The sequence below is a fragment of the Hypanus sabinus genome, chromosome 9, assembly GCF_030144855.1.
Source record: "Hypanus sabinus isolate sHypSab1 chromosome 9, sHypSab1.hap1, whole genome shotgun sequence".
NCBI classification, from domain to species: Eukaryota; Metazoa; Chordata; class Chondrichthyes; order Myliobatiformes; family Dasyatidae; genus Hypanus; species Hypanus sabinus.
In genome coordinates this window covers 99,070,362-99,142,450 of record NC_082714.1, presented here as the reverse complement: position 1 = coordinate 99,142,450, position 72,089 = coordinate 99,070,362, and positions in this window count along the sequence as shown.

The window sequence follows — 72,089 nt, the reverse complement described above, 5'->3', positions numbered from 1 at the left end:
CCTTCCTCCAGGATAAATCCCAACTGCCTGATCCCGTTGGAGGCTAGTGCAGAAATTTCAGGGGCTCAAGAAAGATATTTAAAACATCCTTAGCCATGGGTGAGGTGCCTGATGATTGGAAGATAGCTAATGCTGTTCTATTGAATAAGAAAGGCTCTAAGATTAAGTCAGGAAATTATAGGCCTGAAGTCAGTAGTGGGCAAGTAATTGGAAGGTATTCTAAGGAACCCATATATAAATAGTTAGATAGATAGGGACTGATCAGGAATCATGGTTTTGTGCATGGTAGGTCATGACTAACTAAACTTATAGAGTTTTTGAGAAAGTTACCAGAAAATTTGATGAAGGCAAGGCAGTGGATTTTGTCTACATGGTCTCCAGCAAGGCCTTTGACAAGGTCCTACATGGGACGTTGGTCAAAAAGGTTCAGTCGCTGGCATTCATAATGAAGCAGTAGACTGGATTAGACATTGGCTTCAAGGGAGAAGCCAGAAAGTGGTGGTAGACGGTTGCCTCTCTGATTGGAGACCTGTAACTAGGCATGTGCTGGGTGAATGCTGGGTCCATTCCTGTTTGTCATCTATACCAACAATTGGATGCTAACCTGGTAAGCTGGATCAGAAACTTGTGAATAGTGCCAAGATTGTGGGTGCAGTGGACAGCGAGGAAGACAATCAAAACTTGCATTGGGATCTAGCCCAGCCGGAAAAATGAGCTGAAAAATGATAGGAGGAATTTGATTATAGACAAGAGTGAGGTGTTGCATTTTGGGAGGACAACACTTTTTGAACTTACACAGCAAGTGATAGGGCACTGATGAGTGTGGTAGAGCAAAGGATTTGGGAAATACAGATCAATAATTTCTTGAAAGTAGTATAACAGCATTACAAAGAAAGTTTTTGGCACATTGGCCTTCATAAATCATAGTACTGAGTACCGAGTTTGGATGTTATGTTGAAGTTGTATAATATACTGGTGAGATTTAATTTGAAATATTATATGCAGGTTTGGTGAACAACCTACATGAATGATGTCAATAAGATTGAAAGAGTATAGATAAAATTTACAAGAATATTGCCAGTACTTGAGTTATAAGGAAGGTTTGTATATGTTTGTATATGTTACGATTTTAGAAGACTGAGAAGAGATTTGATAAAAGTATACAAAATTATGAGGGTGTACAGATAAGGTAAGTGCAAGTACTTTTTCCACTGAAGTTGGGTGAGACTAGAGCTAAATGTCATGGGTTAAGGATAAAATGCTTAACAGGAAAATGAGAGGAACTTCTTCACCCAGAGGGGGTGAGAGTGTGGAATGTGCTGCCAGAGGAAACATTTAAGAGAAATTTGGATGGGTAAATGAATGGGAGGGATATGCAGGGCTAATGGAATCAATAGTTTAACATGGACTAGATAGGTTGAAAGGCCTCTTTCTGTGCTGTAGTGTTCTATGTCTGTATGACTCAAGCAAGTCAGGAGTCATTGATTAGGACATGCAATGGATTATATAACCTGTATTTCAGAAGTTTAAATTTGTGCAACATTCAACCAAAGAGATGTTAATAAAGATTCAAGCACCATTCCAGAGACTTTGTCACATAATCTTGGCCCCAGTATTATTCTTCATGTGCATCTTCAGCCAGGAATTTCCTGTCAGGTGGTTGTAGAAGTTGTCCTGCTTTTATTTGAAAACAATCAAGGATGATCCCCTGGACATACTATCTTTCAGTTGCTTGCACTAAATGGATACATAGATTAGAAGTGGAGTGGGATCACTCTGTGTACCAGATATCTGCCATGTTTTAATAAATCACAAATATAATTCCAAATTATGTAACTGAATAACACAATGAAAATGCATGAGATCATCATGTCACTATGCAAACAGAAAAACATCTGGATTAATTTCCTGTAAAAAAATTTTTGGAGGTATCTTAGAAATTATTATTCCAGCATTACTCCAACTGATGATATTCCTATACCTCCGTAGATTCTATTGAACCTGATGTCAGTCAAGCAAAGAAATGGAGGTGTGATTTAATATTCAGGAGAGATACGCGTCTCCATGTTGGTAAGATTTAGCAGCTTATCATCCACGTCATGCCTGAGGGAACAAGCAAAGGGTAATGGACACCTCTGTGAGAGAAAAATTACCTGGGAACAATTTGTGAAGATGCTGGCCTCAAGGAACAGTTTCCTGTCAAAATATAAATCTTGATCCCATCAGTGTTTGGCACCAGAATGGTAAAAGTTTAATGCTACAGCTTCCTGAGAATTAAGAGGAGCTATCAATTTATTTTATATTCTCCTCAGTAAAGAAACAGTGCTAACCTACAAATTTTATGCAGCTTTCTTTTTCTGCTTCAAGGTAACCAAATTAGAAAGAGGCTGGACTGCTGGATATATCGAAGTGGGGTGACCAGGGCATCTGCTGACCACTTGGATTCTGCTTCACATATACGAGGCTAGTTTGCATAAAGGATAAGGAAGTAAATTATCTGAAGACAAAGGAATTTGCTGAAGAAAGAGTGACAGGTTTTAAATTAAAGCAGTTGTTATCAATGTGGATATGCAAAGTACTGTTGGCTGGAAACTCAGTACCCCGTAAAGGATGTACTGATGTGACTCTTTGAGGGGGAATCTATAATAGCCCTCTTGTGACATGAGCGCCTATTTTTTTTTGCATGCACACCTCAGGTAAGGATTTATTAACCTGGGATCCACATTTATTATGTTTTATATTATGTTAAAGCTTGTTAAGGTTGAGTTACTCTAAAAATTGCATTCACATTTTGAAACTTGCAGAAGAGAAGAGTATCAATCCAACCCCTGCAGGAGGCTATTAGACAGGACCAGCGGGTACAACAACAATAGCGGAACAAGGGTAGCTTAAAAGATCCACTGATATTTCCCTTAATTTGGTGTAAGAGATGGAGGCAGGGAGACACGTCCTGTCAGCAAGTGCAGAAAACTAACAAGAGCTGAAAGTGAGTACAAGGCAGAGGATAGATAAACAGAGGGATCTTGGGATCCAAATCCATAACTCCCTGCAAGTGGTGGCCAGATTGATAGGATGGTAAAGAAGGTGGATGGCATGCACGTCTTTATTAGTTAAGGCATTGAATTCAAGAGTCAGGAAGTTATGTTGCAATCTTATAAAACCCTGCTTAAACTGCATTTGTATTCAAATTGTTTGTCCTATAATAGGAAGGACATGGAAGCTCAGAACAGTGTGCAAATGATGTTTCCCAGGATGCATGTGCTATGAGGTAGGTTCACCAACCTTTGCTAGTTTGTTCTGGAGATGCAAAGGCTGAAGGGAGATCAGATACAGGTTTATAATATTGCAAGAGCCATAGATAAAATATACAGATGGTATCTTTCCCTCAGGTTGATATTTTGAATATTTAAAGTTGAAAGGGAAAAGTTCAAAGAAGATGGGGGCAATTTATATATATAATAATAACAACAGTGTGTTTATAGAGTGGTTTTCATACAGCCAATGTAGTTCAAAGTGCTTTACCGTGGAATAAAGTGTAAACATAAAAATAAAAGACAGAAGTTTAAATGCAAGGTTAAATAAATAGGTTTTGGCCTGGCATTTAAAATGTCAGTTGAGTCTGCATCCCTTTTAGTTTTAAGCAATGCATTCCATAGTTAAGGAGTGCAGTTCGAAAAAGCTCCCTTACCAAATTATCTTTTGAGGGACATTGTTTAAATTTAAAAGGCATGCGGAAAAGACCTAAGTGCTTGAGCACGATTATAAAACAAAAGTGATCATCTAACGTACTCCAGTCCCAGACCATTGAGATCTTTAAAACAAGTAAGGGAACATTAAAATCAATTCTAAAAGATGCAGGAAGCCAATTCAGAGCCTTTGGGATGGGTGATCCATGCTCTTACCCTGTTTTTAGTTGAAAGTCTAGCAGCAGTGTTGTGAATGAGTTGAAGTTTGTCAATAAATTGCTTATGTATATTGTAAAGTGGCCACTTTACACTCATGGTCTTCTGCTGCTGTAGCCTATCTACTTCTAGGTTAAACATGTCAGCTTAAACCCATTTTGTCATTTTCCTCTGTCCTCTCTCATTAACAACATGTTTTTGCCCATAGAACTAACTGGATGTTTTTTTTTTATTCTTCTTGCCTTTTCAACCCATTCTCTGTAAACTCTAGAGACTATTGTGCATGGAAATCCCAGAAGATCAATAGTTTCTGAAATACTCAAACCACACTGTCTGGCACCTGTAATCCGTGGTCAAAGTCATTTAGATCAGATTTTGACTGTTTGCTCTAAACTATAACTGAACCTCTTGACCACGTATGAATGCTTTTATGCATTGAGTTGCTGCCACATGATTGGCTGATTAGATATTTGCATTAATGAGCAGGTGTACCAAATAAACAGCGCTGAGTGTATGTATGTGTATACTGTACACCCAGAGAGTGCTGGGTGCCTGGAATCTACCTGCAGGTTGCTGAACACTTCTGTCTCATGTATGAGTCTATACACTCTGCAGTGAGTTTAATTTTCATCCCTTAATATTTTCTGCCTAATAATATCCCTCTCCTACCTGCCATATCACACATGTTCATCATGTCCTTGCGCCGTGTGTTTTTTTCAGAAACTCAGTGTCTTCCACATTACTTTTCCTTGGCAGCAAAATCTCAGTGAAAGAAGAAGGCAATGCATCACTCTGTCGGTTCTTTGCATCCACATACAATGCACCATTGCATCAGTCTCTTGCATCCAAGTAAAAATGCACCATTTCATAGATCCCTTGCATCTATGAGCAATGCACCATTGTATTTACCCCTTGTATTCACCACATTGCTGGACAAGCCCCTTGAACCTAGCAAGTCAAGTCCTGACAATCTATCAATAGAAATTGGATCTGCACATGGCAAAATTCTCTTGAAAGTGAATATCAGTATGAGAAATGATCTCTAACTCTAACATTTAATCCCAGGGAGGCTGAAAGCCATAGTTTACCGTGAGAGTGGTGGCCAGCTGGAGGTTAAAACTGATTAAACCAACAATGGTGTGGGTCCTGGTGCCAGAGATCATTGGTATTTTGAATGGTCCACAGGAGCTCATAATCAGAATTAGGTTTATTGTCACAGTGGGTTTTTTTAAATTTTGTGACAGCAGGAAAGTGCAAGACATAAATGTTTCCATAATGCTTCTGTGGTGCTACCTCCCATCAACACTCAGTGGCTTCAAGCAGTCTTAGCCATCCAGTGAACTGTCCTCCAGCAGGTTCTGTCACCTCCTAATACTGAGTGAGGTCTGTGTGCCTATGCACACCCTCCTGAGGACAGCGTTTGTGGGTGCTGTAAATCAACAGTCCTGGCACTGATGCTTTTTGGTAAGACAGCAGAGTTTAAACTGGGAGCGTACAGGAAATATTTGGCATTGCGCTTCATTGCCATAGAGTCACAGAGTAATACAGCATGGAAAGAAACCCTTTGGTTCTACTCATGAATGCATCCATGCTGACCACCACTCCAGCCACAGAGCTATCTGCCAAGCCAAATATTTAGCTACAGTCATTGCGGCACACAGTTTAGGAGAGTTATGGTAAAGGTACATGGATTGTCAGCATTAAGGAAAAGCATAATAGTGATTAATCAAAAGATGCACCAAGATGCCCTTGAGTGCTGGGAAATATGATCAATTCTATGTGTCCATGATATGGGGTGTTGCTTCACAAAGAAAGGACTGAGTTTACTATTCCTTGACCAGAGGGACCTGTGATATCTCAAGTGCAGCAGGGAAAGCTAGAACATGGCCTTGGCAGCATTCACTGATGTCCAACCACGCAGAGTGACAACCTTTACCAATGCACTAGATGGAAAGGTCTAGGCACTGTAACATGCTTGGAGCTCTGCCTTCACAAGGAGACAGATCCTTGTCATTTCCAGCTACAATTGCCTCTGCCATTAGATATATTGCTCTTTGCACAAATGGATGTATGATCCCTATTGGAAAATACTCCAATTTGGAAACTTTTTTGATAAAAGTTGGTGTGTGCCTCTTCCTGACACTCTTTGTTACACTGCAAGCCTGAAACTCAGGTTTCAAAGCTTACAACAGCTTTCACCTCCCATCTCTACAAACACAGTTCTAACATGATTACTGCTATCCAGTGTACTGACATCTGCTGCAGCCGACTCTCCAACAAGCCCACAGTGGATGATCTGCCTGAAAAGCACAGAGATGCATAGGTTTTCCTCAACTTCAGCCAGCTCCCCTGTGTACCATCTGCAAACTATATGTTGCACACTGGATTGATCTTGCAAAGGAAAAGTCAATGAACCATTGCACATCGACAGATCACTCATGGACATTTTGCATAGTTAAGCAGAGAAACATGTGGAGACTAAAGTCACATTATGTGTTCTGATCAATGCCTCAACACTTTGTGTTCAACACATGATTCAATTGAGCATTCAATAATGCTTCAAAAGAGCATTAAAAACATATGAAATTTCAGAACTTGTAGTTGAGCATAGAACTTCTAATAGTACAGTGCAGAAATAAGCCCTTTGGCCCATGATGCCTGCAGTAACCATGACAATGATTTAAACTAATCCACCTGTATGCACATGTTCTCTTCTACTTCCTTCCCTGCCTGCTCAAGCATCTGTCTACATCTCTCTGAAATATCCCAGTGTGAGGTTTTGACTGCACAGCCAAGTCTCTTCAAGGGATGCCAAAAACAGGAAAATGTTTTCCTTTTTGACAGGAGTTCAGCGAGACCCTCAATCACTGCTCCTCTTCTGTGGCTTTCACTGCTCTTAGTCCTGACACGTGATTCTGTCCCATAAACATCATCCAGACTTTTCCTCCCACGGATGCAGCCCAACCAGCTGAGATCCTCCAACAAGTTGTTCCAGCTTCCAGCAGCTGCAGCCTCCTGCGTCTCTGCAATTGCTTCTGCTTCCACCATCTTCAGGGTCAATGCATTCCAGGCACCAGCCTTTCTCTGGCTAAAACAATTACCTTTGCAAATCTTCTTCAAACCTTCCCCTTCTCAGCTTCAACCCATGACCTTTAGTATTCGATATTTCTATCTTGGGAAAAAGACTGATTATCTACTCCATCTATGCCTCTCATAATTTTATTAACTACTTTCAGTTCTCCCCTTAGCCTCCAACACTCTGGAGAAAGTAATCCAAGTTTTAATTCTCTTCTTATAGCAAATATTCTCCAATCCAGGCAATATACTGGTGAAACTCTTCCACATCCTCTCCAAAAGCCTCCACAGCTTTATTGTAATGTGGCAATCAGATCTGCACACAATACCCCAAATGTGGGTAGACCAAAGTTTTATACTGCCAACTTCTAAAGGGAAAGCACCAGCTGATAAAGGCAAGCATATTATCAGCCCTCTTTACTATTCTATCTACTTCTGTTCCCAGTTTCAGGGACCCACGGAGTTAGGTGAATAATCCTCTATATGTCAATGCTTCATTTGTCCTGCCACTTGGTGTTTACTTTCCTCATACATTTGACCCTCCCCCCATGTAACACTTAACATTTAATTGGATTGAACTCCATCTGTTATTTCTCTGCCTATTTTTCCAACTGATCTATAGCCTGCTGTGTCCTCGGACTACCTTCTCACTATCCACAAGTTCACTAATTTTTGTATTGTCTGAAGAACTTACTAATGAATCCACCTACATTCTTGTTAAAATGATTTATGCATATATTACAAACAGGGTTCCCAGGACTGATACCTGCAAAGCACCACTAGTTGACGATATCCTGTCAGAATAACACCCAGCCACCACTGTCCTCTGTCTTATTTGACAAAGTCAATTTGGAGTTCAGTCTAAAGTCCCTGTGGATCCCATGTACCATTAATCTATTGAATCAGCCTTCCATGAGGTCTATGTATACAATGTCCATTGCCCTACTCTAATTAATTTTCATCATCATCTCTTCAAAAAAAAACCTGATCAAGTTTGTAAGACATGACCATCCCCATGCAAAGCCATGCTGACTAGCCCTAACAGGTCCATGCTATTCTAGATGTGATGAGATCCTACTCTTAACAATCTCTTCCAATAATTCCCCTCCTAGTGATGGAACACTAAGCACACTTTAAATTCCTGACTTGTCTCTATTTCCCTTCTTAAGCAATGAAACTAATTAAAATATAACAGACACTGATTGAAATAAATGAATAATTTTAGAAAATCTGTAAAAAAATTTAAAATTTAAGAAATCAATTTAAAAATAATGATTTCTAAATGATACTTAGTATTGTAGCAGTTAGCTTAATACTTAATGCAGTGCTAGAGATCAAAATTCAAATCCTATCGCTGCCCATGACCACATGGGTTTCCTCTGGGTGCTCCAGTTTCTTCCCAAATTCAAAAGATGTACCTGTTAGCAAGAATCAGTAAATTGTGGCCAAACATGGCGTTATTTGTGAGCTTCCCTTAGCACATGTAGACTATGTTGGTTGTTGACCCTAAACTTTACTCTGAACTTCAATTTTTTGATGTACAGGATATGTCAAAAATAATCTTTAAATAGTATTCTTAATGTAGCTGTTTACTATCAAAATGCTGATGTGGACATAAGGTCCGTGATAATTTCAACATGTGCTCTCACAGCCGTCTAGCCGGCACCAATCTGGCTGAAATGATTCCCATCTCACTGCTTTGGAGTTGTTAAAAAGATCAGTCGTTGCTTCATTTGCAGTACAGATAATCATTATGTGTCTTTCTATTATGGGTGGGGTTTAAAAAATTGAGAGGTGGTACTGCAGACTGTGTCCTAACAAAACATTTTCACATTCCACCTTGGGCACATGTGCCACCCCCGGGAAGGAGTTGCATACTTCCGGGAAAATATCACTTTAAACACTTCTTTAAAATCAAAACAAGATTAATTCCTGCATTTTGCAAAACACACAGGGAAATGGACTGTGACTGAATGATGTGTTAGACCTGTATAGAGTGGGCATGAATAAAGATGTGTACTGTTATGGGGTTGCACAGTAGCGTAGTGGTTAGCACAATGCTTTACAGTACCAGTGACCCAGGTTCAATTCCCACTGTCCCCTGTAAGGGATTTGTATGTTCTCCCCGTGACCACATGGGTTTCCTCCAGGTGCTCTGGTTTCCTTCTACAGTCCAAAGACGTACCGGTCAGAAGGTTAATTGGCCATTGCAAATTGTCCAGTAATTAGACTTGGATTAAAAAGGGGGATTGTTGGGTGGTGTAGCTGAAAGGGCTAGCGAGCTTATTCCCCGCTGAACATCTATAAATAAATAAATGCAGCAGGATGATTTCAATAACCTCCTCACCCTGCAGCTTTTCAGGGTTCAGAAGTGAAGTGATCTTAGATACAAACTCTCTGGATGAGTCCCTATCGATTCCCTGGTGATATACAAAGAAGCACCTATTAATAGAACTGAGCAATTTCACAAAATAAAACCTCTTGTACGTTGCATGAGAGGAACCTGGATATTTCTAATACAGCAGGATATACTCAGTGGAGAGATTTAGAAATATTCTAATTCTATATCCCCCTTTGAGACATTAAGTCATACAGCACAGAACCAAAACTTTCAGCCCAAATAATGTATGCAGACTAGGCTAGTCCTATCTGGCTGCTTTTGGACCTTATCTCTCTAAACCTTTCCTATCCATTGCTGTATCTCTTAGTGTATTTTAAATACTGTTAGAGTACCCGCCCTTAATAACCTCCTCTGGCAGTTGATTCTGTATACAGACCACTCTGGGTGAAAAAGTTTCCTCTCAAGTTCCCATTAAATGTCTCACCTGAAAATTATGCTCTCTAGTCCTTGATTGTGCACATTCACTCTGCCTCTTATAATTTTATAAACATTGATAACATCATCCCATATTCTGATAGAAACAATATTAAACTACTCAAACTCTCTTCATAACACAGACCCTCAAATCCCAGCAACATCCTCGTAGACCTCCTCTGCACTCTTTCCAGGTTAATAGCATCTTTCCTATGCCAGGGTAACCAAAACTAGATAGTATATTCCAAGTATTCCAGGTTTTATATTCTACAGTCTTATTCCACTTTTGTGGTTTGCAGGGACTTTCCCAAAACATTTGACAATGCCCTGTGTGCTAAACTGATCCAGAAGGTTAGTAGACAAGAATTCTAAGGTCTGTTGCCAACTGGATCAATAACTGGCTGGATGTGAGGAAACAGGAGACTGGGGCCAAGTGGTGTCACCTCTGCCTGGGGAAGTCTATGAACATTGAAAAATCAGTGTTGTAAACACTGTTGGTAGAATTTAATACAGACAAGTCAATTAATGCAAATATTAACAGGGCATATAATAACAGGGACTTGAGTGTACTGATGTACAGCTTCATAACTCCTTGTAAATAGTGACACAGGTAGAGAGGGAAGCGAAAAATGCATTAAGTGTGGTTGCATTTGCAGGACAAGGCATCAGACATGAGAGCTGGGGAGTCTTGTTGCAGCTGCTGTTGCACACTATAGTTCAGGCTGCACTTAGAGAAATGTGTGTGTTTATGGTTGTCACATTAGAGGATGATATGGAGGCATTAGACAGAGTGGATCAGTATGTTATCTGGAATGGAGAACTGTAGTTCTAAGGAGAGATTAGCACTAAATGGTAACACTGTTTGATGTAGAGGGCACTTCTGCACTCTGTGTGTGAATAATTGGGTTTGAGTGTGGGAGGATTGTGCTTGCAATCCTATCCAAAACATCTCTTCGGAAACATTAACCTGCCTCCTCGTTTCCTGTATTCTGTTCATGACTAAATATTGTTCCAGTGTTAGTTAGCTCTTTCATTAAAAGTACACATGATATCTGCAATTGTTTTTTGATACTGAAGAGCAGTATCTTGCTCCTTGCTGATACAATGTGTAACTCTGCAGGTGCAGCTGACTGAACACTGTACTGCTTCATTGCTATGTCTCAAATTAGGAAGTCAGTAGACTGAGCAATGAGGCCTGTCCATTTTATTTAAAGACATTTTGTAAACATATTAACATCTTCCAAGTTTTCTGTGCTTTCCCCAATCAGCTACTACCAGAATGTTCTATTTTAATTTACTAAAGGATTCATTTGGGAGACCCTTTGATCATAATCTCTATACTTGCAAATAAATATGGATAAGGACAAGACTGGGTCGCAAAGGAAAGTGCTAACATAGAGAAAGGATAATGGCAATGATATTTGGCAGGAGTTGAGGAGATTAGTTTGGGATGTTTGTTGTTTTTACACATCCACATCTGACAAATGGAGGTCACTTGAAGGACCATATCATCAGATTTCAGGACCACCGTGTGCCTGCAAGAAAGAGATACAAGCGTGGAAAGATTCAGGAACCTTGGATAACAAGAGATGCACTGAGTGTATGTTCATGGTCTTCTGCTGTATAGCCCATCAACTCAAAGGTTCAACGTGTTGTGTGTTCAGAGATGTTTTTCTGCACACCAATGCTGTAATGTGTGACCACTTGAGTTACTGTTGCCTTCCTGTCAGCTTGAACCAGTCTAGCTATTCTTCTCAGACCTCTGTCATTAACACACCATGTTTGCCCACTGAACTGCCACTTACTGGATTTTTTTCTTCTTGTTTTTTGCATTATTCTCATGAAAATCCCAGGAGGTCAGCAGTTTCTGAGATACTCAAACCACCCCATCTGGCACCAAAAATTCCATGGTCAAAGTCACTTAGATCACATTTTTTCCGCATTTTCATGTTTGGGCTGAACAACAACTGAACCTCTCAGTGCTGATGAAGGGTCTCAGACCAGAACGTACACCATTTACTCTTTTCCATAGATGCTGCCTGGCCTGCTGAATTCCTCCAGCATTTTGTATGTATTGCTTCAAATTTCCCGTATCTGCAGACCTTCTCTTGTTTGTAGCGGAACGTCTTGACTCAATGACTGGATCATTGAGAAAATGACGGTGCGACAGCAGCACGCGCGGCCACTCCAGGAATGAATATCTGTTATCTGTAAGTAGGGGCCGTGCACAATCCTGATTTGATGGGGACGGACGTGAGAAGCACAGAGGAACATCTGGTGAAACTTCTGACATGCCTGTTTCGCTGCCACTGCTAATGTGTGATCGAGAGATCTCCTGGAGGAAGGCCCCCGAATCCTCAGCTTTGCCTGTTGCTTGGCGGCCGGTGCCGGGGTTGAAGTGCTTGGCAGAGATGGTGCTCAGTGCTCGGTATTGGAGGACTGGTCGGAGGCTCGAAGTTTTTCGGACGGACTCAGAGTTGGCTGTGGTCGGATGCTTCCAGAGGCTATATTGGGAAGCTTTGCGGCGCTGGAGGTTCATGGCAGGAAGAGTTTTTCTTCCTTCTACCATCTACGTGAGATGATGGGCTATAGAGGACTTTGAGGCTTTCTTTTACTGTGCCCAAGGTCTGCCCTTATCAAATTATGGCATTGCTTTACACTGTTGTAACTATATATTATTATTATGTGGTTTTTGTAAGTTAGTCTTGGTCTGTCTTGTGTTTTTATGATATCATACTGTAGAAACATTGTATCAATTCTTAATGCATGCATTACTAAATGACAATAAATGAGGACTGAGTGGCTTCACAATCTAATCTAATGTCTGCACACTTCTACATATTGAGTTGTTACCATAGAATACAACTTTCATACCGCTTTATGAATATCACTTTCATGCTCAGATGCAGCGGCCACTCCAGGTGTATTTGTCCACCTTGTCCATCGTTGTTGCTGTCACAAGTCACTGCTGGATACAAAGAACATCAAGTACTGCGGGACTACCCAATCAGCGAGTTGCTAGGTAGCAATGGAGCTGGACATACTGTGCAGCATTATTATGCTGTTGTCTGAAGTTATTGTGTAGGTTGGACAGTGTGCAGTATGGGTGATTGTGCTAGACATTTTTATTTTGATCACAAAACCCTGTTGGACATTGGCAATGCATAATACCGCAAGATCAGTACACTGGTTCATTGGCAAAACCAACAGCAGGGGAGCAGTGTTGCCTTGATTGTGGCAAGTACTAGGCCTAGAGCGTGGAGTTGCCTGTTGCAGTTGTCCGTGAGAGGAGACACTGAGGTGGTGCTGTCCTCTGGTATCCACTCAGTGCTGTCCTCATAGTTGTAACAGAAAATACCGGTTGCTTCTTTGGTCAAGTGACCCTTTTCAGCAGCATTTGTTTGCGTCATAAGCCCTACAGATGGGTGGAGTTTCACACGTAGCTGCAGCATTGGCAGACATCATCAAGTCGACTCAGCTCGAAGGTTTTCCATCTTATCCTCAAAAGCTCTATCTCTGTGACATAAGGGATCACTTTAGCAGCAGAGGCTACCACTGAAGACACTTCTCGGCTTTTGGCAATGCTTCACTTCCCATCATTTCTTCCTCTTCTCTAAATTCTCTGAGCAACTTGGTAAAAAATAGAGGAGAGCACATCTTGTGGGTCATTCGAATATGTAGAGCAATCATGTCATGTGACAGTGCACCCTTCAGAATTTGCTTCATCCTCCAGCTGCTGCTCTCAGATTGGTGAAAGCCCCCTTTGTGGCAAAATCGATGCAGCAGTTTCTCCAACCTGAAAAGGTAGCCATACAGCTGTCGTGTGCTTAAACAGCATCGTCAGATTGGCTGCACTTCCAGCTGGTCCAGAAGCATCTTCCAGTGCTTGCATGTAGCTAGTCGGTTTTCTGCCTTTAGGAGCCTCACCATATCAGCTGCCAGCCTCTTTAAACTTCCTACCAGTCTCAGTTTTTTCATATTATCTGAGCACTGCCATTCATTCATTAACTGAAATGTCTGCTCCATCCAAACCTCATGTTCTTCTTCCCCATCAGGCATGGGCTTGACTCCAGAGAACACTCCCAGTCTATGATAACTTAGCTTCTCTGCAGATATACTTCTGCATTTATCGACTAGTGATGTTATAGGCAAAACCTGTTCAGAATTTCCATCAACTGCTGAAGGACCTATTGTACCTTTACATCAGAGAACTCCTTCACCTCACTTTTCAGAAATGAGAACAACCTGTTTTTAAAGGCTTCATTCTGAACTACATGTGCCCCCATTCTAAAAACATGGACTGCCCATAACCCTGTCCCTCTAGGGTCTTCCAACCTATCAGGCAATACATCAGTTACGTCACTGTTAGTCTGGACTTACATGACATCCTTACTATCTGATTGGTCAAAATACTGTTCAAACAAGTCAAGTCAAGTCAAGTCACTTTTTATTGTCATTTTGACCATAACTGCTGGTACTGTATGTACACAGTAAAAACGAGACAATGTTTTTCAGGACCATGGTGCTACATGAAACAGTACAAAAACTACACTGAACTACGTGATAACAACACAGATCAAAACAACACTAGACTACTGACCTACGCAGGACTGCATAAAGTGCACAAAACAGTGCAGGCATTACAATAAATAATAAACAAATATCATAAAAACAAAACAATAGGTGGACAAGTTGGTGTCAGTCCAGGCTCTGGGTATTGAGGAGTCTGATAGCTTGGGGGAAGAAACTGTTACATAGTCTGGTTGTGAGAGCCCGAATGCTCCAATGCCTTTTCCCAGATGGCAGGGGGGAGAAGAGTTTGTATGAGGGGTGTGTGTAAATGCAAACTCAGTAATGTTCTAACCCTATATCACCTCTTTCTAATGATTTGATTTAAATTTTTACTAACAGAGCTTACCACCACCTCTGCCTTCCTGCCTACCATTTTGATACAATGTGCACCCAAGGACATTAAGCTCCCAGCTATAACCTTCTTTTAACCATGATTTAGTGACGCCTACACCATACCTGCCAATCGGTAACTGTGCTGCAAGTTCATCTGCCTTATTCCATATACTGCACCCATTCAAATATAACACCTTCAGTCCTGTGTTCACCCTTTTCAACACTGTTGCACCATGCTGAAGGTTTTGATTCCTAACTTTGTCTGAGATTTTAACAACATCTTGCTCCACAACCTCTCCACTAACTGATCTGACACTTTGGTTCCCATCCCCCTGCAAATCCAGTTTAAATCCTTTGCATTCTCTGAGAGAAACCTCTCTTCGGTGAAGCATTGATGAGCTAAAGCCTTAAGATCACCCCCCTGTTTATGACCGCTCAGACTACGGCTGCTATGATGATGGCCGCAGCGCTTGTCCCCCGCCTTCTTTTAATTTGCTCTTGCTAATCAATCGCAAACGTAAATTGGCTGCAGGTTAAAGTTTTGTTACGCTGCCACAACATGCTCCTGCCTTTCATCCTTGGGCAGTGCCCTGATTGAAGTCCCCTCCTCTCTAAACTTCCAACGTCTGGGTTGGCTGCTGGTTAAACCCCTATTATGCTTCCACAAACCGCTCCTGCTTTTTATGCTCGGGCAGTGTTCCTGATTCAAGTCCCCTCTTCTCCAAACTTTTGATGTCCTGATCAGCAGCTGGTCAAAGCTCTATAGCAGGTTTAAAGTGATATGGGCCAAATGCAGGGAATTGGAACTGGGTGCACACTGTGATTGACATGGACTGGTTGGGCCAAAGAGCCAGGTTCATGTTGTATTTATCTATGACTCTATGAACATGATGGTAGGCATGGACGTAGCAGACTGAAGGATCTATTTCCATACTGTATGACAGCATGACTCCTTAACCCTGAGAGATCTGGCTTGGTATAAACTTTCAAACTTTCTTATTAGGTCTGAGCAGAGCACTCTTGTCAAGCATTTCAAGATTCTGTACATACATGGTACAAAAATTTCAATTCCTCTTCTATAAAATAAAATATGTGCTGTGTAAATTGATAACTTTAAATTGGAATTTGGAAGATTTTTGTGAAGCAGACATTAAAAGACAAGATGAGGAATGGTCATAGTATGCATGGTGAAAAATGCACAGGACAACTCACTGATTAAAATCTCCCTTTTGTTTTTTTTAAGCCAATGATTTTCAGCTGTTAGCTGAAGTGTTGCTCAAACTATTATTTACAACAGTGGGGTACAAAAAATTATTTCCAGCAATTATTTACCTGTCCACTTTATGCGTACTACCAGAAGACCAAAAAAGTTGATGAACTGCATTTGGATAACTGGCAGATATTCAGTGTATAGAAAATAAAGTTAAGTTAAATCCTGATGTTAATAATTATTGCATCTGTCAGTCTTTTATGAACTCTGGTTAAAATAACCGATTTATGAATCAATAATCCATTGATTGTTGCTCATTTAGCCACTATTTAAGTATAGCAGAAACCCAAGTGGAAGTATGTTTTACCTCAAAGAAGGCAGACTCCTCGATCATGCTCTGACTGGGAGCGAAATAAAGCTGCAAATGACTTTCAGTCTGCTAAGCATTTTAACTCCAAGCCATGGGACTGAATGTCATGCTTGCCTTCATCTGCTGAGTTCATGAGTCAGGGAAGTTATGACGCAGCTTTATAAAACTCTGATTCGGAGATCGCATTCAGCTCAGCATTCAACACAATCATCCCTCAGAAACTGATTGGAAAGCTGAGCCTACTGGGCCTGAACAGGGTTAAAATATTGTGGATAGAGCTAAGGAAATGCAAGGTTAAAAAGACTCTGATGGGAGTTGCATACAAACCTCCAAACTGTATCAAAGATGTGAGCTACAAATCACAATGGGAAATAAGAAATGCATGTTTGGTCTTTTGCACTTCTGCTTCATCTATTCGCTTACTTATCTTTAGAGTAGGTCTTTCTAGCTCTAAGAGCCGCGCCAAATCACAGGACAATTTACAATGACCAATTAACATACCAGCTGGTAGTTCTTTCGACTCTGGGAGGAAACTGGAGCACCTGGAGAAAACTACATGTTCACAAGGAGAATATACAAACTCCTTACAGCCGACACTGGAATCGAGTGTCAAACTCCGATGCCCAGAGTTGTAATAGTGTCACACTAACTGCTACGCTACCACGGCACCTTCTAATGCAACTTGTGACTCAGATGGTGAACTTTTGTTTGAGTTCCGTCCTAAATATTCACCTCTTTTCTTACAGATGTCCGTAGCTTCTGAGCATTTCTTGCTGCCTTCTCAGGTCAACAACAGAGTGGGTCATTTGGGGGAGAGCAGATAAAGGGCTAAGGGGAGCAATCACTGCACACTGAGAATTGCAGAAGTGTCAAGATGAGCACTAAGGATAGAAGGAAGTGACCATGTGTTGAGATGTGGGGTTAATGGGTATGGGTTTCCCCTTATTGCCTCTTTGGAGAGGATATGGTGAGTGGAATGGCCTGTTTCTCTGCAATAAGACACTATAACTCTATGACAATACAGCTAAAGAGCTCAAGACTACACACTGCGGATTTGTCCTATCAGTATGAGGGGGGGATTGATAAGTTTGTGGCCTAAGGTAGAAGGAGTCAATTTTAGAAAACCTAGCACGTTTATTTTAAAACATAGTCCCCTCCTACATTTACACACTTAGTCCAGCGGTCGTGGAGCATCCGGAATCCTCCTATGTAGAAGTCAGCATCGTGGATTTCCAGAAGTGGTCCACAGCAGGGGTGATTGATAAGTTCATGGCCTAAGGGAGAAGGATATGAGTTATTAACTTCAAACTTTCTGCATAATCACTCAAAGAGTCGAACTGTACGTGCATGTAACGAGAGCTGTATAACTCATCTCCTTCTACCTTAGGCCACGAACTTTGAAGACCCCTAGCAAGTCAAGTCAAGTCACTTTTTATTGTCATTTCGACCATAACTGCTGGAACAGTACATAGTAAAAATGAGACGATGTTTTTTCAGGACCATGGTGTTATATGACACAGTACAAAACTAGACTGAACTACGTAAAAAAAAACAACACAGAAAAAAACTACTCTAGACTACAGACCTACCCAAATGCTTCAGTTTGCAATTTTAAGATAATCAAAACCCAGGGGGTTATTTTCTGAACACAGTCTAGCAACGAGAATATTTATTTATCATGGGTGAGTTTTCCTTGTCAGCACACAGCAAATCTGCACTGAAATCTCACCTTAAATCATTATTAGACATTCGACAGTGTTTTAATGACACCAGGTACTGATGAATTGTGGCTATCAAGGTAAGCAAACCAAGCAACTAATTTGGACACCTTAGGTACCTGCAAAAAGAGAGAAATAAATGGTAACTGGTGTGTTGCTTAACACATTCTGAAAGCTTAAAATAACAGAAGGGTGAGTGTGAGTATCCCAATAATGTGCAAAGAGCTGGCAGAGCTGCACACACGGTGATTTGTTGTACCGTAGCATGAGACTCCTGTAAATAAATTCAGTCTGACTCTTGACCGACAGCCATTTGGATTGTTTCTTTGGCCGGCAGCATAGGAAGCTTAGCAACTGAGATTGCAATTCTCGGCAATCAGTGATGGGGGGTGGAGTTCATAACAGGAGAATAATAATGAGACAAAAGGTTAAAAGAGTGAACAGAGGGATGGAATAGGACATGTTACAATGCAGAGAGTCCAGAGGAGATTCACCAGGGAGTAGGCTGAGGATGGACAGTTTAGTTACTTGCGGAGATTGGACAAGCTGGCTTTGTTTTTCTAGGAGCAGTAGAGACAAAGGTGAGAGTTAGAACCATAGAACATTACAGCACAGAAACAGGCCTTTTGGCACTTCTTGGCTGTGCCAAACCATTTTTCTGCCTAGTCCCACTGACCTGCACCTGGACCATATCCATCCATACACCTCTTGTCCATGTACCTGTCCAAGTTTTTCTTCAATGTTAAAAGTGAGCTTGCATTTACCACTTAATCTGGCAGCTCATTCCACACTCTCACCACTCTCTGTGAAGAAGCCCCCTCTAATGTTCCCTTTAAACTTTTCCTCCTTCACCCTTAACCCATGTTCTCTGGATTTTTTTTCTCCCCTAGCCTCAGTAGAAAAAGCCTGCTTGCATTCACTCTATCTATACCCATCATAATTTTACATAGCTCTATCAAGTCTCCCCTCATTCTTCTACGCTGCAAGGAATAAAGTACTAACCTATTCAACCTTTCTCTGTATCTCAGTTTCTCAAGTCCCAGCAACATCCTTGTAAACCTTCTAATTGATAGAGACGTTCAAAATTATCGAGACACACAACAGGCAGATAGGAGGAAATGTTTCCTTAGAGGCGTCTGAAACTAGAGGACAGCAAAATTCAAAATAAATATAATGGAAAAGTACCTATGTGTCACTGTATACAACTGTGACATTAATTTTCTTATGGGAACATTCAATAAATCCAATAACCATCATAGAGAGACCACACAGGCAGAAAACCAGTGTGCAAAAGACAAGAAACTGTACAAAGTCAAAAAGAAAGAAAAAATAAATAATAATAGTAAATAAATAAGCAATAAATATCAAGAACATGGGATGATGAGTCCTTGTAAGTGAGTCCACAGACTGTGGGAAAAGTTCAGTAATAGGGCAAGTGAAGTTTAATGAGGTTATTCCCTATTGTTCAGAAGCCTGATCCCCTGTGGCCGGGGAACTGGGAGAAGAGGTTCAAATTTATGGATCACTGGGATCTCTTCTGGGGAAAGTATGACTGTGCAAAAAAAGACAGGTTATACTGAACCCTTGGGGACCAATATCCTTGCAGGCAGGTTTGCTACAGCTGTTGGGGAGGGTTTCTACTAATTTGACACGGAAATGGGAACCAGAGTGATTGGAGCTGAGGATGGGGTAGTTGGTTTACAAACAGAGGCAGTGTGTAGTGAGACTGCTAACAAGGGGAGGCTGATAGGGAAAAATTGCAGTCAACATGATGAGTTGCAATGTAAAACGGGGAAAAAAAATCAAAACGGATGGTCTTATATTTGGCATGTATGATGCAGGGATCACTGAATCACGGACAAAAAACGATTATAAATGGGAACTTAGTGTCCAAGGATTACATTGTATCAAAAGGGTAGACAGAGGGGTTGGGGTGGCTGTGTTGGTAAAAAATGAAATCAAATCATTAGGAAGAGGTAATATATATTGAAACTTATATATTTGAAACTTAATAAAAAGATTAATAAAGAAAAGAAAGAGGTAATATAGGATCAGAGGGTGTAGAATCTTTGTGGGTAGAGCTAAGAAAATGCAAAAGGAAAAAGACTTTGATGGGAATTATATATAGCCCTCCAAAGGTACCAAAGATGTGATCTACAAATTACAAGGTGAGGTAGAAAATGCATGTCAAAAGGGCAATGTTGCATAGTTATGAGCGATTTCAAAATGCAGGTAAATTGAGAAAATCAGGTTGGCTCTAGATCCTAAGAGAGGGAATTTGCAGGATTGCTGGGAGATCACTTTTGTAGCAGCTCCTGGTAGAGCCCTCTAGAGTACCAGCTATTCTGGATTAGGTATGTGCAATAAACTGGATTTGATTTAGACAGCTTAAGGTAAAGGAAACTTTTCGGCCAGTGATCATAATATGATCAAATTCTGCTTGTAATTTGAGAAGGAGAATGTAAAATCAGATGCATCAGAGGAGCCGGCCAAAATTTATTGGAAGGAAACACTAGCAGGGATGATGGCAGAGCAGAAATGGTAGGAATTTCTGCAAGCAATTCAGAAGGCACAGGATAGATACATCCCAGAAAAGTATCCTCAAGGCAGAATGACACAACCATGGCCAGCTAGGGAAGTCAAAGCCAACATTAAAGCCAAAGAGAGAGCAAATAATGGAGCAAAAATTAATGGGAAGTTAAAGGATTGGGAAGATTTTAAAAACCGACAGGTTAAATTAAAAGAAAAGTCATAAAGAAGGAACAGATGGAATATGAAGATAAGATAGATGATAATTTAAAAGAGGATACCAAAAGATTTTTCAAGATATATGAAGTGTAAGAGAGAGACCGAAATAGATATCAGACTGCTGGAAAATCATGATGGCGAGTTAGTAATGGGGGACAAAGAAATAATCACTGTGGAAGACATCAGCAGTGTGGCAGAAGTTCAAGAGTGTCAGGGAGCAGAAGTGAGTGAAGCTGCCATTACTAGGGTGAAGCTACTTGAGAAACTGAAATGTCTGAAGATAGATGTCATGAGGACCAGATAGTTTACAACCTAGGTTTCTGAAAGAGGTGACTGAAGATATTGCGGAGGCATTACCAATAATTATTTAAGAATCATTTGATTCTGGAATGGTTCTGGAGGAAAGGAAAATTATAAAAGTCACTCCACTTTTCAAGAAGGCAGAGAGGCAGAATAAAGAAAACTATAGGTAAGTTAGTCTGACCTCAATGTTTGGGAGTATGCTGGAGCTGACTGGTAAAAATGTGGTTTCGGTGTATTTGAAGGCATGGGATAAAACAGTCTGTTGTCAGCATGGCTTCCTTCAGGGAAACTCTTTCTTGACAAATCTGTCAGAATTCCTTAAACAAGTAACAAGCAAAATCGACAAAGGAGAATCAATGAGTGTTGTGTACCTGGATCTTCAGAAGGCCTTTGACAAGTTGCCACATATGCAACTTCTTGACAAGTTAAGAACCCATGGTATTATATGAAAGATACTAGCATTGACAGAGCATTTTGCTGACTGGCAGGGTGCAAAGAGTGTGAATAAAGGGAGCCTTTTCTGGTTGGCTTTTGGTGATCTATGGTGTTCCCCAGGGTTTGTGTTGAGAGCAATGCTTTTTACGTTTTATGTCAATGACTTGGATGATGGAACTTTGTGGCCAGGTTGTTGGATGATATGAAGATAGATGGAGTGGCAGGTAGCAGAGAGGGTACAGAAAGATGTAGACAGATTCAGGGAATGAGCAAAGAAGTGGCAGATAAAATACAGTGTCAGGGAATGTATGGTTATGCACTTTTGTAGAACACAAGCATAAACTGAATAAAGATTCAGGTAAACGATTCCAGGTTTGAAAGACTTATCATATAGATAATAGACAGTAGGTGCAGGAGTAGGCCATTCAGCACTTGTAGCCAGCACCGCCATTCACTGTGATCATGGCTGATCATACACTATCAGTACCCTGTTCCTGCCCTCTCCCCATATCCCTTGCCCCGCTATCTATAAGAGCTCTATCTAACTCTCTCTTGAATGCATCCAGAGACTTGGCCTCCACTGCCTTCTGGGGCAGAGCATTCCACATATCCACCACTCTCTGGGTGAAAAGGTTTTTCCGCATCGCTGTTCTAAATGGCCTATCCCTTATTCTTAAACTGTGGCCTTTAGTTCTGGACTCACCCATCAGCGAGAACATGCTTCCTGCATCCAGTGTGACCAATTCCTTAATAATGTTTCAATCAGATCCCCTCTCATCCTTCTAAATTCCAGTGTATACAAGCCCTTTTAATCCCTTTATTTAAATCATTAATGTATATTGTAAACAGCTGCGGTCCCAGCACCGAACCTTGCGGTACCCCACTGGTCACAGCCTGCCATTCCGAAAGGGACCCGTTAATCACTATTCTTTGTTTCCTGTCAGCCAGCCAATTTTCAATCCATGTCAGTACTCTGCCCCCAATACCATGTGCCCTAATTTTGCCCACTAATCTATGTGGGACTTTATCAAAAGCTTTCTGGAAGTCCAGGTACACTACATCCACTGGCTCTTCCTTGTCCATTTTCATAGTTATATCCTCAAAAAAACTCCAGAAGATTAGTCAAGCATGATTTTCCCTTCATAAATCCATGCTGATTCGGACTGCTCCTTCTACTGCTATCCAAATGTGTTGTAATTTCCTCTTTTATAGTTGACTCCAGCATCTTTCCCACCACTGATATCAGGCTAACCGGTCTATAATTCCCTGTTTTCTCTCTCCCTCCTTTCTTGAAAAGTGGGGCAACATTAGCCACCCTCCAATCAGCAGGAACTGTTCCTGAATCTATAGAACATTGGAAAATGGTTACCAATGTGTCCACGATTTCTAGAGCCACCTCTTTAAGTACCCTGGGATGTAGATCATCAGGTCCCGGGGACTTATCAGCCTTCAGACTCAACAGTCTATCCAACACCGTTTCTTGCCTAATATAAATTTCCTTCAGTTCATCCTTTATCCTAGTTCCTTTGGCCACTATTAAATCTGGGAGATTGTTTGTGTCTTCCCTAGTGAAGACAGATCCAAAGTACCTGTTCAACTCATCTGCCATTTCCTTGTTCCCCATAATAAATTCACCCGTTTCTGTCTTCAATGGCCCAATTTTGGTCTTAACTATTTTTTGCTATTCACATACATAAAGAATCTTTTACTATATTCTCCTTTATATTCTTGGCTAGTTTACCTTCGTACCTCATTTTTTTCTTGGTGTATTGCCTTTTTTGTTATCTTCTGTTGCTCTTTAAAAGCTTCCCAGTCCTCTGGTTTCCCACTCATCTTTGCTATGTTATACTTCTCTTTTATTTTTATACTGCCCTTTACTTCCCTCGTCAGCCATGGCCACCCCTTACTCCCCTTAAGATCTTTCTTCCTCTTTGGAATGAACCGATCCTGCACCTTCTGCATTATTCACAGAAATACCTGCCATTTTTGTTCCACTGTCTTCCCTGGTAGGGTATTGTTCCATTGAACTCCTCCCTCCATTGAGGCCAGCTCCTCCCTCATAGCTCCATAGTTCCCTTTGTTCAACTGTAATACTGACACATCCAATTTTCCCTTCTCCTTCTCAAATTGTAGGTTAAAACATATCATATTATGGTCACTACCTCCTAATCATTCCTTTACCTTGAGGTCCCTGATCAAATCCGGTTCATTGCACAACACTAAATCTAGAATTGCCTTCTCCCTGGTAGGCTCCAGTACAAGCTGTTCTAAGAATCCATCTCGCAATGTTTGGAATATTTGATGGTTCTGGGCCTGTATTCACTGGAATTCAGAAGAATGGGGGGAAACTTATTGAAACCTATGGAATGTTGAAAGACCTTGATAGAGTGGATGTGAAAAGGATGTTTGCAACAGTGGGTGAGGATAAGACCAGAGGACACAGCCTCAGAAGAAAGGGATATCCATTTGGAACTGAGATGAGGAAGAATATCTTGCGCTAGAGAGTGCAGAATCTGTGGAATTTGTTGCTACAGGTGGTTGTGGTGACCAAGTCTTTGGTTATATTTAAGGCAGAGTTTGATAGTTTCTTGATTGGTCAGGGTATGAAGGAATATGAGGAGAAGGCAAGTGATTGGGCTGAGAGGGAAAAGGATCAGCCATGGTGAAATTTTGGAGCAAACTTGATGTGCCAAACGGCCTAATTCTGCACCTATATCTTATGGTCTTATGGTCTCCTATATGCTGAATCTTCCCCACCTTTGATTTTGCCTATAACAGTGGTGTCATCAGCAAACTTAACTATGGCATTGGAGCTGAGCATAGCCACACAATCATAAGTACAGCGCAAGGGCTGGATGCTTTCCCCGGGTTCACCCTCTTGAAGAATGTTCTCACATCGGCCTCACGGGATCGTCAGGGGCTGTGGAATTCATGATGATTCCTCCATGTTTTAATGGTGAAAATGAACACATCTGTTGTCACCCACAGTATGTTGTTTGATTTCACTGTGTAAGAGGCGATAGCATCCAAGCCCTGCCACAGCTTTTGACCATCCTCCATTGATTCAAGTTTAGCCCAGAATTGCCACTTCACCCATAAGATGGCTTTCTAGAGATTGTACCTGGATCTCTTGTAACTTTCTTCATCACTAGATATGAATGACTCCAATAAGACTCTCAGCAGACTGTAGATCTCATGGTTCATCTAGGGCTTCTGGTTGGGGAGGACTTTGAATAATTTTCTTGGGACTCATTTGTCTATGACATTTTTATGAAGTCCCTGACAACCATGCTGTATTCATTTGGATGCACAGATGAGTCTTTAAACATGGTCCAGTCCAGCAACTCAAAGTAATCCCATAGCCTCCTCCACCACCTTATAGTTTTCCTAATCTCTGGTGCCTTGCCCTTTAGCTTCTACTTGTATGCAGGTAGGATAGGCCAGCCAAGTGAACAGATTTCCTGAAATGCTAATACGACGAAATCTGCAGATGCTGAAAATTCAAGCAACACACACAAAATGTATCCGGTATGCTCTGAGTAAGCCATGTCTCAATAAAACACAGAACACAATTTCTCATTTCCCTTTGATACAGCAATCTTGCTCTCATGCTGAAGCTTTACATTCCAGAACTAATGAGATATCCACCTTCTTTAATGAAAGGGGCTTTCCTCCATCATCAACACTGCCCCCACCTGAATCTCTTCCGTTTCATGCATATCTGTCCTCCCCCCATCCTCTCACCACCCCGCCAGGGATAGGGTTCCTATCATCCTCACCTACCACCCCTGTACCCTCCACATCTAACACATAATTCTCCATAACTTCCACCATTGTCAACGGGACCCCACCACCTAAGCACGTCTTTTCCTCCCCCCACCACTTCCCACTTTCCACAGGGATTGCGCCCTATCCGACTCCCTTGTCCATTTATCCTTCCCCACTGAACTCCCTCCTGGTACTTGACTTTGAGAGCGAAACCTTAATGTCACTGCCCATACCTGCCCCTACATCTCCCTCACTACCATTCAGGGCAAAACAGTCCTTCCAGATGGAGTGACACTTTGCCTATAAGTCTTTTGGGGTCATCTACTGTTTCCAGTGCTCCCGGTGCGGCCTCCTGTATATCTGAAAGTCCCAACATAGATTGGGAGACCACTGCACTGAGCACCTATGCTCTGTCTGCTGAAAAAAGCGAGATCTCCTGGTGGTAATCCACTTCAATTCTACTTCTCATTCCCATTCCAACATGTCAGTTCATGGCCTCCTCTATTGCTGCTAAGAGGCCACACTCAGGTTGGAGGAACAACACCTCATATTCCATCCAGCTAGCCTCCAAACTAATGGCATTAACATCGATCTCTCAAACATTGTGAAGGACCCCACGCACCCCCCATATAAACTCTTCTCCCTCCTGCCATCTGGCAAAAAGTACCAAAGCATTCAGGCTCTCATGATCAGACTGTGGAACAGTTTCTTCCCCCAAGCCAAGAGACTCCTCAATACTCAAGAGTCTAGACTGACATCTATATCATTTATTATTATATTGAAATTTGTCCTGTACTGTGCCTATTGTCTTGTTAATTATTTATTGACTTATTAGTTAATTCTTGTACTGCCCTGCACTGTTTTGTGCACTTTATGTAGTCCTGTGTAGGTCTGTACTCTGGTGTAGTTTTGTGTTGTTTCATGTAGCACCATAGTCTTGGAGGAACGTTGTTTTGTTTTTACTGTGTACTGTACCAGCAGTTTATGTTTGAAATGACAACAAAACGTGACTTGGATTGACTTCACTTCTGGTAATTGCAGCCCCTTTCCCCATTCCCACTCCCATATCTGTCTCTCACTTTATCCCCTTACCCTGCCTATCACCTCCTTCTGGTGCTCCTCTCCCATCCCTTTCTTCAAAGGTCTTCTACCCTCTCTTATCAGATTCCACCTTCTCCAGCCATTATCTCTTTCACCTATCAGCTTCCCAGCCCTTTACTTCACCCTCCCTTTCCCCCAGATTCATGTATCACCTTGTACTTCTTACTCCCATCCCCCCACTTTCTTGATCAAATTTCTCATCTTTTTGTCACAGTCCTGATGAAGAGACTCGGCTGGAAATATACACTGTTTACTTCTTCCACAGATGTTGCATGGCCTGCTGGGTTCCTCCAACACAGTGAGTGTGTTCCAGCAATCTTGCCCTCAGGTTCTCCAGCGACTGCGCATTTGCTAACAAGATGCAGGGTACAGGAGGACTCATCCCATTGCACTTCAGTCTGGCTTGGAGTCCACCCTTCCTGCCTTGTTTCCAGCCATGAGGATGAACGTTTGTCTGATAAAAGGTGGAAAGGTAAGTGGGTTCAGTGTGAGCGATACTAGGTTTAGGAGGCATCTAAAGAGGATTTATTTTCACCCAAGGGTGCTTGAAATCTGGAATACACTGCTTAACTGGGTGGTACAGACAGAGGATCTCACAGCATTTCAGAAATATATACAAATGAGCACTTAAATTGCCAAGGCAGAGAAGGGTATGGTCCAAGTGCTGATATATGGGCCAGTAGGGTACTTATAGTGGACTGAAGACCTGTTTCCGTGCTGTGTGACTTTACAACTGTATGATTCTATAACTCTGAGAGATCATGTTATAGGTTTTAGTGGAAATTTGATGAGTTTTTTTTTATGAGATTTGAACCAAAAACTCTTGTGAGAAGGAACTGAGCACTGTCTTCCACCATAGGTCTGCTGGAGGGACACAACAGGATTTTAACTCTGACATTTCTTAATAGTGTTAGGGTCATAGACCAACAAGGAAAAGGGTTATTTGGCCCATCTAGTCTATGTTGTACTATTATTCTCTGTAGTCCCATTGACCTGCACCCAGACCATAATCCTCTATTCAGCTCCCATCCATGTGCCTATCCAAATTTCTCTTGAATATTGAAATTACACCCATATCCACCACTTCCATTGGCAACTCATTCCACAATCACATCACCCTCTCTGAGTGAAGAAGTTTCCCCTCATATTCCCCTTAAAGATTTTGGTTTTCACCATTCACACATGACCTCTAGTTCTAGTCTCATGCAATCTCTGTAGAAAGCCCACGTGCATTTACCCTATCTACATCCCTCATAATTTTATATTCCTCTATCAAATCTCCCTTCATTACCCTAATCTCTAAAGAATAAAGTCCAAGCCAATGCAACCATTCCCTACAGCTCAGATCCTCAATTCACAGCAATATCCCTGTGAATTTTCTCTGTACTCTTGCAATCTTGCTGAGATCTTGCCTGAAAGAAAAGTGATTGACCAGAACTGCACACAATACTCCAAATTAGGCCTTACCAATGTCTTATACAACTTCCACAAAACATCCCTCCTCCTGTAGTCAACACTTTCATGTTGTCTCCTGAATAGACAAAAGATATCATTTTCCGAGGGTCTTCAATGGACATGCCAATTCTGAATCCAAATGGCTAAGTCACCATGGACTTCAGGCATCTCTATCTTCTGGATGAGCCACTCATGAGGGACCTTGTCAAACGAATCAGAATCAGGTTTAATATCATTGGCTTACATCATAAAATTTGTTGTTTTGCAGCAGTAATAATAAAAAACTATAAATTAAAATTAGAGAAGTATCTATAAAAATTAAATAAAATTAGAATATCGTCATCATCATCATCATGGGCTAAGTCATAGGCATGGGTGATCATGATTGTCTTGGCAGATTTTTCTGCAGAAGTGATTTTCCATTGCCTTTTTTTGGGAAGTGTCTTTTCAAGGTGGGTGACCCCAGCCATTATCAATACTCTTAAGAGATTGTTTCCCTCACATCAGTGGTCACATAAGTTAAATAAGTAGTCCAAAAGAGAGAAAATATACTGAGTGGTGTTTATGAGTTCATTGTCCATTCAGAAATGTGATGGCACGGGAGTAGAAGCTGTTCCTGAAAAATTGAGTGTGTGTCCTCCTGTATTCTTTTTTGATGGTGGAAATGAGAAGAGAGTGGGTCTTGGATGATGGGAGTCCTTAATGATGGATACTAGCTTGTTGAGGCATCAGCTTTTGAAGTTGTCCCCAATGCTGGGAGGCTAGTGTCTATGATGAGCTGGCAGAGTTTACAACTTTCTGCAGCTTATTCTAATCCTATGCAGTGGCTTTTCCATATCAGATGGCAATGCATTCAGTTAGAATGCTATCCATAGAAATTCTGCAAAAAAATTTGCAAGTATCTTTGGTGCAGACCAATTCTCCACAAACTCCTAATGAAATATAGCTACTGTCATGCCTTTTTTGTAATCGCATCAATATGTTGGGTCGAGGTAGATTCTCAGAGATGTTGACACCCAGGAACTTGAAACTGCTCACTCTGATCCCTCGATGAAGACTGATGTGTATTCCCTCGACTCCCCCTTCCTGATAGCTAGTAAATGACTTACTAAATTCCATGTATACAGTATCCACTATTCTTCTTTCATTAACCAGGTTCATCAACTCCTTGTAAATCTCAATCACACTTAGTGAGGCTTGACTTGAATGGTGCAGAGCCATCCATGGCTAATTAGGTTATGGTTCTCCAAATGCTCGTAAATTCTATTCCTAGAAATCCTCTTCAATAGCTTCCTTGCCACAAATGTGAAACTCACTGGTCTATAGCTTCCAAGATTATCTCTAGTTTTTTTCTTAAATAGCAAAACAATAATTTCCACTCGCCAGTCCTCTGACAAGTGCCTGTGGCTAGAGAGGACATGAGATCAAGGCCCAGCAATCTCATCTCTTGCCTCTTTCAATAATCTGTCTTATAGTTTATCCATTTTTGGGGATTCATATATTTTAATGTTCTTTGAGGCCTAACACTGCCTCTTCTATTTTAGTTAAACAGGGCATAGGCCACTGACAGTGGCTCGACAGAGTTAAACATAGATACATAGAAAGCTTACAGTGCAATACAGGCACTCTGGCCCACAATACTGTACTTTAGAACTTACCTAGAGTTACCAGGAGTGTCTTAAAAGAACCTATCATATCCGCCTTCACCACCATCACTGGCAGCCCCTTTCATGCACTCACCACTCTCTGCATAAAAAACTTATCCCTGACTAAATTTATCTTATCTGACCTTATCCCTTATCTCTGCACCTACTTCCAAGCACCTTAAAACTGTGCCCTCTCGTGTTAGCCATTTCAGCCCTGGGAAAGAGCCTCTGACTATCCACATGATCAATGACTCTCATCATCTTATACACCTCTATCAGGTCACCTCTCATTCTCCTTTGCTCCAAAGGGAAAAGGCTCACTCAACCTATTCTGATAAGGCATGCTCCCCAATCCAGGCAACATACTTGTAAATCTCCTCTGCACCCTTTCTATGGTTTCCATGTCCTTCCCATAGTGAGGGTTCTCTATCCTAGGCCAGTCGTTCAAGTTGTCCCCAAGTATTGCCCATCTTCTAGGTGCTAGGGATCCTTCTTCTCCCAGGAATGAGGACTTTTGAGCTTCTGTTGGCGTTTTGATTGCTCTGGGTATTTAGAGAATGGGTTTACTAGCCCCATACCTAACCCTGCTCCTTTCACAGCTGGTTTGGGACTATCCAGGGTGGAGTTTTCCCTTTCAGTAGATGTTTTATCATGAATAAAATTGAGTTTGAACTAAAAGAAAATCTGCATTTTTGCTCCTTTAGTTTCTCATCACAATGTATTGCTGATTTTGGAGGAGGTATCCATGAGAGAATGCTGCCAACTGCCACATTCCAGGCTGCAAGAATGCATATTGAGGAACCTCAGTGCAGCCTCAGCAAATGCTTTCTGGGGAGGACATCAGGCTCAGGTGCTTCTGCGCACTGAAGGGCCAAGCCCTTTGTAGAAGTTCCTCAAGCACTGGAAGTTTGTTTCATCACAGGAAGCCATCAAAATCAGAATCAAGTTTATTATCACAAATATGTGTCGTGAAATTTGTTAACTTAGCAGCAGCAGAACAATGCAATGCATGATAACATTGAGAGAAGGATAAAAGTAAGTCAACTGCGGTAAGTTTGTATATGTATATTAAGTGGATTTAAATAGTGCAAATACAGATATAATATATATCTTAAAAAGAGTGAGGTAGTGTCCATGAGTTCAATGTCCATTTGGGAATTGTATGGCAGAGGGGAAGAAGCTGTTACTCATCTGCTGAGTGTGTGCCTTCAGGCTTCTGTATGTCCTTTCTGACAGTAATAATATGGCCCTCAGCAGACAACGATCCTCCAGGTTCATCCATGGCTTTTTGTTTGGGAAGGTACAGCAAGTTTTTGTAGGCACACGCTCTTCCACACAAGTTTAAATGAAGTTGGTAACAACTGCAGCGTTCTCATCCAGATTCGAAGATGAGTCCTTGAACACAGTTCAGCCCACCGATTCAAAGTAGTCCTGTAAGCACTCATGTGCTTCCCATATGAGTGGCAATGGTGCTCTGTAAAGAGACCATGTAAGCATTACTAATATATAGAATCAATAACGCTACAAACCAATGGACTGAACCAAACTTTAAATGTAAACAGCACACACAATATTTATTTTTTATGTATGAACTTGATCTTGTAAATAAAAAAAATGTTCACAAATGTTTACCACATAGGTTGGTTCCATTGATTCAGATTCTATATTGAGTTGATTTGAAAGATAAATTAATCACTTCACTATTAGGAAGTTTAAAGCAGAATTGAAAGCAGTAAAGTAAGTTGAGTTAAAATCTGAATGCAAACCTTGCCACTGTTCATCACCAGCTCTGTATAAAACCGGCAGTGACATATGGTGAAAGCAAAAAATGATAAAATGTGTTGTCAATGATTCCGAACTCCTTCACAGGCTCTCCTCTCTACAACAGTAACTAACACAGAGTGAGTGATTTGAGGTGTGATTCAGACTTTCATTCAACATAGTATTCCGCCTGAGGAAACACTGCAAATGTAATAGCTTGTTGAATGTATTGTCAGAAATAATTACTATTGACAACATCCTTGGAGAATATTTCTATGTCAATTATTATTTGTCTCTGGTCAGCAATTTAAAATATACATTTCTGTAAAATAATAAAATAAAACTAAATATTTTGGTCTTTCAGCTTTTATCTTGGTAAACACCACAGATCACTTGAGAAGAATTCTGATTTTAGATCATGTTGCAAAAGCAGATATCCTTGCACAGTGCCGGGTGTGGCCAGACTCAGATTCAAATGCAGATTCGGATTTATCACTTGTATATCAAAACATAGAATGAAATGTGTTGCTTTCATTAACAGCCTACACATCTGACAATGTGCTGGGGGCACATTCCAGCACCAATATAGCATGCCCACAATGCTTGGAAGAACACAACAGACACAATAAAACAGAACACAACAAATGACAAAACAAATCATGCACATATTTCCAAACCCAGGACTGATTGTCTTCAGCTTCCAGACTCCAGAGAACTCAGATTCAGAGACAATTCATGCACAGGTTTGCTAAAGGAGAGATTAAAATAATTTGGCTGGGAGATGGGAACTGTGGTAGTCAGTATACAAGTAGATGCAGTGTGTGGTGAGACTGTGAGAAAGCACAGACAGAGACAGTGCACAATTGCAGTGTGTGGGACGAGTTGAAGTGTAACATGGATCTCCAATCCTGGAACCTGGTGACTACGTACTGACCTCAGGGGTGTCATCAGCAATTGGCCTAGCAGATCTGCCAGCCTGATATCCAACTACAGATGTCCCACATCTGTATTGTTGGTCTTCAAACAAAGAACAGAGACATATTTCTTCCTGAATTCTAATTCCCCCACATCCCCATCACTAAATCTTCATTGATCCCTATGTCCTACCTCTGTCCCTAAAACCATCGCTACAAACAAAACCAAACAAAAAAAAAAACAATTAAGTCCAAGCCATCCTCTTAATGGAGACAGATCTCTTTGAGGTTAAATTTGAGCTATTGTCCTAAAAACAACAAAAATATAAATGTGTAGATTGGAGAGGGAGGGGATAGATAATCTCCTCAGTTTTATCCCTGGAAACCTCTAGTAGTTTTCCCTGGATGAGAATCCCTTGCTGTTAGGGAAACTATTATACTCTGTGAGGTATACACTCTCATTTTTCCACAGAGTACAGATTTTGCATGCTATTTCGTTGTTTAACAAAGGCACTAAGGATAAGCCACAAAATTATAGGTCGGTGTGCCTGACATCAGCACAGGAAAAGTTATTGGCAGGTATTCTAAGGGACAATATACATAACTATTCTGATAGACAGGGACTGATTAGGAATAGTCAACATGGCTTTGTGTATGTTATCTTGTGTCTAAACAATCTTATAAATTTTTTCAAGGAAGTTACCAGGAGAGTTGATGTAGGCAAGGCGCAGATGTTGAGTACAAGATCCTACATTGGAAGTTAGTCAAGAAGTTTCAGTTGCTTGTCATTCAGATGAGGTAGTAAATTGGATTGGACGTTAGTTTTGCAAGGGAAGCCAGAGAGAGGTAGTAGACGTTTGTATCTGGAAGCTTGTGACTTGAGATGTGCCACAGAGATCAGTGTTTGGTCCATTGTCTGCCATCTATATTAACAATCTGGATGATAATATCGTAAACTGGATCATATTTGTGGATCGCATCAAGACTGAGGGAGTATTGGAGATTGAGGAAGACTATCAAAGCTTGCAGCAGGATCTGCGGCTGCTGGAAAAATGGGCTGACTACTTGCAGGCTGAATTTAATATAGACAAGTGTGGGGTGCTGCACTTTGGTAGGACAAGTGGTAGGGCTCTGAGGAGTGTTGTAGAACAGAGGGATCTGGGAATATAGATTCATAATTACTTGAAAGTGACATTGCAGATTTATAGGGTCATTAAGAAAGCTTTTTGCCATTTTGGCCTTTATAAGTCCATGTACTGAGTACAGGAGTCAGGAAGTTAAGTTGAAAGGAGGACAGAGCAAAGTCAAGATGGCACTGAATGGCGACTCCTTTGCTAGCACCTTCGGAAGCAGCTCTATTTCTACCTTTGTTATTCTCTTTTTTTTCTTTTCAGGTTTGTTTTGAAGACCCTGACCTGGAGTTACACTCTGACTTTGGTTTGTTTGCAGGGATAGGTCCCGCTTTCAGGGCCTCGTGACCTGCAGCTTTTTGATATCCCAAGGAAGCGGCCTGGAAGACTAGCACACCTTCAAGGTTCCAGATATTCGTGATTCTGGAGACGTGCTGATTCCAGGCAGATGTCCCTGATTGAGGCATTGTGGGAGAACACGAAACATAGGGAGCAGTGGGTTAGCTGCCATGCGCATATGTCCAGAGACCTGAGCCCTGGATCTGACTCTCTGGGTGTAGAGCTTGGGAAAAGCGACACAACAGACTTTTAACATCATAAATGAGAGTTTGTTTGTTATGTTATGTTTGTTATGTCTCCCCTCTCGCTATGAAACGGGGACACCTCTTTTTCCCTTATTAGGGAGAGAGAGAGAGTCTATGGTATGTCAAATTACCAGGCGAATGAGAGTTTTTAGGATACTGAAAATCTGTGTCTTTATTAATGCTTTCCTGCATGCTTGAGTGTTTGGTGGAGGGCGGCAATGCTTTTTTGCTGATGAGGGTGTGGGGGTCCTTTCCTTGCTGCTGCTTGTGAGTGGGAGGGGGGAGCTGGGGGGAGATGCTTTGGGGTTCTAATGTTTAATTGTCATTCCATTCTCTGGGACACTTCTCTGTTTTTGTTGTTGTTTGCATAGTAAAAGAATTTCAGGATGTATATTGTATACGTTTCTCTGACATTAAGTGTACCTATTGAACCAACTAAGTACCAAAAACGTCTGCACAGTACTGTAGTAATTTTACATTTTGTATTGTACTGTTGCCACAGAGAGAAAACAAAATCATGACATATGTGAGGGAAGGGAAATTTGATAGAGGTATACAAATTATGAGGGGTATAGATAGAATAAGACAAGACTGCAACTAAAGGTCATGGGTTAAGGGTGAAAGGTGAAATGTTTAAGGGGATTATGGGGGGAGTTTCTTCACTCAGAGAGCGGTGAGAGTGTGGAACGAGCTGCCACTTGAAGTGCTGGAATCAGGTTTGATTTTAACATTTAAAAGAAATTTGGATAGGTACGTGGATGGGAAGGGTATGGAAGCCTTTGGACCAGGTGCAGGTCAGTGGATGAAGACAGATTAATGATTTGGTAGAAGTTAAATGGGCCGAAAGGCCTGTTTCTGTGCTGTTGTATTTTATGACTCTATGATTTCTGACTTCTGGTTTCAGATGGCACCGCTGGAATTCAGTAATGCTGGTTGGTGGCCACTAAATACTTTGCTATTCACACTTTTTCTGGTAAGCGATTACTGCACACAGTGGCTTGTGGCTTCCCTGCTGGAGTGGAGTTGAACAGCTTGTATCACCTGGCATTTTTGTGGTGTGCGCTAGGTCCCTGTGAGGTAGGATGGTTGTGGCATGTCTGGGCCGGAGTTGCCGGAGCAGACTTGGAGGCAATTCAGTGTGGTAGAGATGAGACAGGGTGAAGTAGAGGACAGATGGGAGGCTTAATTGATTTCAGAGACAAGCCAAATTGGAAAGATTAGATACTGGCTGAATCATGGCAGCAGAAGCCAAGCCTGAGGGTGTATTGAAGTGACAAAGAACAAAGAATGACCTGAGGTTTGGAAGATTTAAAAGTGGGGCCAGATTAAAAGAGTAAGGGTGTTGGGGTCAGAAACGAAGGACAGACCGAAATTTACGTAAATCACAACCACCGACATTGAGTTGGGGTTTCACTTTAAGAGGCCGATCTGACATGATGACATATGTAAAGATTTTTAGCATGATATTGTGTTTAGGTTTTGGAGTTCTATAAAATACATTATGGGTTTCATTAAACATAAGGTGTCTCATTTTGCCTTATCAGCGAAAACCTGCATTGGTAACCCTGATGCTCCAAGATGATTCCAGTGTTATTGAAAATGTCAGCCAACACAGTCGCTTTGAAACTTGCAGAGTTTTGGGAGCCAAATGCAGTTGCTTGGTTTGTACGTGCTGGGGTCCAATTCGCTCTGTGAGAAATCACCACCAACTACACAAAATTCTACTACATGGTAGCATCACTCAGCAAATCCATGGCTGCTTGTACACCTACCCAAACACGATAAATACCGATCGCCGAAAACTCACCACTGAAACATTTTTCAATGGTTGGAGTCTGAGCGCGCCAAACAGTCATTCTCCTTACCTGGTCTCTTCAATGCTAGACCTTTGGAGCTGTCTCTCCTAGGAAATCCCCATCCATGTGATCAAGTTTGCATATCCCTTGCTAATGCTTCCATGAAGGACTGAAATTAGCTGGCTAAAATAGCTGATATTCTACACTTAGCTAGGCATCAGTCCTTCTCTTTTCTCTACCTCAATAATCCAGTCAGTAAGGCCTTCAACATAAAGATGCCATGGCTGTAAAGAAGACAATGCCAGACCTGTGTATTTACAACACTCGCTCTAGTACGAATGCTAGTAAGTGCCCACCACCTTGCAGCTTCGAGAGTGCCAGCGCACCAGGACATCAAAGATCTGTGACGATATGGGCTCCAGCTGCTGGGGTTGTCTACTGTTAATTACTGACTTTCAAGGTGATACTTCCTGTGTGATATGGGGGCTCAAGTGAGTGTGCTGCCAGTTTTGTCTATTGATGAGAAGGCAAAGAGCAACGACACCTCACTGGAGGGTGCCAACGATAGCAGGATACAGACATATGGGACACAGGGGTTGACACTCTCCTTCAGTGGGTGATGTTACACATGGGACCATTCTTATTGAAGTGGCTAGACCTCTGCCCGATGCAGATTTCCTGTATGTCCAGGACTGTTAGTCAACCTTAAGAACTGCTGCTTGTGGATGTCAAGGACTGCTGGTCGTTACACTGGTCCCCAAGTAAGTTCCCCACAGTGGCTATTTTAAGAGCAGGCATCACTGTGTGTAAGTTCACTCAACTGTTGGGCGAATTCCCAGACCTCACCAAGCCCACATTCTCCACTACAGTCATAAAACACAGGATCGAGCACCACAGCTTTTTCAGTTGCCTTTTGTTCGATCTTAAAAACTTCCAAATCATCCATCTTCCTACTCACTTTTGTTACCATATATGCCCTTTCCTTGGCTCTTACTCAGTCCTTAACTTCCCTTGATAGACACGGTTGCCTAGCCCTGCTATTTGACAATAACTTCTTCTGTGGGACATTTCTATCCTGCACCTTGTGAACTATTCCCAGAAACTTCAGTCACCTCCATTCTGCTATCATCCCTGCCAGTATCCTCCTCCAATCCACCTGGGCAAGCTCCTCCCTCATGCCTCTGTAATTTCCTTATTCTATTGTGATAATGATACATGTGACATATGTTCTCCGTCTCAAGTTGCAGTATGATTCAATCGTATTATGATCACTGCCTCCTAATGGTTCCTTTACATTAATCTGACTAATAAAATCTGGGTCATTGCACAACACCCAATCTATGACAGCCTTTGCCCAAGTAGGCTCAAGCACAAGCTGCTTTAAAAAGCCATCTCGTAGGCATTCAACGAATTCCTACTCTTGTGATCTGACACCAACCTGATTTTCCCAATCCCCTTGCATATTGAAATTCTTCTTTACAATTGTGTCTTTGCTCTTATTACATGCCCTTTATGGCTACCTTTGCAATCTCAACCCCTTATTTTGGCTACTATTTGGAGGCTTGTACATGATTTCCATAATGATTTTTTTATCCTTGCAGTTTTTTAACTCCACCCACAAAGATTCAACATTCTCTGACCCCATGTCACCTCTTTCTAAAGGTGTAATTTCATCTCTTACCTGCAGAGCCACACCACTATCTATGCCTTCCTATCTGTCATTTCGATACCAATATATACATTCTTTGGTAATAAATGCACTTTGAACTTTGACTCTATAACACTATGCTAATTGTCTAATTGGCTTCTCCTGCTCTTCATCCTCTCTATTATATATTCTTTATGCCCTCTGTAGTGCACAGATAGCACAAGTGTTCTCTTTCTACCTTTGGTTGTGATTCTTTAATTAGTGTAAGTTTACTGTCTTTGGGGTAGACTTTCAAGAAAAGAAAATACTTTTTACAAAAATAAATACTAATTTTATGTTAGGTAATGGTAACTTCAAGCTTTGTTATAAGTTTCATAAATAATATTTTCTTACTTTTTAAGTGAGTTAAAAACTTGAATGTACCAGAACTGCACTATTTTGGGCTTGTCCCTTCCCCAGACTATGTAAAATTGTCTTCAAAATAAAGTAATAATAAGCATTTAAATCTATTAAACTTTCAGTTTGTAGTTTCTCACAAGAACTTTTGAAACATATCAAATTCATGTGGGATATATTTTGTGCAATTTATACATTATTTTATGACAAAGATCTGGCATCCCCAACATCTCTGTCATTACCAAAACACAACACATTTTAGAAACCAATCAAATTTCTTCAAATAACTGTTCATGTGGTTTCCATGGAAATGAGAAGTAATAAGGGAGTATGCGGCTGTTATGGCAGAAGGCTGACATTTTGATATACAGAAATGTGAGTAATTTAAGGATTAACTGATCTGAGAGAATATTTATTACATGTCATTACCAAACAAATTGCTGTTTGAGTGTTTTAACTAAGAAATAAATAACTTCACTTTACTTCTGTACATTTAAATTACATTTACAAGCTAGCTATCCTGTTGAGTTAGCAAGTGCGAGACTTAGCCAACTGTCTTTAAAAAGTGAGATACATCATTATCATCACGTCTTTACCATTACACATCTGACAGTGAAGTTGTCAAAATCGCCCCAAAATCATCAGCAGGCCAATCAAAAAATACAGAGACACAATTAAAGAAATATCAGCAGTACTTTGAAAGAGAAAGAGATAGATTCAAAAAAAAGGGAGACAAGAAAACTTAAATCATCTCACAATTACCAAAGCATGAACAGAGACTGAAGAGATGTCAGTGGAGATTTAATCAAACAAACAATAAAAAAGAAAAAACAGGCAGTACAAAACTTTAGAGCAGAGCATACCCAGCCAGAATTTCCAGTGGAACAGCAACAAGATCAGAATGACCTCCATCTTTCTAAGGCTTCACCTGTGCACTAATGAAGACTGTAAGAAGATTGAGATTTCTGTGAATGTTTTAAAAACATTTCTGATTTTTTAAAGTGCATAGAGGGCTGACAACATGTTTTGTCCGGTTTGAAATGTGTTCTCTCTTATGGACAGTTGAAAAATAATGATCTCTACAAACTGTTTGAAATTTGAATTGCTGCTTATTCCAGAAATGGGGGTATGATGGGAGTAGGCAGATGATTGTAACGATTATTGTTTTTTTTTAACAAGATTAGATAATCCCTAGTTTAGCTAGACTGTCTATGTTCATGTTTCAACTTAAAGAAGTTCTCTAGCTTCCTGCCTTAAAAAAACTGAAATCTCTTAAGGAATTATGATAAATAGTTCAGACTGTAAGGATGTGTTTTTAATTACAAGTGTTGCTTCTTCTAGTTGGACAGATGTTTTGAAAGAGTTATTGTTAAACTAAGACCATTGTTTGTTAATGCCAAAAGTATTTTGTCAATGCTTTCACAATGCATATTTTGATGGGAAATAAAGTTTTGTCTTGTAATATTGGTCTGAATTCATCTCCTGGAGTCAAGTGCTTTGATACTAAAATCAGCATTCTGTCATAAAAAAGTTAAAATTCCAAGTCTAATTAGTAAACAAATGTTTAGCCAAGGAAAATATTGACATGCTTAAGAAAATGACTTCAAAAATATATACTGTATATACTTAAAATGAGTTAAAACAAATTTATTAAAGGGCATGGTTTTTACTTGCAGGATTGACTTTGAAATCTTCATTTCTCATTTCATTTTAAATTAAATTCAGTGTTTCAATGGTGTGATGCTAATGATCCACAAAATCTCTACAAAAACACCTTAAAATATTAAAGTTCTCTTAAAGGTTGATGAATGCCAAAATCTGGTCTTCTTTCCAGAGCCTAAAATAAAGGTTATAACATAAACAAAACAAAATTTCAAGAAATTTCATTTTTCAGAATTTCAAGTAGTCAAAAGTACCCTTAAATGAAAATCACCCATAAACAGTAACCTGCATAACCAAGACTGTTGCATTCTCAATTTAAAAACATGAAAATTTCTGCAGATGCTGGAGATCCAAAGCAATTCAAAACACACAAAATGCTGAGGAAGCCACCAGTTCAAAGAGTATCTATGGAAATGAATGAAAGTTGTCATTTTGGGCCCAGACACTTCATGACTGGAAAGGAAAGAGGAAGATGACAGAAGGAAAAGGTGGGGAGAGGTAGTAGGACAGCTAGAATGTTATAAGTAACGCCATTTGGGTAGGGAAATTAGCGGGGTGGAAAGGAAGGATTTTGATTGGAGAGGAAAGTGGAGAAAGGGAAGGAGGAGGGGATCCAGGGGAAAGTGATAGGTGATGAGAAGAGATAAGGGGCCAGACTGGGAAATAGAAAAAAAGGAGAAGAGGGAGGAAATTTTTTTTTACCAGAAATAGAAATGGATATTCATGCTATCAGGTTGGAGACTACCCAATAGGAATACGGAGTGTTGCTCCTCTGCCTTGAGGGTGGCCTCATGGTGGCTCAAAAAGAAGGGGAATGGGAATCAGAATTAAAATGTTTGGCCACCAGGATGATCCACTTTTGGTGGATGGAATGGAGGGGCTTGATACAGCAGACCCCAAATTTACGACAGGTCTCACCAATATAGATGAGGGTGCACTAGACACAATAGATGATCCCAGTAAATTCAGAGATGAAGTGCTGCCTTACCTGGAAGGAATGTTTGGGACCCTGAATTCAGGTAAAGGAGAAGGTGAATGGGCAGGTGTAGTACTCCTGCCATTTGCAGTGATAAGTGCTGGGAGGAATGAACGGACAAGGATATCACAGAGTGAACAATCCCTGTGGAAATCAGAGTGAGGGGCGGGAAAGATAAGTTTGGTGGTAGGAACCCTTTCTTTTGGAGATGGTGGAAGTTGTGGAGAATGATTTGCAGGATGGTGGGGGGTGTAAGGACAAGAGGAACTCTGCCACTGTTAAGATAGGTGGGGTGAGTGCAGGTGTTTGGTAAAATAGAGGAGAGACAGGTGAGAGCAGCATCAACAGTGGAGGAAGGGAAACCCTATCTTTTGAAGAAAGAGGACATCTCTGATTTCCTGGAAGGGAAAACTGCCTCGTGGGAACAGATGTAGCAGAGACAAAGACACTGAGAAAAGAGAACGGCATTTTTACAGGAGACATTGTGGGAAGAGATGCAGTCAAGCCAACTGTGGGAATCAGTATGTTTATAAAAGAAGTCAGTTAACAGAGAAATCAAGACAGAGGAGGCTACGGTAGTGTAGCAGTTAGTACAATACTACTACAGCTTGGGGCATCGGAGTTCGGAGTTAAATTCTAGCACCATCTGTAAGGAGTTTCTATTTTCTCCCCATGAATATGTGGGTTTCCTCCAGATCCTTCAGTTTCCTCCCACAGTACAAAGATGTACCGGTTAGTAGGTTAATTAGTCTTTGTATATTGTCCTGTGATTGGGCTAGGGTTAAATAGGTAGGTTGCTGGGCAGTGAGGGTAATTAGGCTGGAAGGACCTGTCCGAAGCTGTATCGCTAAATAAATAAATAAACATGTTTAATCTCAGGGTCACAGCTCAGCACATCACAGAAACCAACCTCCCCTCCATAGAATCTGTCTACACTTCTTGATACTGCAGTAAAGCAGCCAACATAATAAAAGACTGGATATTCTCTCTTCCACAACCTTCACCATTAGGCTGAAGGTGCAAAAGCCTGAAAGCACTTTTCACTCGGCTCAAGGACTCATCTATCCTCTTACTGTAAGACGCTTAAACAGATCTCACAATCCACCTTGAGAAGACCCTGCAGCTTATTGTTTGCCTGCACTACACTTTCACTGTAACACTTTATTCTGCATTCTGTATTCCTTCCCCTCAATGTATTATTGAGGTGAAATGTTCTATACGAATGGCAAGTAAAACAATAATTTTCACTGTACATCTGGCCATAATACACCAAGTACCAGTTTCCAAAATGAATAGTCAACAAGCAGGATGAAGTAGCCACTCTAATCCCAGAAAACGAAACATAGAAGACATTTGGAGATCTCTTTTGTTGATAAGAGGAGATGGTAAATGTCAGCAGGTCGGGGAGTGTTGTAGTGAAGTAAGTCCTCATTGTGCATAATGAAAACTGTGGAAATTAGGAGCACCACATGATCAATCAATTTGAAAAAGATACATGCAGTGGAGTCACACACAATGTTTGTAATTTATAATCTATTTCTTTGAAGTATGATATAATTAATTCTCTGAAGGCAATTGTAATTTACCTTTGAAGTAATAGTTTTGTTGAAAACATTACAAGGAAGCATTAATAGAGTTAGTTGCAAAAAGAAATTGCTTTATTTAACTGCAAATCCCAAGAGAGAAGTCGTCTCAAATGGTGGGCTTTCGTGGGTGAGAGGGAAATGCAAATTACTTCTTGTTAATTTTATCCTAAGTCTCATCATCAAAGAAAAGGTCCCTGTAGGCTTAATGTTTTGAGGCTGAAGCTTGCAGTTTCAGGTGAAGAGGTAAACAAGTTGCCTTGAGAGAAACACCTGTGACAAAATGTAAGTGAAATCTTGTCATTTGAAATGAAGTCAGTACTTAGTGAGCGTTTCACCTCTATGGTTCTAAAACTGTGTGAAGAAGAGAGGTTTGATTACATTTTAAGGAGTCCTTTCTAAATGCCTCAATCCATTTTATGTTGCTATGACCGACAGTACATTGAGATACATCAGAAACTCCACAGCACCTGGCGATGCTGTGATTTCAGTCTCTGAAGCCATGAGACTGAAGTCAAGGAAAGTAAGTGGCTCAGAATGTGTACCTGGCCGAGTGCTGATGTCCTGTGCTAATCAACCAGCTGGTGTGTTCATTGATATGTTTAAGCTCTCATTTTGACAGCCTGAGGTACCCACCTCTTTTCAGATTGGTAACAACAGCTCCTCCACAGTTATCGTCAACACAGGTTCACTGCAAAGTTGTATGCTTAGCCCCCTTGTCTGCTCACTTTATACCTATGAATGTAAGGCTGAGTACAGCTCCGTTGCTATATTCAAGTTTGCTGATGACACTACTGTTGTTGGTTGAATCATCAGCATATGGCAGGAAGACTGAAAATCTGAATGGTGCCACCCTCACTCAACATCAGCAAAACCAAGGAGCTGATTGTTGGCAACAGGAGGAGGAAACTGAAGGTCCTCATAAGGACATCAGAAGTGGAGAAGGCCAGTAACATTAAATTGCTCAGCATTAATGGAGCTGCCATTGTTGGAGTGGGCCAGTGTTAGAGTGGTTAGGCTTTGGTGAAAACAGTGGTGAGTGGTGCTGAGTCATTTGGAATCATTTACTTTTGAAGAAGGACCTCGAGCTTGCGAAGTTGGAGCCAAAGGTAAGGTTTAACAAGTTTGGTGAGAAAAGACTGAGTAAGTGACCAAGGTGAGTGTGGATCTCAAAGTTCTGGGACAGGAGACTCAGGTAAGAACAGGCAAGCTTTTTTTTTGTTTGTCTGTAAATCCTTAGTTTAGTGTAGGGTGAATGGTAAGATAGTGAAATGCTCCTCCAGTGAGATGTGGGATTTCAGGGTGCCTAATAGCTTTTCTTGATCACTACATCTGCATCATCAGTGGGGAAGCAATTAGGGAACAATAACCGTAGCTCCTTAAGTTTTATGATAACTATAGATAAGGATAAGTATGGACCTTGTGGGAGAATATTAAATTGAAGCAGGACAAATTGTGAGAGCATTAGACAAGTACTAGGTAAGGAGAGTTAATTGGGAAGAGCTGTTTTTGGGCAAGTCCACATATGACACGTGGAGGGTGTTTAAAATCCATCTGCACAGAGTACAGGACAGCTATGTTCCAGTCAGAAGTAAGGACATGGATAGCAAGGTAAGGGAACCTTAGATGTTGAGGAAGGTGACGAATTTAGACAAGAACACAAAGGAAAAGTATGGAAGCTAGAATCAAACAAAACCCTTGAGGATATAAAGGAGCCAGAAAAGAATTCAAAAAGGGAATTAGTTAAAACAGGGGGACCATGAGAAGTCATTGGCCAGTAGACTTAAAGAGAATCCCAAGATATTCTGTACAGACACCAGAGGCAAAAGGAGAGGTTTGGACTGCTCAAAAATAAAGGGGGAACACTTGCTTGGATGCGGAGGATGTGGGTGCAGTCCTTAATGAGTTACTTTACATCTGTAGTTATCAAGGAGAAGAACGCGGAGAATAAGGAGATCAGTTGTATGAGTATTAATGTGCAACAACATTTCAAAGTAAAAGAGGAGGTAGTGTTGGTCTCATTAAGAACATTAATGTCCCAGGGCCTGGTGGTACACACCACAGTTTATTGAGAGAGGTAACTGAACAAACAGCTGGGGCCTTGTGTTCTCTCTAGCCACAGGCAAAGTCCTGGAGGACTGGCAAGAAGCTAATATTGCTCCGATTTCCAGGGAAGGAACCAGAGATAATACTGGAAACTAGAGACTAGTGAGTTTCAGGTAAGTGGTAGGGAAGTTACTGGAGATCATTTATAGGGATAAGATTTATGAACATTTGGAAAACAATGGCCTAATTAAGGAGAGCCAGCATGGCATTATATGGGGCAAATCGCATTTCACTAACTTGATTGAGTTTTTTGAGAGGTAATGAGGGTGACTAATGAAGGTAGAGCTGTGAAAATTGTCTATATAGAGTTTAGAAAGGCATTTGGCAAGATCTCTTATTGGAGGCTCATCCAAAAGATTAAGATGCATGGGATCCATGGTGAATTGGCTGTTTGGATTCAGAACTGTTTTGCCCATAGAAGACAGAGTGACTTACTCTAGCTGGATGTCTGTCATTAGAGGTGTTCTGCAAGGATCAACCCTTGGTGTTTATGATGTGAATAAATGACCTGGATGAAAACGTAAATGGATGGATGGGTTTGTAAATTGCAGATAATATGAAAGACCATGGTCCTGAAAAACATCATCTTTTTTCAGGGTTTAGATGTTTCAGACATGATAGAGGCAGTAGGACGAAGGGTGGGGGTGGGGTGGCATTGCTAGTCAGGGAAAATGTTACAGCAGTACTCAGGCAGGACAGATTAGAGGGCTTGTCTACTGAGGCAACATGGGTGGAGCTGAAAAACAGGAAAGGTATGACCACATTAATGGAGTTGTATTATAGACCACCCAATAGTCAGTGAGAATTGGAGGAGCAAATCTGCAGAGAGATAGCAGATAACTGCAGGAAACATAAAGTTGTGATAGTAGGGGATTTTAATTTTCCACATATTAATTGGGACTCCCATATCGTTAAAGGTCCAGATGGGTTAGAGTTTGTAAAATGTGTTCAGAAAAAATTTTTAAATCAATATATAGAGGTACCAACTAGAGAGGATGCACTATTAGATCTCCTATTAGGAAACAAGTTAGGGCAGGTGACGGAAGTGTGTGCAGGGGAACACTTTGGTTCTGGCGATCATAACACCATTAGTTTGAACTTGATCATGGATAAAGATAGATCTGGTCCTCGGGTTGAGGTTCTAAACTGGAAAAAGGCCAAATTTGAAGAAATGAGAAAGGATCTAAAAAGCGTGGATTGGAACAGGTTGTTCTCTGGCAAGGTTGTCATTGGTAAGTGGGAGGTCTTCAGTAGAGAAATTTTGAGAGTGCAGAGTTTGTATGTTCCTGTCAGGATTAAAGGCAAAGTGAATAAGAATAAGGAACCTTGGTTCTCGAAGGATATTGGAACGCTGATAAACAAGAAGTGAGAGATGTATAACATGTATAGGCAACAGGGAGCAAAGAAGGTGCTTGAGGAGTATAAAAAGTGCAAAAAATACTTAAGAAAGAAATTAGGAGGACTAAAAGAAGACATGAGGTTGCTTTGGCAGTCAAGGTGAAGGATAATCCAAAGAGCTTCTACAGGTATATTAAGAGCAAAAGGATAGTAAGGGATAAAATTGGTCCTCTTGATGATCAGAATGGTCAGCTATGTATGGAATCAAAAGAAATGAGGGAGATCTTAAATGAGTTTTTTGCATCTGTATTTACCAAGGAAACTGGCATGGAGTCTAGGGAAATAAGGCAAACAGGTAGTGAGGTCATGGAACATATACAGATTGAAGAGGAGGAGGTGCTTGCTGCCTTGAGGCAAATCAGAGTAGAGAAATCCCCAGGACCTGACGGGTATTCCCTCGGACCTTGAAGGAGACTAGTGTTGAAATTGCAGGGGCCCTAGCAAATATATTTAAAAAGTCAGTATCTATGGGTGAGGTGCCGGAAGATTGGAGGATAGCTCATGTTGTTCTGTTGCTTAAAAAAAGGCCCTAAAAGTAATCCGGGAAATTATAGGCTGGTAAGTTTGATGTCGGTAGTAGGTAAATTACTGGAAGGAGTAACAAGAGATAGGATCTAAAAGTATTTGGATAGACAGAGACTTATTAGCGAGTGTCAACATGGCTTTGTCCGTGGTAGGTCATGTTTAACCAACCTATTAGAGTTTTTCGAGGAGGTTACCAGGAAAGTAGATGAAGAGAAGGCAGTGGATGTTGTCTACATAGACTTTATTAAGGCCTTTGACAAGGTCCCGCATGGGAGGTTAGCTAGGAAGATTCAGTCGCTAGATAAACATGGTGAGGTAGTAAATTGGATTAGACATTGGCTCAATGGGAGAAGTCAGAGAGTGGCAATGGAGGATTGCTTCTCTGAGTGGAGGCCTGTGACTAGTGGTGTGCCACAGGTATAAGTGCTGGGTCTATTGTTATTTGTCATCAATATCAATGATCTGGATGATAATGTGGTAAATTGGATCAGCAACTTTGCTGATGATACAAAGATTGAAGTGGACAGTGAGGAAGGTTTTCAAAGTTTGCAGAAGGATTTGGATCAGCTGGAAAAATGGGCTGAAAAATGGCAGATGGAGTTTAATGCAGACAAGCATGAGGTATTGCACTTTGGAAGGACAAACTAAGGTATAACATACAGGGTAAATAGTAGGACACTGAGGAGTGCAGTAGAACAGAGGGATCTGGGGATACAGCTACATAATTCCCTCAAAGTGGTGTCACAGGTAGATAGGGTCGTAATGAAAGCTTTTAGTATATTGGCCTTTATAAATCAAAATATTGAGTATAAGAGTTGGAATGTTATGGTGCATTTGTATAAGGCATTGGTGAGGCCAAATTTGGAGTATTGTGTGCAACAACCTAACTACAGGAAGGATATTAATAAGGTTGAAAGAGTGCAGAGCAGGTTTACAAGGATCTTGCCAGGACTTGGGAAACTGAGTTACAGAGAAAGGTCAAATAGGTTAGCACTTTATTCCCTGGAGCATAGAAGAATGAGGGAAGAATGATTGCATCACAGCACTTTGGAAGTCAGATGTATTGGTACATATTGATGCCAATGACTTAAGAAAAAACAAAGAAGTCCTGAAAAGAGAATTCAGAGAGCTAGGCAGAAAGCTGAGAAGCAGGACATCCCTGGTAGTAATTTCTAGCTTGCTGCCTGTACCACGTGCTAGAGAGAGCAGAAATAGGCTGTTTAGGCAGATTATTCCATTGCTGAGAAGCTGGTGCAGGAGACAGGGCTTCAGCTTCTTGGATCATTGGATTCTCTTCTGGGGGAAGGTATGACCTTTACAGAAGTGATGGGCTGTACCTGAACTTTGGGGGAACCAATATTCACATGGGCAAGTTTGTTAGAACTTTTTGTTGGGAAGGGTTTAAACTAATTTGGCATAGGGTGGGAACTGGAGTGAAGGGACACAAGATAGGATGGATGGTAAAAAAGCAAAGGCAGTGTGCAGTCAGACTGTCAGGAAGATGATAGGACAAAATTGCACCCAGCAGGGTGAGTATCAGTGCATTAGGGATGTAGAAGCAAAAAGGGTAGCAAATACAGCACTCAAAGTATTATATCTCAATGCACAGAGTACAAGAAATAAGATGGATGATCTTGTTGCACTATTACAGATTGCCAGGTATAATGTTGTAGTTATCACTGAATTATGGCTGAATGATGGTTGTAGTTGGAAGCTGGATGTCCAAGGTTACACGTTATATGGGAGGGATAGGAAGGTAGGCAGAGGGGAATGGTGTGGCCCTGCTGGTAAAAAATGGCATCAAATCAGTAGAAAGATGTGACATAGGATTGGAAGATGTTGAATCCTTGTGGGTTAGGTTAAGAAACTGCAAGGGTAAAAGGACACTGATGAGCAGTTAGATAGAGGCCTTCCAACAGCAGCTGGGATGTAGACCACAGATTACTGGGAAATAAAAAAGGTGTAATGTTATAATAGTCATGGGAGATTTCAACATGCGAGCCTATTGGGAAAATTAAGTTGGTAATAGATCTCAAGAGTTGAATGCCTGCATGGTGGCTTACTCTAGTAGTTTGTTATTGAGCCTACTGGGAGATCAGCTATACTGGATTGGGTGTTATATAATGAACCTGACATGATAAAGGAACTTAAGGTAAAAGAACCCTTAGGAGGCAGTGATCACAATATGATTGAGTTCAACTTCAAACTTGATAGGGAGAAAGTAGATGTAACAGTATTTCAGTCGAGTAAGGGAAATTACAGTGGTATGAGAGAGGAGTTGGCCAAAGTAAATTGGAAGGAGATGCCAGCAGGGATGACAACAGAACAGCAATGGCATAAGTTTCTGGGAAAAATGAGGAAGGTGCAGGATAGGTGTATTCCATAAACTAAGAAATACCCAAATGGCAAAATAGTACAACAAGGAAAGTCAAGGGAAGGGAAGTCAAAGCTAATGTAAAAGTAGAAGAGAGGACATACAACAAAACAAAAATTAGTGGGAAGACAGAGGATTGGGAAGCTTTTAACAATCTACAGAGAACAATTAAAAGAATCATTAGGAGGGAAGAGATGAAACATGAAAGTAAGCTAGCAAACAATAAGATGTGGATAATAAAAGCTTTTACAAGTATGTATCAAATAAAAGGGAGACGACAGTGGATAAAGGACTGCTAGAAAATGAGGCCAGAGAAATAATAACAGAAAAAGAGGAGATGGAAGTCGAACTAAACATCATACAGGGATGTTGTATCAGGACCCAAATGCAGGACACAGACACTGCAGTGCTATGAACAGGGCAGGACAAGGGACTGGGAACAAGGAGTCTGGGTGGACTCCAAGCCCAAGACTGGATAAGGACCCAGAACCTGGGTCTTGGGCTCAGACCCCCAAAACCAAGTGAAGACAGGTCAAGGCCTGGCTTGAGGCAGACTAGGAACTATATATAAACAGAGCCAGGACTTCTCCTTCAACCAGCCAGGACTCAACTTTCACTCCACACCAAGGTGGGGCAGGACTATCCATCAGGTAACAGCAGAACAGCCAGACTTATCCAACAGAGGCAAAGACAAGACAAGACAAGACAGATTTCCCCCACAGGCAACAACAGAACAGTTTGACTTACCCCACAGAGGCAAGGACAAGACAAATTATCCCACAGGGCAACAGCAAGCCAGCCCAACTTACCCCACAGGGCAAGGAAAGGAAGAGACAAAAATCAAAGAACAACAGGCAGTTCCATCTCTGCATCAGGGCTGCTCCAAGTAGCCATTTCAGCCAGCAACCTTGGCTGGCTACAGAAACAACCAGATCCCTACCTAGCTTGGAGTGGCTGACAGCCATGCAGCTGGCCCAGGGAACAGCCAAGTCCATACCACAATTGCAGCTCCAACTACTGACAGTAAGGCTCCAAGAAGCAATGGTTCTCCAACACAGCCTAAAGATGGCAAGTGGCCATACCAGCCTTCCACCAGCCATTTTCTCCATGACACTCTTGCCAGGCAAGCTTGACAAGACAACCCCCCAACCACACTCAATGCCAGGGGGCCACTTATATTCCCAGCCAACAAGATGAGCATCACGTGTTTATGGTTTATTCCAACCGAAACAAGTGACAGCCAGAGGACCCGGAGTCTGGAGCCCACGGACCACGAACCAGAATGCGGATCCCAGACCAGACCACGACACTAAATGAGTATTTTGCATTAGTCTTCACTGTGAAAGACACTAGCAGTGGGCCAGATGTTGAAGGGTGTGAGGGAAGAGTAATTATTACAAGGGAGAAGGTGCTCAGAAACCTGAAAGACCTAAAAGTAAAAAAGTCACCTGGACCAGATGAACTGCACCCTAGGGTTCTGAAAGAGGTATCAGTAGAGACTGTGGAGGCATTTGTAATGATCTTTCAAAAATCATTGGACTCTGGCATGGTGCCAGAGGACTGGAAAATTACAAATGTCACTCCACTCTTCAAGAAAGGACGAAGGCTGCAGAAAGGAAATTGTAGACCAGTTAGCCTGGTCCCAGTGGTTGGGAAGATGTTAGCAACATGAGGATGAGTTTATGGAGTACTTGGTGACACAGAACGAAATAGGAGTCAGTCAGCAGGGTTTTCTTAAGGAAGAATCTTGTCTGATGGACAAGAATTCTCTGAGGAGATTACAAGTAGGATAGATAAAGGGATGAAATGGATGTTATATATTTGGACTTTCAGAAGGCCTTTTACAAGGTGCCACACATGAGGCTGCTAACGAAATAAGAGCCCATGTTATTACAGGAGAGTTACTGGAAAGTAATTGGCTGATCGCTAGGAAGCAGCGACTGGAAATTAAAGGATCCCTTTCTGGTTGGCTATCAATAACTAGTGGTGCTCTGCAGTGGTCAGTGTTGGGACTGCGTCTTTTTATTTAGATGATGGAATAGATGGCTTTGTTGCCTATTTTGTAGATGATACAAGTAGGCTGCAGAAAGACTTAGATAGATTAGGAAAATAGACAAGGAAGTTGCAAATGAAATACAATGTTGGAAAATACTTGGTTATGTACTTTGTTCATAAAAATAAATGTGCAGACTATTTTCTAAATGGGAAGAAAATCAAAAAATCTGAGATGCAAAGGGACTCGGAAGTCCATGTGCAGAACACCCTGCCTTCTCACATCCTGTAGGAGAAATATTCAACTATCCTGCCTGGCATCTATACTGCCCTAGCTAAGCAGATATAAACAAGGGAAGGACAAAAAAATGACCATTGCTCTTGCCCTTACCTTCCTTTAATTTGCTGTTGCTAATCAATCCCAAATGCTGATTGGTCTCTGGTCAGAGGAAAATCCATGCTGGTCAACTGAGTGAAATCCCTTCCTCTCAAAATTCTGATATCCAGATTGGTCACTGGAAAAGCTCTATAATGTTTCCGCGACCTGCTGATGCTTTTATCTACTCGGGCAGCAGATCTCAGTGCAAGGCCCTCCTCTCTAACCTCTGATGTCCAGATTGGTCACTAGTTGAAGCTCTATTATGCTTCTGTGACCCACTACTGCTTTTTTCTACACGGGCTGTGGACCTGAGTGAAATCCATCCTCATCAATATATTTTAGTGTCTCTTCAAAAAAAAAATACAATACTATATGCAAAATGTCATATTATCTATTGCATCTAACACCCTCTTATCCAGGTGAAGAAAGTGTGAAAGAGTTTTATCAGGATACTGGTTGAATTAGCAACTTATACTCTTAAGAGCAAGAGATGTTGTTGCAGAAAAGTGATGAAGGACAGGAATGGATCTGGAGGGTCAAATAAAACTGAAGGAATTAGATACAAGATTCCATGACTGTTGTAGTTCACTGATTCTTCCCCACTGAAATTAATAGCCTCTAGATCTGAAGCCTCTTCACACGATCATTTATCTTGTGGATTGTAGAAAGCTCCAAAGGATAAATCGCAGAGTTATCAAAAAAGCAAAAGCACTGCAGTTGTCATAAATCTGAAATAAAAGCAAACAAAATGCTGGAAATATTCAATGCCTCTGACAGCAGATGGAGAGAAATGAGGACAGATTAGGTAAAAATAAACACTGCTGTAATGGTGTGACACACAAAAGTCTGTCTGCAGGGAATCTCCAATAAAGGACAATGCTGTTACACTCTCACACAAAATGCTGGTGGAACACAGCAGGCAAGGCAGCATCTATAGGAGAAGCACTGTCGATGTTTCGGGCCAAGACCCTTCGTCAGGTCCTCGTGTTTGCTGTTACTCTCTGCTGGTCAGGCAGCATAACAAAGGCAGAAATTGGATGAATGTTGGAAGAACTGAACAAGTTAAGCAACAATGAGTCCTGATACAGGGTTTTGAACCATAACAACAATTCCTTTCGTTCTACAAATGCTGTTCAGCTCATTGAGCTCTCACAGCAGACTGTAGCTCCAGATTCACCATCTGCAGCCTTGTTAATGTTTACAGGCTCATGTTTATAGGTCTAATGTCAGAACTCGATAGGTCAGACAGAAAATCAGAGACCGAAATCAGCAATTTCAGATCCATCTGTGGAATCCTGAGGATTGCAAGGTGTCTACATGGAAGGCAAAATGTTGTACCTTGGGCTTGCCCTGGCCTGTGCTGGAACAAGAAGCTAAGGGCAGAGATGTCAGAGTAAGAGTGGGATGGAAAACTTAAGTGAAGCTCAGGGTCATCCTTCTAGACTTGTGGAGGTGTCCTGCAAACTGCGACAAACCTGTGCTTGTTTTTTCTCTAGTGTGATGATATTATGGTGACTATGTCACCACCCACAGTTCCAATCTGCTAATTACATTTGCTGATGACACTACACTGATTGGCCTAATCTCAAATAATAATGAGACAGCCTACAGAGAAGAAGTCATCACCCTGACTCAGTGGTGTCAAGAAAACAACCTCTCCCTCAATGTTGCAACGACAAAGGAGCTGGCTGTGGACTACAGGAGGAATGGAGACAGGCTAACCCCTATTGACATCAATGGATCTGGGATTGAGAAGGTGAACAGCTTTAAGCTCCTCAGCATAAACATCACCGAGGACCTCACGTGGTCTGTACATACCAACTGTGTGGTGGAAAAAGCACAACAGCACCTCTTTCAACTTAGACAGTTGAAGACTTCGGTGTGGGCCCCAAATCCTAAGAACTTTCTGTAGGGGCACAATTGAGAGCATCCCGACTGGCTGCATCACTGCCTGGTATAGGAACTGTACTTCCTCCAATCTTAGGACTCTACGGAGAGTGGTGCAGACAGCCCAGCGCATCTGTAAATGCGAACTTCCACTATTCAGGACATTTATAATGACAAGTGTGTAAAAAGGGCCTGAAGGATCATTGGGGACTCCAGTCACCCCAATCACAAACTGTTCCAGCTGCTACAATCTGGGAAATGGCAATGCAGCTTAAAAGCCAGAACCAACAGGCTCTGGGACAACTTCTTCCACCAGACTATCAGAATGATTACTTAATGCTGATACAACTGTATTCCTATGTTATATTGACTGCCCATTTGTACATACTATTTATTATAAATTACTATAAATTGCACATTGCGCATTTAGATGAGATGTAATGTGAAAAGATTTTTACTCCTCATGTATATGCAGGATGTAATTAATAAAGTCAATACCATTCAATTCAATTCAATTATTTACTCTTGGGCTTTGCAAATCCTTGAATGAAGGTTGCCAGTGCACATAGCTGTTTTTCACCAGGTTTGTGGGTAGAGGGTTGTTGTCCTTCTTGTGCTCATTACTTTTATTATCCAAGGTTTTGATACAGGAGCCTGCCATTTTGATTGAGCTTAGACTGTCATTGCCCTCAGCTATTGGCCTCATAAACTATCACAAAATCTGCAGAATAGGAGTGGAAGCAACTCATTTTGAGGACAGGCTGAAGGAGTACTTGTATTCCAGTGATACTTCTCAGTTGCTGATAGCCCATTCTATTCCATCCACTTTTCCTTTCATGTCTTCTTCTCTGAGGCAACCCCTCCAGAATGAGGTTGAGACCAACGTGAGGTGTACAGATATTGGCATGAATGGAGCAGGATGGACCTGCCAAGAGGTGGGTGGTGGACGGCTTTGCGAGGAGATATGCTCTTTCTGCTGTTTACCCAAGACTTCAACAACCTCCCTATACGTGGACTTGAGGCTCTTGATACAATCACAGATGCTCCTTTTCCACTTTTAGTGATCATTGGGCATGGATTCCCAGGAATCAGTGGAGATGTTCGATAACTTCCAGGAGACTTTGAGCACATCCCTGAATCTCCACCTCTGTCCACCTTGTAGTCTCTTCCCATGACTGAGCTTTCTCAAATCATCATGCAAACAAAAGATGAAAGGTTACATTGCAGTTATCAATCCATTTCTATTAGCCTCCTACAGAAAGCTGCATTTTTGTCACTGACATAAACTATTGTTTTATTACACTATGCTGTTGAGCTTGTGAAAGGATGTCATAAAGCTAGAAGGGGTGGGGAAAAGATTTACGAGACTGTTACTGCACTGGAAGGTTTGAGTTATAAAGAAAGGCTGGAAAACTTGGAAGAATATGAGATTGAGAAGTGAGCTTATGGAGGTTAACAAAATCATATGGGGCATAGGTAAGGTGAAAGGTCCCAGTCTTTTCACCAGGGTAGGTTAGGTTAAAACCAAAGGGTTTAGGTTAAGAGTGGAAAGGTTTATATAGGACTAGAGGAGTAACTTTTTCAGAGGGAGATGGGTATATGGAATGAGCTGCCAGCTGAAGTGGTTGAGGTGGGTGCAATTACAACATTTAATACTCACTTGGGCAGAATGGGATTGGTTTTAGAGATATAAGAGTCAATACAGGCAAATAGGACTAGCTCAGTTTGGGAACTTGGTTGGGTTGGACAAATTGGGCCAAAGATCTTGATTCTGTGCTGTCTATTTCTGTCTATAGTGTAAATAATTTACATCTGAGAGAAAATGATTACAGTTTCCTGTGAACGGTAGCTACATAATCTCAATATACATTTCATTCCAGGATCTGATTACACTCATATCAATGAAATGAAACTTCAGGAATAGGTTACAACGTGTAGTCAGTACAATATGACCCACTCCGCACAGAGTGAAAATTAGACTAAACCTTCATCAATTCCCAGACGGGCCTAAGCTTCAATATGGTGTGAGACTCTGAACAAATTGCTTAGAAGCATCACTGAAATGGTTCCAGATCTGTGAAGCTTCATTTATATGTACAGTATGATTAGAGAAGGCATAGTTGATTTGATTAGACTGAAGAAATTTAGGTGGAGATGAAAATGCAGTGTTCACAATAACAAGGGCATAGTTAGGGTAAATGGAAAACTGGTTTCATTTGCAAAAGCAGCAGGAAAAAATATATAATTGGAAAAATATCCTAAAAAGAAATGAAAATGTTTTACTGATATGACAAGCTGCTAAAATCCAGATTATGTTACTAACAGAAGTTACAGATATAATGTGGAAAATGGGATTTGTGTAGTTGGTCAAAAAGGTCAGCATGGATGTGTGGGCTGAAGGGCTTCTTTCTGTGCCATACAACTCTATGACTTTGTGACTCTTATAACTAAGATAGAAATTTAGGGGAATAAAAAGCCTGGTGGAGGAACTCAGAGGGTTGAGCAGCATCTGTGGGAGGAAAGGAATTCTCCCCTCTTAGTCATGACGCAGAATTTCAGCACAGTATGTCGACGATTCCTTTCCTCCTACCGATACTGCTTGATCCATTAAGTTCCTCCAACAGAATGTGTGTTGTTCCAGCTTCCAGATCTGCAGTCTTCTATACTCCTTTGGAAGAATGAAGTTCCATATGCCTAAAGGAAAAGTACAAATTTGACAGTTCTTGCAAATAAGCCTGATACACTAAATGGCTTTCTGCAGCACTCTATTTTTTTAGACACTAGGTACTGCGGCTGAGTTCACAGTGAGGAAGGGTCCTATTCAAGTGAAATGAGACTGAAGGGCTCAGGCAGCTGTATTACAAAGGCAGTTTTGTGAGGATTAGAGCTGACCACACTGCATATCTCAGCATGCTGTGAGGGTTCTGATGAACTTTGAAAACAAGCTGTGCGATTAAAGTCAAGAGGACTTCTCGTGCAGAGACACAGACACAACTGACTGGGCTTATAAACAGTGTAACCAAGCAAGAGCCTAAAGTAATTGGTCACAAAATAATGAAAATTTGTACAAATCCAAATCAATAGTTCCTTCTGTACCTCATTCACATCTTCACTCATACAAGTCTTGCCGTCAAAATATTGACAATATTTCCATAGAAACATGACCAGTAACAACCAGTTTAATAAAAATAGCTGCTGAAGGAACTCGGCAGTTCAGGGAGCATCTGTGGAGAGAAATGGGCAGTTAATATTTCAGGTTGAGACCCTTCAGCGGCACAGATAGCCAGTATAGTGTAGTGGAGGGGAGAGGTGTGGCAGGAACAGACAGATGATGGGTGGATCCAGGAGAAGAGCAGTGTATTGTCAGATGGAATTAGCTGAGAGAATAAGGGGTGAAGATAGAAACAGAGACTGGAAGGTGATAGATGGAGGTGAAAAAGTGATGAAGATGATAGACCTGATAGGAAGGCAGAGCATGGAACCATCAGTCATGGTTCCACTGAATCTGGTATCATCCCACAGCCTTTGGCAACGTTAACACCAGGGTTATCACTGGAGCCAAACCTATTCACAAACTTTTCAAAAGTGCTGATAAACATCCCTTGAGATGACAATGGACTCACATGAAAGGAATGCAAATTTATTGACAATTAAGGTAATATAATTACAAAGGCCCTGGGCAAATGGGGCTCATCTGCCATGGTTGGCAACTCATCTAGGAGAAGGAAAAATCTGCTGTAGCAACAATGAGGACAGCTAGGATGCAACATCCATGATCAACCCTAACCAATGGACAGCCTGAATTTCATAGGGTGTTGCACAAATTGTCGTAAGTGTGATACCTGTGTGATAAAATGGGCTGCCTTTGTGTTACAAGGAAACTCTAGGTTACCCGAAGCACTCTGAATGATCAGTGTTTGCATTTCACGACTATTAAAGAGAACTGTATATGTGAATGGTGTGAAAAGCTTGTAGGTAAAGCAGATAGTGCACTAATATTCCACTGGTTTCTGTAGACCAACAAATCATAGCAATCCCTCAAACTGTATTGCTTTTGAGCCTCCTTACCTGAGGAGCAAAGGATAAATCAGGAATTACAACATTACAGGAGGGTTCAGGCTTGATATGCAAAGCTTAAAAGTGGCTGAGTGTGAGGTATTACTAAAATTGTAATTGTGGTGCTATGTCTAAATCTGTCATCTCTTGTTCTATTTCAAATAAAATTGACCCATTGTGTCACCTGAAGATGAATATGCAGGAGTGTTAATGGATCATCCCTGCATCGTATTATAGCTTCTAATTGCATCCTGGGACAAAGTCCATTTGATGTGAATCATTAGTTTTGTATGATGTTCATTTTATTTCAATAGTTTTCAAGTGACCAAAGAGATAAGGAATATCAGTACTTATGGTTGTGAAACTTGACGTATAACCTTTCAAATATTCCATATGTCAGCAAAACTGTTTAAACAGAGTAGACAATGAACAGAAAGAGCTCCTGACACGCTGTCAGAAAAAGGAAAATCCTTCAAGAGGACTTTGATTCTGATAGGCTAATGCTTTGAGGCATTGTCTATACTAGTTAATTGGAGTTGACACATGTATAAATTGTACAGCTAAATCAATAAAGTACAAAGCAATGAATACTCAGTTCGGCTCCTGTTCAGATAGGATCCAGTATGCAATATCCACATCTGTTTGGTAGGATGTAGGATGCAGCTCATGAAGACGCTCCAGTGTGAAAACTCTGCACTGAGCTGATTTCTAAATAAACAGCATGTCCTATGAAGACAGATTGAGAAAAATTACCTGGTGTCTACAAGTTCTAGCGTTAGTCTCATTGAAACATAAGACTGTGAGAGGAATTGACAAGATAGAGAGTTGAGAAACAAAACTGCAGATGTAAATCTGAAATAAAATCGGAAAATACGTAACAGGTCAGACAGCATCAGTGGAGAGAGAAAAAGAGATAGTAATCCTTCAAAATAGTGTACTTCAGGTGCCATCAGACGTGCTTCTTTTGCAAACAAGCTATTATAGTGTTTGCAGCTGCAGAGCATGGATTCAGAACAAGCAGTTGGCTGCTAAGCACGGAGATAAAGAGATAAATTCCTTAATTAGGGTTGCAAATCTTCAGAAGTCTCTTGGCTTGTGAATGTTTAGTGACGTTGATAGTTCTTGCACAACAAGGAAATAAAGAATAATGAAATTGAGTGAGAATCTGGACCAGGTAAAAATCAATGATAATAACATTGAGTGATGGGGAAGCTTCAAAAGGCTGCATAGTGCTCAGTAGATCTCTCCTTGATCCCCCTAAAGGTTAAGGGGAGAATATATGTAATGTATTAAGCAATATTAATATCATCATATACCAATGAATACCAATGATTGACATCATTTTGTATGACACAGTTCCTGACGAGACATTGGATTGTGTAGAGAGAGAAAAAGTTTGAAAGAAGTGAGTGGGGGAGTCAGCACATTTTGCATGCCACAGTTCCCAAGGAGATATTTAATTGCCCAACATTAGGCACTTGGCAAGATCCAATAAGGAGAAGTTAGGTTTAAGCAGAGCAGCCACTGTCTGGATGGGCCAGTGTCAGAATGGGGAAGTAAGACTTTGTCTCATCAAGGCCGCGACAAGGAGAGATGCCAGGTAGCAAATATGGAAAGAGTACAAAGGTTCTTTCTTATGCTTCTGTCAGAATAAAAGGCAAGGATAAAAGGTTTAGGGAACCTTGGTTTAGGAAATGTTGAGGCCCTGGTTAAGAAAATGAAAGATGTGCATAACAGGTATTGGCAAGTAGGAATAAATGAGATACATCAGAATGTCATGGACCCTATACAAGTTAGAGGAGGAAGTGTTTGCTGTCTTGTGGTAAATTATGGTGGATCTATCCATAAAGCCTGACAAGGTGGTCCCTTGGATCCTGTGGGAGGCAAGTACCAATATTTCAGGGGCCCTGGCAACAATATTTAAAAGATCCTTTGCCACCAATGAGGTGCTGGAGGATTGCAGGATAGATAATGTTGTTCCTTTTTTTTAAGAAAGTCCCCAAGGAAATTATAGGCCAGTGAGCCTGATATTAGCATTGTGAAAGTAATTGAAACGTATTTTAAGAGAACAGTGTGTGGTTGGTTGTGTCTAACCAAGCTTATAGAATTTTTTGAGGCAGTTACCAGAAAAGTTGAGGAAGGTAAAGCAGTGATGTTGTCTACATGGACTTCATCAAGGCCTTTGACAAGGTCCCATGTGGGAATTTTGTCAAGAAGGTTCAGTCATTTGCCAGTCAAGATGAGGTAGTAAATTGGATTAGACATTGGCTTTGCGGGAGAAACCAGAGAGTGGTAGTAGATGATTCCCTCACTGAAAGGAGGCCTGTGACTAATGGTGTGCCACAAGGATCAGTGCTGGGTCTATTGTTGTTTGCATCTGTATTAACTATCTGGATAAAAATGTGGCAAACTGGATCACCAAATTTATGGATGTCACCGAAGTTGGGGGTGTAGTGGACATTAAGGAACATGCGGTGGTATCTGCATCAGCTGGGAAAATGGGCTGAAAAATGGCAGATTGAATTTAATGCAGACAAATGTGAGGTGCTGAACTTTGGGAGGATCAACTGAGGTAGGTCTTATGTTCTGAGCCGTGAGGCACTGAGCAGTTGGTAGAACAAAGGGATCTGGGAGCACAGATCCATAATTCGTTGAAGGAGGCATAATAGGGTTGTAAAAAAGAGCTTTTGGCATATTGACCTTCATAAGTTAATGTATCGAGTACAGCAGTTGGTATGTTATGTTGAAGTTGTGTGAGACATTAATGAGGCCTAATTTGGAGCATTGTCTTCAGTTTTGGTCATCTACCTACAGGAAAGATGTAAACAAGATTGAAAGCATGCAGACAAAATTTGCGTAGGGGTTTCTTCTTTTATGTTACTGCTAAGGCTAATAAAATGGCTTCTCTGTACTGTTAACTGCTGAGACAGTGGTTCTCTATAGCAGCTTGTTTGGGTTATAATTACTGATAACGGGAATTGTACCCATATGCTAACCAATTGGGATAGATGTTATTCTTTCTTGTGTGTGTAACAGTTAAACAGTTCTAATTTTGTTCCTTCACTATCTACATAGTCAAAGTAACAGTTATAAAGTGTAATCATTTAATTGCATATGGTGTACTGTCTGTTATTTGGCATGGTGGGGACATCACACAGCATCTACACAAACTCGACTACTCAGTTTGGTGGGGCTGAAGGCTGCTCCCGCTAGACAAAAGCAAGCTGAGCGAGCCTGAGGCTTACCGGGGGCTACATTTGCAAGGATCTTGCTGGGACTTGAGGACCTGAGTTACAAGGAAAGATTGTACAGGTTAAGACTTTGCTGGAAAATAGAAGATTGAGGGGAGATTTGATAGTGGTATACAAAATTATAAGGAGTGTAGTTAGGGTAAATGTAAGCAGGCCGTTTCCACTGAGGTTGGGTGAGACTACAATTAGAATTACTGGGTTATGGGTGAAAGGTGAAATGTTTAAGGGAAACATGAGGGGGATCTTCAGTCAGAAAGTGGTGAGAGTGAAATGAACTGTCAGCGCAAGTGGTAAATGCAGGTTCGATTTCAACATTTAAGAGAAATTTGGATAGGTACATGATATGAAGGATATGGAGAGCTATGGTCCAGGTTTAGGTCGACAGGACTCAGCATGGACTAGATGGGCTGATGGGCCTGTTTTCATGCTGTAGTGTCCTATGGCTCTGTGACATATATATTGAATGTTGAATTCAAAGTGTTAAATTTTTAACAATTAGTACAACTAATCACAGAGTTTCAACTGTCAAAGACAATTTAGAATGAGTGTCTAATTTTAACACAATGTTTTAAGTTCATGCAAAGGACATTGAAATGAAGAGAGGAGATGAACATTGTGGAATTATTCAAGAGGTTATATTGGTGTGAATGTAGCTTTTGTTCCATATAGATGAGGTAAATGGGGCAGAACAGAACATCCCATAAATATTTATCCTGTGAATTTATGTATGTCAGAAAAGGGGCTGTTTGGGATCATTATTAAGAATATAAACAATAATAATCTAAAACCACAAATGTATCCTAATGCACATTATTCTAAATGATTTGTATAATTTACATGATCCAGTCCTTCAGATATATTCAATATCTAAGCCAATAGTCTCAACTTTTCATATAATGGCCAGGCAGTACATCTGAATATAATGGGTTTCCAGCTGAGCACCTTCATACACTTTCTTAGCCTTATGCCTTTGTTGCACTGCGACTCCAGCCAGCTCCTGGTACAGTCATGATGACCTTCTTTAACATTAGTGAGTCAGGAAGGAAAGGGAAGTGTGGTGTTTGCCCCCCCCCCCACTAACTCAGTACTGTTGAACCTCAGCAGGGCCAGTCTTTTCAGCACACACCTGTGTCTTAGATCTCAAGAACAGGGTATCTGTGATCCACCTCCTGTCCTAGATCCCAGTACACACCCTTGTTCCAGACCTCATTATATACCTGCATTCCAGATCTCAGTTCACACCTGTGTTCCACATTCCAGTACTTGCCCCTGTTCTAGATCCCAGTACACACCTGTGTTCCAGATCTTTGCACACACCTCTGTTCCAGATCCTAATGCACAGCCAGTTTCTAGATTGCAGTGGGTGCATCATTCCAGTTCTCAGTGCAGACCAACAATCCCTACATTCTCATTCCAGAAGCAAATAAACCATAGATACTGGAAATTTGGAATGAGAACAGAAAAAGCTGGGGCTGAGCGACAGGTAAGGAGAGAGAAGCAGCCTGTGTGCTGAATGTCAGCAACATTCAGCACCAGCATGTTCTAGATGACCAGGACCTGCACCACCCTGCCCAACTTACTCAGTAAACAATTATGATGTTTTTGAGAGTGCCAGCCATCAACTTATGGCATTGATAACAAAGAAGGAATCTGGAAAAAATGTACTCTAAACTGTTAATCAGTTATTCCTCCAGAGAATATTTGAACTTCTGGTTGCAGAATAATATAACATGCCATTTTTATTTCTACATACATTAATACACGACTAAAGCCCCAGTGAAGAATTCATCCCCTTCCAATGTAACTACTGTTCTGCAGATAAGGAAAATAAGCTCAACAGCTAAATTAGATTAGCTTTGTTATTCACCTTTGGAAGAAAATTTGGTGCAGAAACCACTTCAGACAGGATTAAAAGAACTAAAGCAACTGAATCTTGCAAAGCAATGGAAAGATAGATGTAGATGAGGTCAGGTAGAGCTTGAACATGGATCAATGTTCAAAACTTTTGATTGATACCCAATTTTGAATTAGGACCTTCTTTTCCTTACTTCAGACTTTGATCAATTTTCAGAATCTTTGTTTTCCCAAAGGTACTAGGACAAGGTATATTCAAAGCTCAGTATTAATCTCATATGTGAAACTCTGGTTAGGCTGCATTGTGAGTATTAAATTCAGTTCAGTTAAAGTCAAAATAAATCTATCGAAAAACATACATGTCACCATTAAGTATTTTGAGATTCATTTTAGAAAGGATGTCCCATTATAGAAAGGACATGGAGGCTTTGGAGAGATTTACCAGAACGCTGCGTTGATTGAAGGACATTGTTATAGGGAGAGACTGAATAAATTTCAGTTGTTTTCTCTATTGTTGTGGAGGTTGAGGGGAGATCTGATAGAAGTTTATGCGATTATGAGTGGCAAAGATAAAATAGGCAGCTGGTATCTTTTTCCCAAGGTCTAAATGTTTAAATCTAGAGGGCAAGCGTAATTGCATCAAGGTAACAGGATGGATGTTAACACAAGGAAATCTGCAGATGCTGGAAATCCAAGCAACACACACAAAATATACGTACACAACGCTGGAAGAACTCAGCAGGTCAGGCAGCATCCGTGAGAAAAGCGTAGCCAATGTTTCGAGCTGAGACCCTTCATTAGGAATGGGGGGGGGGGGGAGAGAGTACCAAAGCCCTCTCTTCCCCCCCATTCCTGATGAAGGGTTTCAGCCCGAAATGTTGGCTACTCTTTTCTCACGGATGCTGCCTGACCTGCTGAGTTCTTCCAGCGTTGTGTACGTATTCTTTGATCCACAGCATCTGCAGTTGTATTTTTGTGTTTTAACACACACAAAATGCTGGTGGAATGCAGAAGGCCAGGCAGGATCTTTAAGAAGAAGCACTGTCGACGTTTCAGGCCGAGACCCTTTATCAGAACGGGTGTTAATTGTGTATTTACTAGCTTAAATAGTTCAGCAGACATTGTGGGCTAAAGGGCCTGTTCCTGTCCTGTGCTATTTTACACTCTATATTCTATTTAACAAACTCTCTGCTGCAAGAAGGAACCGTATGATAAATATGATCTTGTGAGTTGTGAGACTTACTTGCTGAGATAGACTTTATTCTTGCTGCCAATTTACCTTTCCAAATCCAATAAAATCTGCTGCTACAGTTTCTCCAACACTCATCGTCCAGAGCTCTAAACAGCCCTTTCAGATGTGACAGAGATTCACATGCACCTTCTCCAATCCTGTTTTATTGCACTCAGTGGTCTCAATGTGCGACCAAGTGCAGAGTAGGCCACCATTTTGCCAAACATCTGCATTCTGTCCATCAGCCATCTGAAACACGGCTCTCTTAATTCTCTTCTAAATTCCCACACAGACGCATCTGTCCTCAGCTCCCTCCACGTTCAAGTTGAAGCCGTATGCTAACTAGAATAGTAACTCGTATTCTGCCTGAATAATCTACAGCCCAATAGCATGACATTGAACTCTCCAATTTCTGGTAGCCTAGCCACCAGCTGACTCCCAATCTCCTGTCTTTTTTTCTCTCTCCTCCTGATTACCCAGTTCATTCTACAGCACTTATGTGAACATTTGCTAACCACCTTGAACCAGGTAGTCCAATGTGAGATACTCCTGAGCTCCAGTTCCACCATAGTTCCCAGCCCACTGCTTGTTTCTCCTCCTCCTCACATCCATCTCCCGATCACACACACCTCCCACGGGTTCCCTTCCCTAAATTGATCCCATCTGCCCACCTCAACTTTCCTTTTATGATTCCACACTCCACTTTGCTCTCCTATTAGGTTCTATCTGTAGTCCGTTGATGCCTCCAAATAACACCTCTCAATCAGTCACTTTTTATTCTCTCCTTCCTCCATCTGCCTATCACTGTTCCTCATCTGGATTCACCTTTCACTTGCCAGTTCTTCCTTTCACCTATTTATATTGGCTGCATCTCTCCTTTGCAGATGAAGGGTCTCAACGCAACAATGACTGTCTCTTCTCTTCCACAGATACTGCCTGTCCTGCAGAGTTACTACAGCTTCAGTGACACTGGGACTGGGACCGCAGGAGTATCTTTCACTGGACTACCTAGTCCAAGATGGTTTATAAACATTCATATAAGCAGCTGTGTCTCTGTATTGAGTTCCATTATTGAGGCCGGTCTTCAAGCTATCTAAACCACCAGTCTGCTTAATTAACTGATGACTGGTTCCGGCAGACTAACAAGGCAGAGAGAAGATTTATCTTTACAGTTTTCAGATTGCATTTTCAGTTTTCAGATTCTGCCCTTGATAACGTTCATTTGGTCCTGCATTATAGAATCTCCCAGTTGCCACCTCCATTTGTCATGAAGGGTCAAGAGTCATATCACATGATCCTTCAACTTAAATCATCCAGTGAGCTTGGCCACTTTTGGCCCATAGCCCTCTAAACCTCTCCTATCCATATGCATATCTAGGTGGATTTTAAATATTTCCTTTGTGCCTGGCTAAACCACTACTTTCAAATACACATCAACCCTCAAGTGAAGTAACTGCCCTTGATGTCCTGTTTTAAGTTCTTTCCCTTGACCTGTAAGAGTTGTTGCATCAGCTTAATCATCATTGGGGATTATGTTAGATCATGACATTACAGACTCTAGTGGATCACAATAATGAGCTAGTGGAGCTGCATAGTGATTTGCTTAGAAATGGATGGATGTGATCTGAACAGAATTTCACTGTCTGAAAGTGGCCCGTAATGTCCACAAAGTCTGGTCAGTGGACATTCCCTGCCATGGACTTGTGTACCTAAGACAGTTCGAGAAGTTGTCCACAATTACAGTGATAATGACAAGGACATTTCCAACCAGCAAAGACAGAAGTGCAGAAGTAATTTTGTAATGATTAAGTTTTGTTTTGAACCCAGTTTCCAGCTACTGCTGTCAATTCGTCAATGCGATTGCTGCACAGCCTGCTGAGCTCCTCCAGCAGATTTTTTGATTCATTGGTTCACCACTTCTTGACTAGTTCTGCTCGAGTAATCATGAGGCTGTGTATTGTGTGTAAAAGGGTGTAATAAATGTCTTTCAGTGCTGACATCCAAGTGATTGTGACAGTGCTGGGGCATCGATTGGTATGTGTACTGTCTCTAAACTTGCTTTATGCTGACTCAAGCTCATGATAACTCACTTCCAACTTGATGATCAAATCCGAACATTGGCTCCAAATGGTTTCATTGGTGAATGGTTATAGCAATGGTAGAATAATATTACAGGAATAAAGCACAAACACAAATCTAAGTTAAAAACCAATGCCATGCTTTTATTTAGAGCAAAAGACAAACTGCTGAAGGAGACACAGATGCTGGAATCTGAAGCAAAAGGAGAGAAGGAACTCAATAGGTCAAGCAGCATCTATAGAGTGGATATTTTAGGTTGTGACACTTCAACTGGACTGAAATAAAGGAGGACATATCCAGTATAAAAAGGTGGAGAGAAGGGATGCAGAAAGAGGTGGATCCAGGTTGGGGGTGGGGGGTGGTGTCAGGAAAATGGAGGTGGAAATTATTTCAAACATGAGCATGAACAAAACTACAACATCTAAATAGAACCCTGGCCGGCTAAATGTATTATGTTCTACCATTGCGGTTGGGGTCACATACACAAGACCAATGCAGGTTTAAAAGCAAAGCTTGCAGAAAATGCAACAAAGTAGGACACACAAAAAATAAAGGGACTGCACAGGGAAGAGATAAAGAGATAAAGTCAAATTGGAGTTTCAAAAAGTGCGCTGATCTGTCTGCTGTTGATGAAAGATCTGATGATGATAAGAGTACACAGGACTGATTAGCTTTAAGATTTACAATATGAAAACTGATAATAGATAAGCAATATGGCTTACACCAGAAGTGAACAGCAAATTAATTAAAATAGTATTGGATACTGGCTTGGATGTTATGGCCATTCCACAAAATGAGTTTGAACTCCATTTCCAAGATACTAGACTGAAGCCTCTAGACATTCAACTAAGAACTTATACTGGAGAAAAGATAACATCTGTGGGAGTGACATTCAAAACAGTGAAATATAACAAACAGCAAGCCACATTGGGCTTGTATGTGATAAAAGCAGGAGGGCCAGCATTGTGGGGTTGTGCATTGCGACACAGCTACAACTTGATTGGAGATCGATCAATCATTTGCATGCCACATCCTCTGCAATAGATTTAACTGAAAGCAAATTAAGAAAGGTACTGGATGATGCCACAGAAGTGTTCAAGGATGCATTGGGAAACACAAACATGCCGAGGGTAAAATAGTGTTAAATGAAAATGCCACAGCCAAATTTTAGAATGCCCTCTCAGTTCCTTATACCATCTATGATAAAGTAGCCAGTGAGCTAGATTGCAGGGAGGCTGAAGGAATTTTTTTCCAAAGTTAAGTGGAGCCCATGGGCAATGTCAGTGTTCCAGCTGCCAAGTAGCATGGGTCTGTCAGGATCCTTGGTGATTTTAAGATCATCAATAACTCTGTACTGAGAGTGGATAAAAACCTTCTGCCCAAGATAGCAGATAAATTTACAACCTTTCTGGAGGAAGCACGTCAGCAAAGTGGACTCAGCTGAGGCTTACCACAGTTGGAGATGGACGAAGGTTCCTAAGTGTTTCCCACCATAAACACTCACACAAATGGCATTATCACTATAACATGCTTGTTTTTAGAGAAGCATCTGCACCTGTACTCTGACAGAAAGCTATGCTACGGGTGTTGCAAGGCTGCCCAGACACTAGATGATATCATTATTACAGGTACGGATGCCAAGGAACTTCTCCAAGATGGTGCTAAAAAGATTTTAAGAATATGGGCTCAAAGAACAATGTATCAAATGTGAATTCTTCAAACGAACCATAATTTACTGTGATCAAACCATTGGCACACCAGTATTACACAAGTGTGTGGAGTAAATTCAAGCAATGATGGATAACTCAAGGCGAAATGATGTACCACAGTTGTGGTCCTTTTTTAGGATTTGTCAATTACTCTAATAGGTTCTTGGCAAATATGGCTACTGTTCTCCGCCACTTGAACTCATTAAACTGATCGGGAAGAAATAGCAATGAACAAAGAAAGCAGTGTGAGGTGGTTTTCCAAAAGGTAAAATTAATAGTGATGTCAGACACTGAACTCAGATATTATGATCCATGTAATCCAGTGAAGCTTGCCTATGATGCCTCACCATACATTATATCTCATGTCACATGTAATGAGTGATGGAATTAAACACACCATAGACTTTGCAGCATGTTGCCTTACCCCTGCCGAGAAAAATATAATGCAGATTGATAGATAGGCCTTGAGTCTTGTTTGGGGTATAAAATGTATCAGCCAGTACTTGTATGGGAGAATGTGTGCCCTCAATACCATCAGCTACTTGTGTCCATTGTCATTCAATAGAAAGGAGTTCCAGTAACAGAAGCAGCACAAATGCAGAGATGGGCTGTGTTTCTTGGAGGTCACAATTACAAGATCAAATTCAAGAGGGAAACTAGTCATGGAAATGCTGATGGATTGTCCCATTTATCTTGAGAAATGGAAATACCTGATAAATTTACAATAGAGGACACTCTTCTTGACATATCCTCACTAATGCAAATGGGAAGTATCCCTATTACTCCTGTGGCATCTCTTGGGTGACTGTCTGGAGAAAAAAAAGAAATTGAACAGTGAGTACAGAGTAAACAAGTGGTCATTCGCCTTAATAATAAGTACTGTTCACAATTTTAGATACTGTTGAGGTAGATGATCTACAATCCAGGAGCCACAATGACCTAGCCTCCGGCACTGAGTCTGATGCTGTGGCTCAAAAGAGCAGAGAGGTGAAGAGTGTTGATAGGAGATTCCATAGTCAGAGGAACAGACTGTGGACATGATAGAGACACCGATTAGTATGTTGCCAACCTAGTTTTAGAGTCAAGGATGTATCTGATTGGGTCCATGGCATTCTTAAGGGCAATGGTGAACAGCTAGATGTCTTGGTGCATGTTGGCACCAATGACATAGGTAGACAAGGTGAGGAGGTCCTGAAGATAGATTTTAGAGAGCTAGATAGAAAGCTGAAAAAACAGGACCTCCAGTGTGGTAATCTCTGAATTGTTGCCTATGCCATGCACCAGTGAGATAAGATTAGAATGATTTGGCAGGTGAACGCGTGGCTGTGGAACTGGTGTAAGGGGCAGGAGTTCTGATTTTGGATCAATGGGATCTCTTCTGGGAAATGTACAACCTGTACAAAAGGTTGGGTTGCACCTGAGGGGGTCCAATATCCTTGAGGGCAAATTTACTAGAGTGGTCTGGGAGAGTTTAAACTAATTTGGCAGGGGGGTGGTAACCAGAGTGATAGTGCTGAGAATGAGGTAGTTGGCTTATAAATAGAAGCAATGTATTGTGCAAGGACAGTCCAGTGATAGGGCAAAATTACAGTCAATGGGATGTTGCATTGTAAAAAGTCGGCAAAATCAAACAGGACAAATACAGGGCAGGAAATGTTATATTTGAATGCATGCCATATACGGAATATGATAGATGAACTTGGCATCACTGAAATCATTTGCTGAAAGAAGATTGTAACTGGAAACTTAATGTCCAAGGATACACATTGAATTAAAAAAAAAGGCATTTAGGCAGAAGGGGTAAAGTGGTTCTGTTAGTAAAAAAAAATGAAATCAAATCATGAGAAAGAGATGACATAGGGTTGGAAAATGTTGAATCATTATGGATAGAGCTAAGGAACTGTAAATGTAAAAAGACCCTAATGACCCAAACAGTAGTAAGGATGTGGTGTTCAAATTACAATGGGAGATAGAAAATTTTACAATAGTCACGGGGAGTTTTAATATGCAGGAAAATGCTATAAGTTTTTACAAATACATAACATGGAAAAGAGAGGCGAGAGTGGATATCAGGCCACTGGAAAATGATGCAGGAGCGGTAATGATGGAGGAGAAGGAAATGACAGATGAACTGAATAGGTATTTTGCATCGGCCTCCACTGTCGTAGACACTAGGAATATGATGGATATTCCAGGTGTTAGGGGACATGAAGTGTGTGAAGTTACCAGTACTAAGGAGAAAGTTCTTTAGAACCTGAAAGGTCTGAAGGTAGATAAGTCACCTGGACCAGATGGTGCATCCCAGGGTTCTGAAGAAGAAGACTGAAGAGATTGTGGAGGCACAATGATCTTCCAAGAATTTCAGCATTCCGAAATGGTTCCGGAAGACTGGAAAATTACAGAGAAGGGAGAGAAGAAGAGAAAGAAAATTATATGCCAGTTAGTCTGACCTTAGTGGTTGGGAAGAGGTTGGAGTTGATTGTTAAGGATGTGGTTTTGGAGTACATCAAAGCATATGATAAAGTAAGCCACTGTCAGGATTATTTCCTCAAGGGAAAATTTTAACTGACAATTCTGTTGGAATTCTTTGAAGAAACAATTAACAGAATAGACAAAGGAGAATCTGTTGATATTGTGCACCTGGATTTTCAGAAGGCCTTTGATAAGATGCCATAGATTAGGCTGCTTAACAAGCTACGAGCCTATGGTATTACAGGAAAGATACTAGCATGGATAAAGTATTAGCTGCTTGACAGGAGACAAAGAATGGGAATAAACAGAGCCTTTTCTAGTTGACTGCCAGTGACTAATGGTGTTCACAGGAGTCAGTGTAGGGACCACTTCTCTTTTACATTTTATTTCAATGACAGAATTGTTGGCTTTGTTGCAAAGTTTGCAACGGTACAAAGATAGGTAGAGGGGTCGTTAATTTTGCAGAAGTAGAGAGGCAACAGAAGGGCTTGGACAGATTAGAAGAATAGACAAGAAAATGGCAGATGGAGCACAGTATCAGGAAGTGTATGGCCATTCACTTCTGCAGAAGAAATAAAAGTGGAGAGAATATTCAAAAAAATCTGAAGCACAAAGGGATTTGGGAGTCCTTGTGCATGATTCCCTAAAGTTTAATTTGCAGGTTGAGTCTGTGGTAAGAAAGGGAAATGCAATGTTAGCATTCATTTCAACAGAACTAGAATATAAATGCAGGCATGTAATTTTGAGGCTTTATGAAACTTCACAAAGCTCCTCACTTGAAGTATTGTGAGCAGTTTTTAGTGCTTTATCTTAGAAGGGATGTACTGAAACTGGAGAGGGTTCAAATGAGGTTCACAAAACTGATTCAAGAAGTGAACTGCTGGTTATCTGAAAAGAGACTGATAGCTCCAGGCCTGGACTCGCTAGAATTTAAAAGAATGAGGGGAGACCACATTGAAACCTATCAAATGATGAAAGACCTCAACATAGTGGATGTGCAGATTATGTTTCCTATGGTGGGAGAGTCTAGACCAGAGGACAAAGCCTCAGCATAGAGGGCAAGCTTTTAGAACAAATATGAGGAGAAATTTTAGCCCAAGAATGGTGAATTTACCACAGGCAGCTGTGGAAGCCAAGAATTTTCATATTTTTAAGGCAGAGGTTGATAAATTCTTGATTGACCAGGGCATGAAGGGATATAGGGGAAAGGCAGGAGACTGGGGCTGAGTGAAAAAATGGATCAGAATAATGAAATGGTTGAGCAGACTTGATGGGCCAAATGGCCTAATTCTGCTCTGCTATTCAATGGATTAATATGGGAGAGAGGATCCAAAGGGAATTCAATAAAGATCCCACACTGTCTCCAATTTACATGGCAACAGAAAATGACTGGAATGTGCAGCAGAAATTCCAGTCCCCCGTTTTTACCAGTTCTGGATAAACCTGCCCTTAGCAGAGTTTATCCTTATGTGGGAATTGACAGCTGTTTTATCATCCTTAAGAGTTAAAGTTAAAGTCTGTCCCAAGTCTTATAGGCTCATCAGGCCGGTGCTTATGCCAGTTTCTGTGGCATGAAGTGACTGAGAGTACAAGACTCCCTCCCAGATAGGATGTCAGTCTATTGCAAGGTTATCCCCCAGCATTTTCAGCTGGGTGGACTGGAGCAATGTGTGGTTAAGTGCCTTGCTTAAGGACACACCACATTGCCTCAGCTGGTGCTTGCACTCATAACCTTCAGATCGCTAGTCCAACACCTTGACCACTTGGCCACGTGCCACACTTTATCATCCTTGCTAAGAGCTGAAGTGTTAGCTGAGAGTTGTGGTCAAAATGAAAACATTGGCTTGAAGATTTGTATGGTTGCCTGGGATAGATCAGCAGATCAAGCAGCTTGCCATGCAATATTCAGGATGCCCACACATCCAGAAGATGCCAATAGAAGAAAACAAAAAGTGGAATAAAGGTGTCCAGAGCTGTCAGAACCACTTCCTGCAGTCCCAGAGTCAACTCCTACGTTCTGCATGAAGGAGTAACCACACCTGTGATTGTTTCACCAGGTGACCCACAATGCCTCCTTGTCAGGAAAGAGTAAGAAATCCTGTGCAGTAATAAGTGGGACAATTTAAAATTTACTGTTCTGTGTATGTCTACATAGTAGTTGAATTATATAGTATACTGTTGACTAGAGAGCAATAACTTATATTTTAGTTGAGATGCATTCTATATTGAGTTGGAATTAAATAGGGAGGTGTGTAGTGCATTTAATAGTTCAGTAATATCTGAGTAATATTTAAATATATTGTTTGATTTAGCATTCTTAGGAGACATAAAATGCATTGCAGGTTTTAAGTAAAAGTACATGAATGGCATATGTCACTTTGTCACAACATCATATGTGACACCTCACCTCACTGATCCTTGGATTCCCATGCTTTTCTTTCAATTAGTCTTCATGTTTTGGAGTTACACCATAACACCTTCCACCTACCACCTCCTAGCTCTGATATAAAGCACTAGTGAGGCTTCACTTGGAGTATCATGAGCTGGTTTGGGCCTCTTTTCTTAGAAAAGATGTGCTGAAACTGGAGAGGGTACAAAAGAGGTTCACAAAAGCGATTCTAGGAGTGAACAGCTTAACATATGAAGAGCGATTCATGGTTCTGGACCTGTATTCACTAGAATTCAGAAGAATGAAGGGTGACCTTATTGAAATCTATCAAATGGCCTTGATAGAGAGGATGTGAAGGAATGTTTCTATGGTGAACAGTCCAAGACTAGAGGACACAGTCTCAGAATAGAAGGGCATCATTTTAGAATGGAGATGAGGAATTTCTTTAGACAGACAGTAGTGAATGTGGAATTTTTTGCAACAGGC